General features: G+C 45.0%; 2 protein-coding genes across 2 annotated transcripts in view; one reads left to right on the plus strand and one right to left on the minus strand.

Moving 5' to 3' along the window:
* Positions 1 to 1,235: 1,235 nt before the first annotated feature.
* Positions 1,236 to 41,921, minus strand: LOC146197006 (uncharacterized). The gene is made up of 14 exons (XM_084597109.1): positions 41,789 to 41,921; positions 41,311 to 41,459; positions 39,151 to 39,300; positions 34,573 to 34,702; positions 31,009 to 31,226; positions 29,171 to 29,369; positions 19,830 to 19,937; positions 19,200 to 19,355; positions 17,979 to 18,127; positions 16,480 to 16,629; positions 14,431 to 14,560; positions 11,823 to 12,040; positions 9,273 to 9,471; positions 1,236 to 2,679 (listed from the first exon to the last, which is right to left on the minus strand). Exons 1-14 carry the CDS (start codon positions 41,919 to 41,921, stop codon positions 1,823 to 1,825), a joined length of 2,946 nt encoding a protein of 981 aa, XP_084453235.1. The 3' UTR covers positions 1,236 to 1,822.
* A 10,646-nt stretch (positions 41,922 to 52,567) lies between these two features.
* The window catches only part of LOC146197007 (uncharacterized), a 19,972-nt gene continuing 450 nt past the window's right edge, over positions 52,568 to 72,089 (plus strand). The window contains exons 1-10 of the mRNA XM_084597110.1: positions 52,568 to 52,668; positions 53,107 to 53,205; positions 54,152 to 54,250; positions 54,791 to 54,903; positions 58,289 to 58,477; positions 59,763 to 59,977; positions 65,937 to 66,031; positions 67,131 to 67,242; positions 68,764 to 68,928; positions 70,951 to 71,070. Coding sequence (XP_084453236.1) covers positions 52,568 to 52,668; positions 53,107 to 53,205; positions 54,152 to 54,250; positions 54,791 to 54,903; positions 58,289 to 58,477; positions 59,763 to 59,977; positions 65,937 to 66,031; positions 67,131 to 67,242; positions 68,764 to 68,928; positions 70,951 to 71,070 — 1,308 coding nt within the window. The remainder of the gene's footprint in view (positions 52,669 to 53,106; positions 53,206 to 54,151; positions 54,251 to 54,790; positions 54,904 to 58,288; positions 58,478 to 59,762; positions 59,978 to 65,936; positions 66,032 to 67,130; positions 67,243 to 68,763; positions 68,929 to 70,950; positions 71,071 to 72,089) is intronic.

A 72,089-nucleotide genomic window follows, 5' to 3' on the forward strand; every position in this document is an offset into this window, starting at 1 on the left:
TCGGCACGGAACTTACGCACTGCAGGTGGGAGTCACTTACGCAAAATTCTTAAGTGGAGGCCAAGATGGTGCCTCATGGTTGCCAAACCAGACGTTCGCCACGTCAGTCTGAAAGAAGATTACATAACTTAGCTTGATAGTGCCGTCCCATTTGTTGTAGCTACTGACGAGCTCGTATGCCGACAACCAAACGTCGACATCTTGGTCGGCCTTGCCACTGACGAGGGTTGAGTCGAGCTGCCCTAGGACGCCAGGGCGCAGAACCGTGGTTGGGACGGGCTGCAATGTCGAGGTGGTCTTGTCCGGCATGGTAGACGCAGAGGGCAAAGTACGAATACTTCAGAATTTCAGTGTGAACGTACCCAGAAACTGCAACAATTGTAGGGGTGTGTTTATTCAGGAAGCCCAGATGAATCGAGTTGCTCACGAGGAACTTGTAGCGGAGCGTCAGACGTACAGAACAACCAAGATAACGACAAACTTCGTCTTCTGGGGCACTCACTCGGTGCATGCCGGTGGATCCAGCTATCCATCTACTTAGCTTACCTTACCTTACCCTACCTTACCCTACACAAGTTTGCAAACTTGTGCAAACTTTTGAAATGGGTTAAAAATGAAATATTGAGACAGGCTAAGGACACCAGCTGTATACAACTGTCAGCCGCCTTGCACACTAAAGAAATTTTGTATTTCATATATAATTATTAATTAGGTTCATTTTCTAAATGAATTTAGACAATAAATGATTTGCAAAGCTGGAGAGCACCTTCTGAAGCCTCCGATTATTTATTTGCGATAAAGAAACTCACTCATGTTTGTTTTTGAGGTCTCCAAAGAAAGCACGAATAATAGCAAAACAATCACGTGACAAGGGCATTCGCACGCTACGACTGTGCTGTTATGTTCATGCGTACATCATTAGAATCTGGCCTGTTTTCTGATTGAAATAGTAGTTGCACGCAGTTATTCTAGGAGTTCACGGGAAAATCTCGTCACTGCTTTCTCATAAGGGATATGTACAGATTTGCTCTTCTTTGGAGTATTTTTTATTTCATTTCACTTCTAGATTTGGCCCAGACTCTAGGTTTTGCTAAAGCAACAATGTTGAAACAACTCTAGACATAAGGCAGAAAGGAGAATCTATTGGATGTGATGTATTGTAAGAAGCTCTGTACTGAAGGCTACCAATGAGCAATCATGGACAGTTTATTTAAAACGCTTTCATAAAAGTAGCTGTTCGAACACCACCACCAAAAACAACGCTTGGTGTGCAATTATATTCTTATGCTATTCCATTTAAACATGAGTCAACTATCTTCAAAACTAGATTTCCATATGCAATACAAAGAAATATGATGGTATACTGAAATGTACGACGGCAATCGCTGCCAGAAAGAGGGAAAACGCAAATATAACAAGAAAGAGAAGTTCGTTATACAGTGGACACTGAAGCAGCAAGGATGAGTGACCCGGGGAAGCAGGCTGCAGCGACGGAATGGCAGCAGTCGGAACACTGGTGAGGACTACAAAAGCGTCCAGCCTTTCTGAAAATTAAAACGCGCCGTTAGACTCATAGTTCCACTCTGCGAGCGTGTTATAAAGCATACAGTGGCTATGATGCATTGGAATCACGAAGCCGCATGTACACAAAGTTTTGCGATGGTCATTCAGCGGTAAGGGAACGGTAGAAAATACATCATATTGCATAAAAAATGAATTTCACAGTTGGCTTCTGCGTCAGCGTGGATTTCACTGGCACTCTTTAAGCGTCTTCTGGGTGTATTCGGGGTGTCTGTGGCTGCGGTGCTTTGCAAAGTTGAATCTACTCCCGCTTCGGAGGCCTTGCTTTGGAACTGTGACGCTTCTTCGACTCCTGACTTTCGCCCCCTTGACTTCCCTCTCGATTGACCTGAGATTCCACATCAAGCTGGGGTTCCAATTCAGCACCTTTCATCGTAACCCCCGCCACGACGTCCTGTGTGTCGAGTTTTGGCTCGCATTGGAAGTCTGCGGAAATGCCTCTGGTATTCGTACGCAGGTCAATCGCACTGGCGCGCTTGTTTTTTCTCCCGACTGCAGCGCCACCTTTCATGGCCTTGCTTAGATTCCCGTCGCTGGCGCTCCCATGCGTGTTCCGCTTTGCTAAGGAGAAGTAACTACCAAGCCTGCTCAAGTCCAGTGCGTTGCTGCTCCTGGTTCTTATCCTAAGTATTGCGCTGGACTTCCTGGACAGGCTACTGGCCTTGCTGGTTGAAGACAAGGTATCCCTGGTGTCAGCGTTTGGTGGCGCGTCAGCCGTACTTGCCTCTGAAATCACCTTTAAACTGTGGCTTGCTGAGCGTGCCTGTGATCCGGAATCAGCTATGGGAGCTTCGGACTGAAGTGCAGATTTCGAGCCCATTGCAGTTGTACCACTGGCGGAGTAATACTCCTTGTTGTAGCTCCGGTGACGAAAGCAATGGAACACGTCTTGGCTAGGCGGTAACCAGCCTTTTTCGAAGACTTTCTCTGCCACGTACGAGCCGAGCAAGATGATGACGATGCCGAGCGTCATACTAATCAGCCGCACGGGGAAACCCTGGTCCAGCCCTTCGTGGTACTGCGGAAGACTGCCCATCATCGTTAAGCCCAGCGACGGTCCGCTTAATAGCCACCGAATGCTGCATCCGACGAAGAAACCTGGAAGAGAGGAACGCATTTTGTTAGACACTGCCGCGAATGCTGCCTCAAAGCGTTATAACAGTTGGGCCACTGGTGATCTACAGCAAACGCCATCATACGGCAGCCCAAGGCAGCGCCACATGAAAAACGTCTAACCGACTCGAAGCCTGTGCCCTCTGAAACTCGCACTGAAAATGGTGGTCAATTGTATGTTTCGGCTTGCAGTGTGAATTGTTCTGTACATTTCTGCATTGTTAAGTATCTTAAGCAAAATCAGTACCTACCAAGTGCTTTATACCCTGCGCGCGTCCTGCCCCTTTATTAGCCTTTATTGCGAGAGCTACTTCTGAATTTTATACCGGTGGTGGGGCATTAATATGGTATTGCTTTGCTTTGGTTTGGTTTTGGGGTTTAGCGTCCCAAAGCGACTCAGGCTATGAGAGACGCCGTAGTGGAGGACTCAGGAAATTTCGAACACCTGCGGTTCTTTAATGTGCACTGACATCGCACAGCACACGGGCGCCTAGCTTTTCGCCTTTGTTTGGAGTGGGATTTCATTTCTCGAAGTTAAACACGGCTTTAAGAGAGCGGATACAGGCTGATCTCAAACGTCTGGTAATTTTAAAATTGGGCAAACTTCGAACAAAAGTAAATTTCGCTCATTACACAGTCGTTTCGCACTTCGCCCCCATTGAAAACTGGCAGCCGCGGACGAGATTTGATTTGAGACACTTGGTCAGCTGTAAGTGCCTAAAAAACCAATGTCGAGTAAAAAATTAGGCGGTAGCTTAGCTCTGGTTAAGCCTGGATATACAAGCGAAACGCTTCAGTTATGCTTGATTTGACTTTATGGTTATGCTTCGTAGCTTAGCTGGTATTGTATACATTGTTTATCTATAGGCGTAGACTTGGTTACTCAATGGCATATGTTTATGAGTTTAGCTTTGGCTTTATCATTTTTTTTTTTTTGCTGTTGTGCAGCCAACTCCCAAGCGAGTACTTATGGATCGGACGAATTTAGTTTCTTAGCTTTTGTGCGCAGTCTAGCAGTAGCCGCACTCTCCATCCCTTCCATGTCGAACTCGCACGCCTATTCTTTGACAAGCGCATTATATAGCCTCCTTGCGCATGCGTAGCAGTGCGCAGCGCATCTATGGTAAACACGCGGCTGCAGCGAAAGGTCAAACGGTGGGCGAGGAGGCGAAGCGCGCAGTTTTAGCGACAGCCAGGAGACGACGCACATGCGCAGTAGCACGTGGCTGCGCCGAAAGATCAGGCGACGGAGTCTGCGCCGGCGATAGCTGCGGCAGCGGTGAGGAGCGACCACCTGCGCGGGGCGTGACGTCACTCGGTTTCGCGCATGCGCATAACTCACCATTTCGGTTCACGCGACGCTCGGCTCTGACCCACGTAGTGAAGCTTTTCGCTTCAAAATTCCTAGGACGTGGGCGATTAGACACTGCCACTAAGTACCGAGACGGATAAATGAATTTAATGAGATGACCGAGCTTATGCATAACCTTGAGTGGGTCATCGCGTTACACGCCACATACAGCTCCCGTCAAAAGTCTACGCCCAGTTGGTATGCTTCGCTGTTGTTCGTCAACGGCCATATTCTTTCGAACGCGGGGTAATAATCGCGCTGAAAATCCTCCCAAGCTTTTTAATGGGGGATATTCTGGGAAGCTACACTTAGTAGTTTACAAATCTTTTGGAATATATACTTTTAACTAGGGCTGTAAATATTGGCCCTGAACACTGCCCGAATCCGTCTTGCCTTCTACACTGCCTGAAGTTCGAAGATCGCGCATTAATTCTAAGTGAGAAACTTTAATGTGGCGTTCGCACAACCAACCATAGAGTATATCGTCCGTACGCTCTCGTCGCGCAACTATCCACTTATACAGCCGTGTGCGTACTATATCAAATATACGTCTCGGAAATTTTGAAATTGTGTGGCGCATATGGCACCGCAAGAACCTCATACTGCAAGAAACCTTCTCTAAGTGTGATTTATTGGGGTTAGTAGCGAAGTCATCAGTTCATCTCCCTGCACTTATTTGTTTTGGCTACGGGTCGGTTGCATTAGCATTCGGCGAGCTCCCAGCTGCCACAGCCTCGATCTTACTCAGTTTGGGAAGCAGGCTATGCATAGACTCCTCTCTACTCCCTGCCAGACTTCATTTCTCGCTCGACTATATTATAATTGAACGCTAACCCCCATTTGGTGACTTTCATCGGGTCCGATATGACAGTCATGGAGCCGTTCTCGGGAGCCTGTTTAAGGCTCACAGAACTTGCTTTATTTGTGCACTTCCAGGTCTGGGGTGCTACTTCATTGACCGAACTTCAAGGGCCCTTCAGAAAAAGTTAGTAAAGCGAAACTTAGCTTAACTGAAATAAATGCGAGAAACCTTGTTTCCATTAGCACCAAGAAACATCACGCGTTCAATTCATATCTCAACTTATTTACTGGCCATTGCCCTCATTGCCAAGCGAAGAATGCAGTAACCTTGGCAGCATTTTTTATGATTAGGACTACATTGATCTTGTGCAGTCACTATGTGCAAGCGCTTGTGAACATTGTTCGGCACAAAGGTCTGCTGGTCGCCAAAGACCTTTTTCGCCAAGCACATCATTGCTTCAGCAGATCGTGGTCGGCCAGCATGCATATGTACGTATTTCCCGTAGCTAAAGGGCGTTTTAGGGTTGACGTCTTGGCTGTGGATGGCTACGACTGTGGAGACAAGCGTGTAAAGCTAGCTATGGAGTCGGCTGGTTACAAGCTTTTTTAGATAGCCATTCAGCTTATTGCTAAATGACGGCCACTTTCCACTACGCGGTAATGAAATGTGGTTCTAAACGTAAACATAAGCAAAAAAGTGCGGGTTGCGCTTGTTGATGTGCTCAGTAGTATAACGAAGGGGACACAGAAGTGCGCCGCGGAAAATGTTCCTGGAACTGAAATGAGCAATAACTGAGTTTCATTAAAATGATGGAGTATAGCATACAATGGAGATTCGGTGAGGGGATTTAATAAAGTTCGTACAAACGAATACTTCGTTTAAATGACGTTTGTTCAAGTGGCATTCTACTGTAATAGAGTGAAAGTATTTCTAACGGCGGACTATCCAAAAGCCAGCGAGAGCTACAGCCAGCGGTGATGGCTGAAGGCGCAAGAACTATTTTCGGATGGTGACTTTCTGTGCACGCTGCTGATGAGTCAAGAAATGCTTTCGCATTAAAACAGCACTTGAGTATCAGCAGATAACCAAAAACAATGTCATAGCATTTGTAGCTCTAGTTCCTTATTCTTAAATTGCACTGCATAAATACTATGTTTCCACGGTGAACAGCACTGCGTTCCACGAATATAACGTACAGAAAGATTCAAGCATGGCAGGAGAAAGAAAAATTCGCTTTCAATACTTCATAGGTGCCTTTAAAATTCCAGGGGTGCCGCTAAGTCATCTTAATTGCAGCAATGTGAAAGCGTCTCTTACTACCATCTGTATCACTATCCCCCAATTATTTCCACATAGAACGTGTACCATCTGGGAGCGACAAATACTGCGCACATTGTTATTAAGTCAGCGCGGCACGGAAGTAATCCCACGCGGCGTCTGATTCAAGCGTTCCAGCACATTCGAGAAACGGCTCCTTCGAGCGAGGAGAATCCATAGCCTTGAACGCGTTGGCGTCAACCTTGCCTCTTCCTCACTCGGCGGCGACTGTGACTCACCTGGCCGGAAGATGCGAGTCGTCACGAGAACTTCCTACAGCACCTAACCAACGACGATGCGTGGCTCGGAAGACAAAATTACGTCTATGTGGACGAGAAAGACATTTAATAACTCGAAATGAGTATTACATGGAGGCGTGATTGGATCAACCTTTCGCACCGGGCTTGTAATAGACAGACGCGGCGCGCCCTATTTATTGAGGTCGCGTCGCTTGTGCTAGCCAGCCAGTGTTACAGTCAGTGTTGCTGCGTGTTAGCAATTCATCGTCTCTGCAGGACAAATCACGGCCGTCTCATTCTTGACCGGTTGAACGTCAACCCAATAGGCGATCCCCATCCCACCACCCCTCGCGATATGTGTACACAGCTGCCTCGTTGTCAAACCGCTGCCAAAAACATGCTCATTGGCCGACACGACGCGCACCATCAGCACAAAGCCAGAGCACTCGATGACATCTACCGTAACGACGAACACGTAACGTACGTGGACGCGGCAAGGCAATATGCAGCGACCTATGTGGCCTGTGCTACCACGTTACAATCACCCTTATCTCCGCCGCCACGGTGCGCGCCTCCTCCCCCACCGCAGAGGAAGAAACAGCGATAGCGCTGGCCATCGCTGACCCGCGTACGCGTACAGTCCTCAATGACTCAAAAATATTGTACACAGCTGCCTCGTTGTCAAACTGCTGCCAAAAACATGCTCATTGGCCGACACGACGCGCACCATCAGCACAAAGCCAGAGCACTCGATGACATCTACCGTAACGACGAACACGTAACGTACGTGGACGCGGCAAGGCAATATGCAGCGACCTACGTGGCCTGTGCTACCACGTCACAATTACCCTTATCTCCGCCGCCACGGTGCGCGCCTCCTCCCCCACCGCAGAGGAAGAAACAGCGATAGCGCTGGCCATCGCTGACCCGCGTACGCGTACAGTTCTCAATGACTCAAAAAAGAGCAATTCTAAATTTCTCGGCAAGCTACATCTGCCTTCCTGCCGCACGAATCCTGCGCGGTTGCACTCCCGACCACAAAATTTGCCTAATCTGGGTACCCATCCAGCGGGCAACTCTGGAAACGATGGGGCCGACCAACTTGCCCGAGGATTAACAATCAGGGCGGTCGGTCTCACGCATCCAGACGCACTCGCTGAAACCTCCCAGACTTTCGCTGAAATTACCAATTTTCACAAAGAGACGCGACACCTTTTCCCGCCTCCCTACCCCGACCTCGACCGAGTACAAGCCACCCTGTTCCGCAGATTACAGACACACTCAATTCTTGGTCACTCCAGGCTATCACTAATTACTCACGGGGAATAAGACCCCGCATGTTCAAATTGCAACAACGGAGAACCCGCCACTCAGGTACACATCCTCTGGGGATGCGAAAATAACCCGCCCCAAATGGCCAAAATGGCCCTCCTGCCAGCTCCCTCTGCGGAACGCTGGCACCAACTCCTCACCAAGCCAGACAAGAACACACAACTTGCACTTATTTCGTGGGCCCAAAATGTCGCCCCTATCTGGGGGCCACACAGGATCCACCTGCCCTAATTCACGACATCTGGGGCAAATAAAGTTGTTTCTCTCTCTCTCTCTCTTAGCAAGTGCTACTGCTGGGCTCCCGGGGTTATTCCGCTGTTAGGCAAGCATGCGAAATCTGCGAGGGAGCGGCGCTCGTCTACACGGCGGCCACATTGTAACTCTTCAGACGTCGATCTGCGAGAGTGTCCGGTGGACGATTTGGTGTTTGTTTGACTCTCTCGTGTATTGTTCAGTGTTGCAAGCCGCTGTATTTATTTAGAATGTCTTTAGTTGCATGCTTTGCATTGCGTTTCTGTGGTGTGTATTCCTCCATACCCTCTCTGGCTGTGTATAAAGCTTGTTTTGTTTACTTCTGACTCCGACGCTTACTTTGGCTTGAACCGTCAGAAGCTGGTCACCAAACGGCCACCCCCTTCTGTCACAAGACTTAGTGGACTTCTGGTTGAGCTTACCATGCAAGTCAAGGGCATCTCCTTTGCGACCGGGACAGCTACCCCCACTCACTCTAGAGTGTGCGCCCCATTATTGGCGCATCGTTAATAACATTAAAATTATTAACGGGTTGCACTGGGACCGGGCATCGTTTTAGGTTAAATGAAGGAGCGGCGCACGTGAACCTTCAAGAAGACGCGATGTTCACTGAAGGGCACAAAAGTGTGCTGGTCTTGCAGCCGCTTGACAGGGGCCTTGCCCGGACTTTGCCGCATCAACAAAACTTCGACCTGGCTTCCTTGAAATTCTCTCTAGGCTCCCTCCTCCTGCTGGCGGCCCTGGCACAGTGCCAGCAGATACTATTTCTTCAGAATTAATCTCCTTGGCGAAAACGGGCTCAGTGACAACGTGAGATGTGACCGGTTGTGGTGGTAGTGTATTGCTCTCGCTCCTGAGCCAAGGAAGATGATCTGCTCGGACGTAGGAACTACCATCCAAGTAGACCTGTTCGGAGAAACGATTCTTTTTTGTTTTCTTAACTGTCAGCGCGAAGGAAGCTTTCTGGTCCCATTTTCTGGTCATAAGAAGCACATAAGAAATGCGATCACATTAAAATGTTGCCTAAATTATGCAAGTGAAGGTGCTATTTTTCACCCTCAGAAAGAGTCGTTACTGTGGAACAAGGCATACCAAAATGTGAAAGTGTTTTTAACCGGCTACCATTTGCGCTAGGATTATCATCTACAGATGTCGACGCAGTGGTGGTGTCTCGATCCAACTCTGGTTCACATTATCCTGAAGAGTGCGTCATCTGTTCTTTTACAGGCAGTGGTCACAGTATGTAGTAATCCGTGTTTAGTATTTTAAAGCTGTCTAAGCGTACCGATTAATGAGCCGTACGTGTTGCTGCCCTTGAAGTACAGGAGACATAACAACTGCGGGAACAGCAGCACGTAGACCAGCTCCGAGGATAGCGACCACGCCTCGTACACGGACTCGACTGACAGCGCCATGTAGGTGGCCGACGACCCGATCAGAAACAACGTCATGCGCCAGACCAGGGCCAACTCCGCTTCAGACGCCTGCAACGAACGAGAGATCAGATGCTGAAGAAACGAGCTCACTCTTGCTACCAGCGAAGCTGACCGCAAATCATTTTCCTGGCTTGAAGCCATTTTCTTCAAGTGATGCTCGGTGTATCTAAACTAATGGTGATCTTGGGATTGAGGAATCCGCTGCACAATTTTCTTGCTATTTACAAACGTTAATAAGTGGCAATAATAGCATTCTTGTAAATCGCGATCGAAATTCATAACGAGGTAGCCGGAAGAGCGGCATCTACGAGTAACTAATTCAAGTGGATAACATATCCTCACAGAAGCATATTATGTGGTCGTCCGCTTTGTTCTCCTTATGAACTGACCGAATACAAGTGCTCTAATGACGAATCGTGGAACCTTCAATAGCTGCTTAGGCAAATACTATCACACAGAGTAATTAACCCCACTGGCAATCAAAAACAAGGTTGTTCTCTAGCAAGTCAGGTTCTGCAACGTAAGGTTTCGGAGCACCATATATCTCGCATGAAATGCACATGTTCTTTAGAAACAACAAATTACAATTCAAATGTCCCCAAGCACAATTCTGACCCGACGCCGGATATACTTCACAGAAGATGAAGGCTTGAAAAACTCATTCCGCTATCCAACAACTAGAAATGAGATTAACACGAGTGCTCCCGTCTGAATATTCTTCACCTTGTTCCCAATAATTCCACGATTTTGATCTATCGCACATCAGCGCTGAAAAAAAAAAGAGATGCTAAGCATTTACAGTGCCAATCATCGAACCTTTTCAATGTTTCGTTGTGGTTTAGACCCACATGAGCCCGGCATAAGATGAAAAATGATATGAACACACGAAGAATTTCAGCTTGGCGCCAGTGCCTTCACCCGTGTGCCTATGTTTGGCTCTATAACCCTGGGCTAGCGCAGCTTTAACGTGATGCTGTCACACAAATGGCCAGTTCTGAACCTTCCTTGCGAAGAACATTGGCTCGGCAGAAAAGCAGCCACAATGAGCAGATGAAAGCGCGTGTGAAGAAGAGCTAAATGGGAGTCAGGGAGATTACCGAACCTAAATTAATGCCAGACAATGCAATCACAAAAAGTGCAAAACTGACTGATGGCGAGGAACAACTTATCAACAGTTCTAAGGGGAACAGTGTTGGTTCATTGTTTATACAACGTCTACTCAATCTTTGGAAACCCCTAAACGTCGCAAAAACATTCCCAATTGAAGCCGTCGTAATTTCGCCCTCTTCCTAATATCTGTTGAGCTAGCCGTCGTTGCTGTGCCAGTTGTTAGATATACTGTCCCGGAAAGGCAGGGGTTCACGGCGCGATCCCCGGGCCAGGTAGATTTTAATGCGCAAGCATTTCTTGGCCCACGGCTGGCATGAACGCAATGTGTGGACAAGATGTCTCACCTCGAGATGTGTACATGAGATAGAGACGATGGCTAACGATAGTCAGGTAATTGACAGCAGATTGATAACGACCACGAGATGCGCACATGAGATAACGACGATGACTAAATATAGTCAGGAAATTAACAGCAGAGTGATAATGAAAATGAGAGAGATCATAGCAGTGTAAGGTAATGTTACTAGTGCTCGTCGTTATAGCCATGATAATGATAATGCCATAAGGTACATAAGACTGATAACGTACCTAATTGGAATTTAGGTCAACATTAACGGTGATCATATGACGTTGTAGCTTAGATTTTTACTGATAAGATAGTGATAATAATGATATGATGATAACACTGATAAATAGATGTGACTGAAAAAGTGAATCAGTCAGTGAGATCTTATGTCAACATTAACGACAGTAACACGATGTCATCAGATAACATATTTTGATAATATTGCTGATAAGGTAGTGATAGGTAATAATAATGATATTGATTCTGATAATTATTGCATTGATAAATTATTGAAAGTGATTATATCAACTTCCAGTGATACAAACGTGTTATAGGCAAGGACTTAGCAACGAGTTGATGTTATAGCTACATGCGACAAACATGTCAAAACAAGATGCAGGTGTCAGAAAAGCAACGAAACGCAGAACAAGCTCATAATGTAATTAGGCACAAAACTCGTAATACTTTCACATTTCCGTGCATAAAGAGGTTTAATTGCGCCCTTTTAATTTTTTAAACAAAGAAATGCCTGTGAAGGCTGCCTGGATATTTGTAGCCGTCCGGCTTCGGTTGGGAGGAATATAATCATTAAAGTATATTACACGCTCTGGCTGTCTTCTGCCACATGTTGCTAATTTTCGTTCAAGAACAATGCGCATCTCCGCTCAATCTGAAAAGTATGCCTGCTCCTAAGCATTGGAGGTATACGACGCCGGACACGCACCATAGGCCGAAGGACGGCCTTGTAGATATTCTTCGTCACCAGGAGAGAAGCGCTGAGCATGGAAGAGTCCGCAGATGACAAGATGGCTGCCGTGATGCCTATCATGCCAAGGGTAGGGACTGGACCAAAAGTCAGGTAGCGGATGGAGTAGGGTAGCACTCTGCCGCTATCTTGGTCCCGTAGATGGTGTGGTCCAAGGTAGCCAACTGCCGTGAAATCTGAAGACAATCATTTACGTTTAAGGATGACTTGAAACTGGTTACACGAGCAGAAGCTGTGTAAAGCATGGTTTTGCATGGTTTAGCAAAATTGTACAAGTTTTAATGAGGGGACGCTCAAAACTTAAGAGTTGACGCGACAGCGCCTTTATCGTCTTTGTTCTGTGATATTTATATTTTTGTTTAAGTTGTTTTGAACGAAACGAAGGCGCAGTGCATATGTTACATTCCCGTTTAGGTGGACATCTGCTAATAACTGGGTCAAAGTCGTTCGCAACAAGCGAGGCGAAACCAAAAGTTGCACACCAAGTAGTAGGGCTGACTCTCTAGATTTAAAGCTGATAGCATAGGTATTCAAATGCCAATTAGATGCGCTAGCGCTGCTTACCACTTTCGTTCTTCCCTATAAATCCTGACACTTCTATGTGCAAAAAAACTGTTTGAAGAGCTAGGACTTCTGTTTCAAGGAGAGCGTCCGTTAAGTGCGGGTTGTGAGCAAAAGCTGCTTCAATATGCTGCGAGAGGTGCTCAGCCGATGTCTTGGGATTACCACGCGTGCAATCCTGCTCTCTTGGAAAGTTACGTGATGAAGGCAAGAAGTGACTAGCGCGAGGAAAAAGAGGCCGATGTTGAGGGCGCACGAACGGCACGCAACGTACCGGAGTAACGCGCGGAGTAACGACGCACTGGAGTAGTACCGGAGTAACATTGTCCGCTGACAGCCGCGACGGCTGCAACAGTGATCCACACCACTCTCCTAAAGGCTGCAGCTCTGTGCCCACTGCACCTCTTCATTGGCTGAGCCGCGTGAAGCATGCGTGACCATCTTATCTCTCGCACTTCAAGTGCTTATAGTGGAGTATTTAATGTACACCATCGGGATTGGGCATACCCACAACAATGTCCGAATGGCAGATAAGTGTAGAAAGACATAAACGACATAGGAACAGACCCCGATGACCTGATGAGAAGAGGAAAAATGCGTCAGCGCAGACAGATCACAAGAGGTGACTTTTACTAAACATCTAAACGTCTAGAATGGAATAATTCTGAACGAAATTTTGCAAGCGACACTATATAATCATATCAACGCCACTCTATTAATAAAGGCCCCAAGGATGCCAGGCGCACATTCCGGCCCATCTAAGATGGGTCCAGGAGATTGAAATCTGCTGCTTCTGCATGATAGTGAAATTGTATTTTTGGATTCACATGGTTAGACTGCTGCTCGTTTGCGCATGCGTCCTGGTCCTTGGGAAAAAAAGAGTATATTACCTGTGTATTTTTCAAATAAACTTCAGTTGTTAGTCAGCGCCTGTCCGTTATTCTCTTCCTCGGTTTGTCTCAAGTAGCGGCGCTGTTTTTTTATTTTGCAATGCACCAACTAGCTCAAATTTCCGTTCTTTCCCAGCTCCTAACAATCCGACTGGCGGAATAGGCCGCCAGAACACATGACCTGGACATCAAAATATATAAAACGAAGGAGCAATGGGAGACCTCTCTGCTCAGCTCGGAGCTTGAACTGCAGCGCGCACTCGTTGCACAGGTTAGAGCGGCAGCCAAGGCCTGTGGAGTTTTGAAATGAAAACACCAACCATTGTAATTTTTCCTCGAGTCTTTTATTTTCCTGGCTAATAAACGTTTTCTTCTACTACTACTCCCGGCCAGCATCTGAAGCTGTAGCACCCTCCATGTCGCGGCGATACCTACGAGCCACGAGGGTTCATGGGCCACCAGCCATATTCTGTAGTAAATAAATGTTCTACCATTCCGTTCGTAGGCCCTCAGCATCGGCCTCTTTGTCCTCGCGCTAGTCACTTCTTGCCTTCATCATGTAACTTTTCAAAAGAGCAGGACTGCACGCGTGGTGATCCCAAGACATCGGCTGAGCACCGCTCGCAGCATCTTGAAGCAGCTTTTGCTCACAACCCGCACTTAACGGACGCTCTCCTTGAAACGGAGGTCCTAGCTCTTCAATGAACAGCGCAGTTGCTGGCCCGTTCCTTTATTTCACTATTAGTGTAAAAGTCCGGCGGAAGTCGAAATATTTCAAATGCTTCCTAATCGGCGGTAGCACAACCTTAACGAAAAAGCTCACAACGAACTTGACACAGTACATGACACCCGCACACACGCATGGGCATCGACACACCACTGTGTGCGTGAGTGTCTTCTACTCTGTCCACCTTGTAGCGCGCTGTTTTCGTTGACGTCATATAGTCTTCATGTTGATCAACTGGCTCGGCACCTTTTCGTAAAGGCAGTGGCACACTCTTCTTACTTTAATAAAACAGATTAAAACAACAAAATTGCACATATCATCGCGTAAAACATACGACAAGCCCTGGAGAGCAAAGGCTGTTCGACTCAGTGAACAGACTGACACTCACTGGCGCTCTTGGCCGCGGCGCCGATTACAGCAGGAGGGATGGCTAGGGCGATGCAACCCAGAGCAGAGAGGTATGAGACCATGCGGGCGTCGAAGTCCGTGTCGCTGTCTAGCACTCGCTGGAAGTAGACCTGCGTCATAAGGCGCAGCAATCTTATTCACGTGTACTGTTCAAAAGTTAAAACCGACACTATATCTGGGCCTTTAGGGGTATGACGCGGTAGCGTAAGAAACCAACGTAGGTACCAACCGACATATAAAGACTTGATTTAACCAGGCAGTATGTAAGTGCCTGCGTGGCCTTGGGGTAAGTCCTTGACTCAGAATGCAAGCGTCCTGGCGAGCTGATTCTGATATCACCCCCCACATGAAAGGTCACCCCCGAATTGGCAGCTTCTGCCAAATGTGAATTAAAGCAACCCTACCTCGATTCAGTGAGCGGTCATGTCAGCTGCTGTCTACAACCTACCAGCGTCATGCTTGTGATTAATAGCTCACAAAGCCGAGAGAGCGAGAGAAACAATTTTATTTGCCCCAGATGTCGTGAATTGGGGTAGGTGGCTCCTGTGTGGGCCCCAGGTGAGGGGGACATCCTGGGCCCACGAAATAAGTGCGAGCTGTGTGTTCTTGTCTGGCTTGATGAAGAGTTGGTGAGGAGGTTCTAGTGAACGGGAGAAAGTAATAAAGATCAGAATATGATCCACTTTAACCTCGATTTGCCCCAGACCGGTCCTTAAATTTTTTTTCTTGCTTATTTAGCGCACATATTCCTAACTTGACGGTCACGCGGATTCAGCTGGTGTGATCTTTTGATCGCAGTAACTGGATATGCCCTAATTTACTTAAAGAAACGCAGTTTAACAAACATGGCACCTATTTATTTATAACGTCGCTGGCATGTTTTTTTTTTTTTTTTTTTTTTCAAAGCAGACGCAATAAGGCCGCCTTGTGAGCTCTCCTACGCGGTCATAGGCTCTTTGCTAATGAATTTGGGGACCAGCCGATTTCTGAACATGATAATAGAAATAACTGTTGAGGCATTCACGGAGTCCGGTGGTTGGTTGACATCCACGGCGTCAATTCTTGGTAGGAAAGCGGCAGCTAAGCTACCACGGCGAATGTGCTTGCATGTTTGCATGCTGCCTCCACGCGACAGCAACGCAGGAGGCGGGGATACGACTAGGTATACATGACGCATATCACAGCAGGAGGTGGGGATGTAGGTATACGTGACGCACGTTCCAACAGACCGGTGGGCCAGCAAGTCCCACCTCGTGATTAGCATAGAAACACCAAATCAGTGATGCTGCTCTGTCAACACCGCAGCGCAGCAGTTTCCCTCTCAACGCTGTCCTTTCAGGCGCTTACCACAGCTTAGCTTTCCACATTAGACGCTTTTCCTAATCGATATACAATCACGCACCGATTCACATTGTAGTCCATAGGACCATACCTGCCTGGCGATAAATTGCATCTTAAATTTTGCCCTTTTCTCATTTTTTCAAAGCAGGGTAAACACTTTGTTCAAGGGGTGGGGTGCGGGACTTGGGAGGTGCTCTTCGGTCTCCGCCTCGGTGGGATGAAACGTCTTTCGACTGCGGAAGCGAGTGTGCGCGTCTACACGAGCAGTGTGACAACAGTTGTTCGTTTTATCCGAGATTAAGTGTCTTAGCCCTAATACATTTTTGGCGGCAGCATCCTGCCAGTTCGTAGAATGTAAGTGTTTATAAAACTGGGGCCTCCATTAGTGGGCTGGGCTGTACAATATGCCTGTCACTATAATAAGGGGACTCAAACTGAATCAATACGAATCACTCATTTTGCCACGAAATTATGCCTTCACAGGAGTAAAGACCTGGTGGAAGACGTTATTTAGTAGGCCGATGAAAGAAATGAATAGTAGGGCAAAAATAATGCGGTGCACTGTCAGCCTAAATGATCTGAAAATCAATTCCTGCGACAACAGCCTTCACCTTGATTCAATTTGTCGATATATGCAAGAGACAAGTTGATTACCAATTCAATTAAATTTATGTAAATAACTATTTACCTGCCACGGGATGCCTCCGAGCGCAGTCATCAGGAACCGGTCGAAAAGAGGGCTGACATCGACGGAATCCACGCGGCCAATCCAGTCGTCGTGTGGAGGACCCACCGTGCCAATAACCTTACTTCCCAGACAGACAGGCACGCAGATCAACTGCGCGCACAAAGAACATCATTACTACAGGAAAGCTTAACTGCAGCACACTTACAACTGAAAAAGCGACGGAGTTGAGTATGAAAGCTAGAGGCCGAATACAAAAGCATTTAAAAGCGCTGACTCGCTAATAGTTTTTAACGCTTTTAGCTCTTAGTAGTTAGATCAAGCACCAAACTTCAGGAGGAAAAAAAAATTAGCTGGTCGCCAAGTCTTCTTAGACTACCATTCTCGTCTCCTCCTCCAAGAGCCAAATTGAGTCTTCCAGCGTAATTCAGACTGCTCTTTCTCTTATTACTTTGTTTACATTGTCGTGAGCTTCGCGTATGTGCGCCGTAAGCCTCGTAGCACATTTAAGTTTTTCGCGCCATTTCAGATGCTCTATATGTTTCAAGCTGGATGACTTCCGTTTCTGCCTGCCTGCCACGTATTGTAAGAATGTGTGATACACAGTGCAATGACCGGATATTACGTGTTGCTAGGTTCTCACGGAACATCATGCTGTTGGGTTGGGGGCTTCTACCGCAGTGCCAGCGGCAGACGTCCATTTCAAGGCCGGGCACGGCCGGCCCAGCTGCAGCTTCAGTAACACGGGGCTCACTGTGGCGTACTTTTGTCTTGCGTATGTCTTACGTGTGGCTAAGCAACTCGGGGGATCAACTGCAAATAATGATTGATGGCCTAGACAAGAAAAGAAGAAAGGTAGGCTTGAAAATCAATATGCAAAAGACTAAGGTAATGTTCAACCGCCTCGGGAAGGAACAGCGAAGTACTGGAAGTAGTAGGCGAATATGTCTACTTAGGAGAGGTAGTAACCGCAGATCCGGACCATGAAAAGGAAATAACAAGAAGAATCAGATTGGTATGGAGCGCATTTGGCAAGCACTCGCAGATTATGACTAGCAGCTTACGTGTGTATAAAAACAAACAACTGCAGATGCCATAAAGGCATTGAAAATGGTATTACCTGAGGAACAACAAAATCGTTTCGCAAGCACTCCATATCTTTGAAGGGTTTGTACGGGATAAGCTTCCTATCAGTGAGCGCGGAGATATTTGATCAACTGCGTTAAGCTGATTACAGCTTTCTGCAATAAGTAGACCTGTTGCCTGGAAAGCATTCGGAATACGCTTGCTAGTTACAGCCGGACTACAGTATGATCAATGCAGGGTGCACAAACTCTGAAGAGTTGTCTTCGTGAAATGATTTAGCATGTATGCACAATTTATTCGAAAACAACGCGCGTAATAGGTGCAGTGGATCAGACATCGAGTCACGCCGGTTCATTTGGTGTGGCTATTTTGCTAGGGTAGCAGAATGCAGATCGGGCTAAAGTAATTAGACTTGCCAGGCAGACAGAAGTGGTGATTATTTGGAACACGTCCGTGCGCATCACTGCGTAGAAGCCTCCCATCGAGGTGTAGAAAAACACGATCATGGCGGACGTGATTACGAAAAAACGCACTTCCACTTCCAAAATGACAGCCGCTGAGTCACCTGCGAGCGAGAGCGACAATGAGAACATGACTGCTTATTAGTGACAATATGTCGATAACCGTTGTGTGAGGCAACGTTGCCATGAAAACACTGGACGCAGTCCATTCACCCCCAAAAATTGTTGTCAAGCGCTTGTTTTTAACGCGATGTGCATGAACACAATGTTTGGCATAGCGTAACGGCAAGACTAATATCAATGTATTCGCAAATCATATCTTGGGAAAGTTATATTTTACTAATTATAATAAAATGCTCCAGATTGTTTGTTTTAGCAATTCCTTCCGATCGTGTATGTATATATATATATATATATATATATATATATATATATATATATATATATATATATATATATATATATATATATATATATATATATATATATATATATATATATATATATATATATATATATATATATATATATATATATAATGCGAAGTGTACGCTTCATTTAAAGAAAAATTTTATTAGACGACGTTTCGGCCAGAAGCTGGCCTTCATCAGGAGGACTTCTAATGAAGGCCAGCTTCTGGTCGAAGCGTAAGTTCAATAAAATGTTTCTTTAAATGAAGCGTACACTTCGCCCTATAATTTTTTAAGCGGCCAAGTACGTTAAATGTTCTCGCATCCTATATATCTATATAAAATCTAGATTTTGCTTGAAGGCTGCATAATTCCCATTATCTTCTTCGAAAAGTATGCTTCAATACAGCACTGTACGCTTCATATTTAAGTGATTCTCGAAAATCTGGGCGACGAACAGAACAGAAAAAACGCAGTGCATCAGGCTACTCGACCTCTTTTCCTGTATTAGGACAGCTGTAATTAAATAGAGTGGGCAATACGCCACCAAACCGATGTTCATCGTAAAAGATTCACAGAACGATATCGAGACTTTTGCGCACAACCTTGTTGTTTCGTCTGCTTACAGCAGTTTTAGGCATCTGTTTCCGAGGTTAAGAAAATGCCCTGAAACAGGTGTTATAAAATAAATTACGAGTATTCACTGCACTAACATCACCGGAACATATTTAACCGCATCGAGATGATGTGAAACAAGCCGACGCACCCAGCGCCGCCAGGACGCCAGCTGTCCAGAATACTTCGCCGGCGATGGCTGGGAAGCAGAGAAGTAGTGCCATCCAGCGGCCGTAGCGTTGCTGAAATGGGTCCAGCATGGTCACCGGTCTCAAGGCGCGCATCTTGTCAGCAAAAAAGGTTCCACCTGCAAATGGAAGTTGTTCTTGGAGTGCACGCAACGCACCGTCCTCTTGATCACCACGCTCGAAGTTAAGAGCGGACGTATACAGGTAATAAAGGCGAGTTTTATACACAAGACTTTGCTGATTTGCAAACCAGAGTCTTGGTGAAATTAATGCGGTGAAACGGGTAATCACCAATACTATAGATCACGCTCATAATTCCAAGCCTTGCGCTGTAGAACGTGGCGCTCCCACTTCAAATGACAAACACTACCATGGGATTTCAAAAATAAAACAAAATGCCGCAGCATGTGCTAATGGGAGCTCAGAAACATTGCGTTAGTCTGTTATCATAAGAAAGTCAAAACAGAAAAAGTTCCTTAAGTGTCATAGTGTAAACCTTTTGCGCTGCCTTTAGCACAGTCTTTACTCCAATACCTGAAGCTCAAACTTCATACCATAGCGGACAGAGGTCGCATAGTACACTTTCTTCTTACCTATAACCAGACTGATTGCGTAGCCCAGAGGTGTGTGGCAGTGGAGGATGCCGTTCTTATACACAGCTTCCGCTGTTCCGTTGAGGTAGCCGCCGCCAACCCAAGTAGCTGGGCCAGAGGAACAGGACTAATTATTCATAGCCAATTAGAACTACTAAAGTATAGATCGCATAACTACCACAGACCGAATCTCTTTCAGCATTAAGAGTCTAAAACTAGAAGAACAATAGATAGACGTGTTTATTGACTGGAAAAAGCAGAGAGGTTGGCCCGAAGGAATAAAATATGGCCTGCTACTTTGCACTGGGGAAGGGGAAGAGGAGAAGAAAGAGGATCATGACGAGTGACGAGGCGTGAAAAAAAAAAGTGAAAATATATAGAGGCAGTGAAACTTGCGTTACAAGTGCAATTGTTAAGTCCCGTGTCGTTAGTTTATTCGGGAAGAAAGAGTAAAGAACTGACAGCGTGGTGCCACTCCCTCAGATAAGCGTCCCCAAATACCTTGCCCTAAACGTGAAAGCTCAAACTACTATTCGGAAAGGCGCAGACGACGCATCAGGCTTCAAGTTTTCTTCTGACCGACATATATTTCTTCGCGTTCTAGAATCGCTTCGCTATCAGCTGTCCTTTGAAGCTATTGCTCATTTTCTCCCAGGGCTATTGTGGTGGCAGGAGCTGGATCGTCGCACACCGCAACCATCCTATAGAGGACTCTCATCATCAGACCGATTAGTAATGACGGTTTGGCGCGCGCATTATAACGCGATTCGCGCAGGCCCCCCAAGACAAACTTTTCCTTCCTCGGAACGCCTTTCGTCCCTGATTAAGAAAACATCGCGCTTGGAAAACAGTGACCGACAGGTGGAGAGACAAGTGTGCAATATATGTGCTTCTCTTTGTCTAGAACGAGAGGAAGAAGGTGGTTTACACGGTATTAAGGAGGACTGAACAATTGTAGAGGGCTTAATGGCCTCAGTTCGCAGGTCGAGCCAATGTTTCGACAAGTGGACTTGTCTTCTTCTGGGCAAAGCAATCATCACTGGTAGGGGTTTAAATACGCTATTGCTAACAAAAAAGAAAAACTGGGGAGGAGGAAAGTGGGTGAGAAGAAAGTAGGTCAAGGAGTCTGGAGGGGGGCAATGGGTGAGAAGAAAATAGGTCCTTGAGGGGAAAAAAATGTTGCTTCAGTATGTATTTCTCAACCTGGAACCAGGGATCCTGTGGTCTGCAAAAAATAAAAATAACAGCGGCAGTACCAGGGAAAACTACAATACGGGGTGGATGATTACCACGTAAGCAGCTTTGGTGCAGATACACCTTCTTACAAAGGGACAGGCTTTGAGAAAGGCCCTGATAAGGAATATATCTAAAGGGAACAATTCTTAAAACCTTCTGCACATGTAAAATAAAAAAGTGGTGACTAATAATCCACCCGGTATTGTAGTTTTCCCTGGTACTGCCACTTTAATTTTTTTTTTTTTTTTTTTTGCAGGCCACAGGATGCCTGGTTCCAGGTTGAGAAATACATATTGAACTTGTTTTTTTCACTCCATCACCTATTTCCTTCTCCCCCATCCTCCCACTCCACACTCCTTGACCTACTTTCTTCTCCCCCACTTTCCCCCTCCCCAGCTTTTCTTCGGAAGCAATAACATATTTAAACCCCTGCCAGTGATGATCGCTTTGCCCGAACGAAGACAAGTACAATTTTCGAAACGTTGGCTCGACCTGCGAATTGAGGCGTCCCCCCTTTACCCTTGTTCAGTGCTTCTTCATACTTCTATCCGTCTTGTATTACGAGCATTGCAATTTTGCGTCATGAGCAAGCAAGCCGGATATTGCACCCTAAACTTTCATCGCCAACTCCACTTTTCCCATACTTATTTTCTGTAGTTTACAGCGCAAACTTTCCCGGCCCCTACATCGTCAATTTACACTAACAATTGAAATGGGAAGACTGATAAAACTGCCAAGGTGCACCTCGTTACGTCTAGTGTGTGCCTGCAGCGGTAATTGATAGCGAGTGCACTTGTATGAGATGGGCGAAGTGGTCTATATTGCTGTAGATTGCACAAATATCATATTGTTGACTAAATAATGGGTGAATAGCGCGTAGTATACTTGATATTTTGAGAGCACAGCACAAAGCTTCGGGATTTCTTGCATATGCTCAAATATTGCATCAACAGAAATTCCAACGGACAGCTATTTACATTCTGTGTTGACAATTGATGCATTGGGAGGTGTTGATAAAATTATAGCGAGTATATGTCATTATTTCGAGGTTGTCTTCACAGACCCCTACAAGTCAGTCTGCACACAACTAGACATCTTTCAGGACTTCTAACTGAGGGCAAGAATTGTGCCCAAGTGTATCCAGAGGTGCTCACAAGAAAGCAGAGAAACATATATCAAAACATATAGCTCAATTATTACTGGCTTGGATGCGCCATTTATGTTCCTAGGAATCATGTGACCAACGACATTTTTTTGCAATAAGGCTTGCAATAACATGAATGACGAACTTCCCTACTGAGTCGTATAGACTGCTGTTATTTTTTGAGCAACCTTCCAAATGTTGGTTACATTCTCAGCAATCGGCTTACCGGTCATGGATCCGACACCGAGAATCAGTGGCAGGTTCCGGCGGAGAAGGCGTGTGAGGCGGCCTTCCGTGCTGATTAGCGTAGGACGTATACTCTCGTAATGAAAGCGCTCTCTGCTGTGCGCTAAGAAGGCCAGGAGCATGATGACGGTGTAGTAACAGAAGATGATCGTCACGGACAGATAATTCGTTGCCATCTGGGGTATAGGCTGCCTTGAGAACACGCAGCACTCGCGCGTTCGCCGCACGTGCTTCCCGCTCGGGTTCCAGCTTTTTTCTCTCCTTTTGGACACGCCCACATATGGTGATGGTGATACTGACTGAGACTAAGGAACTGAGGGTATATCAAACATAGCATTCGAGAAAGCAGACAACAAAATGGGGAGAGGGATATTTTTAGTTTTTGTGCGATCGACTGTGCGTACCTTGTTTCTTGCCTCGAAGATGTTTTATTTGTTGCAAGTGCTGCCTAGTATCAGGTTATATGTGCAAACGCTGCACAGCTGCATATGAGTTTCGCAGTCTTCATGCAGAGATTTAAATGGAAGAGCACAAGTCGTATAAATTAAGGCGAATTGGAGGACTAGGTCTGCCACATTTGTTTCTTAAAAATGATAATGGAGAGGTTTTGCGTATTGGGCTTGTTGCGCTTGATTTTTGCCCACTGTGGTGACGCTAATTTTAGGCGACGTACACAAGATTACAGTGTATCCTCGAGTGTGTTACCGCGGGCGGCAGGGCGGGAATTTTTAAAGGATCGGCGAAAATCGTCTTTTTCCTACTGTCCTGCGGCACACTAACCGTTAAGCCGTGGCTGCATGAAAAAGGGATATCTGTACCTTGAAATGTCAACAGAATTAGTTGCCGCAAGCCAGAAACTATGAAAAAGATCTTTCTAGTGTTCTGGAATGCGATATTCCTGCAAAGTTGATCGAAGCATTTTCTATAAGCTCACCGACCAGTAAAGTCACACTCGCGCGACTTCGCGAAGTTTTTGCTCGTTTTGGCTTGCCGCAAACAGTCGTACCAGATAATTGTCCTCAATTTACAAGCGAGCTGTTTTTACAAATTTATGACTGAGAACAACCTCCTGTACTTACGCAGCGCGCTGCACAATCCACAGTCAAATGGCCTTGCGAATCGTTCTGTTGGTGCGCTAAAAGAATCTTTTCAAGTTCTCGTTGGCAAGCGATCTTGAGACGAAAATAGCTCGTATGTTAATAAGCTACAGACGCACCCCTTTGTCGTGCGGCAAGTCAGATCGTTGATTTCTTTTCTATCGCATATTATTGTAATGATCCGACAATGAGGAAAAACTGGCGTGGTCTAGTGTTTGACCTCCGACCATACAAGCGAGCGGACGTGTCAAAACAAGATCCGTTGAAACGGCTTCATCGGTCCACAGCGCTAGTAACATGTATCTTTTCGATCTTTCTTCAACAGGTTCTGAATATCATGTAGTTTTACCGAGTTTGGCTACTGGGAATTTTGTTGTAAGCACAGTGTTTCTGCACTATGATATCAGGGCCCGCAAATACAAGTCGGGTGATTTCTGCAATGCTCTCACCAAGTTACCACTGCTGCTGAAAGTCATCGCCATTGGTATCTACAGGATTGGCCATGTGGAGCGGGTTCTTTTAAAAGCAAAGACGTCGTAAAGAAAATTGTTAGTGCTTTTGAGCTGGAAACAAAAAATGTCGATGTCATGTCATCAACTCTTTTGCAAAGCGTCCAGGACGAAGATGTGAAGCTCGCCTGCGCAGATTTTGGTAAAGTGACCAACGTCACGACGATACACTACATGGTAGCCAACTGCAAAGCAACATCACAAATTCCAACCGCATTTGAATCAATGCCGAGCCACTACCCAACCACCCAGACAAACTATAGGAGGAGTGCGTGAAAACATTATCATTAAAATTTTACTCAGAAACATGCATCCCTCCTGCCATGAATACCGGAGGAAAGATACGGCTAGAGCCATAAAATGATGATGATGGTGATGATGATGATGATGATGATGATTGGTTCACAGGAAGGGAAAGGCGCAGTATGTCACACTTGTGTCTATGGACACCTGAACCGCGCCGTAAGGGAAGGGAGGAAAGTGGGAGTTGCACCGTTGCCTAGCAATCGCTGTTTTCTGTGGAGACCTGAACAGCATAGCAACAGTCCCACGCTAAAGTGCCCTAGTATCCACGCTTTCATAGTGTGTTGGTTTATATGAAAGGAAAGGCACAGTATCTGCCACATTTGTTCATCGGCCCTTCTTTCTCTTTCCACTTTCATTCGCACTTTCATCCCTCCCTCCACGGCGCGGTTCAGGTGTCAACGGGACAAGTGTTACAGATACGGCTGGTTTTTTTTCCTTTTAGGTATCATTAAGGCTGCGTATACGTATGCCCATATTTGGAACGCGTGCGAAAGTGTGACACCTTCAGCGAACGGACGAAAGTGTGAGCCATTAAAGGCTCCCGCCTTAATAGGATCTCTGTAATCTTATCGTTACTACATCCCCGTCCAGACCTCTATTCAGTAATAAACCCCGAACAGTCAAACGAATGATTCTGATTTGAAGAAAAATGCAGAGAATGAGATTTACTATATGTCGTTCCCTTATTGCCCCTAGACCGAACCTGTTGTAGGCACGGGACAGTTCTCCCACTATGTATGACTTTCGACTGGCACGCGTTCATAAAAAGCAAACTTTTCAAGAGTATATTACAAGAGTTTGTCACTAGGTGAGAAATACAAAACATTCACAGTGTTTTATACAAATGGATGAAAGACAACACATTACGTTGAAAGTGCGATAAAACAGGGTAGTTGAGAGAAAATAGTGCAAATGACTCAGTTCTCTTAAATAATGACTTCCGAAAGTTATGCCGACAAAAGTGGCTGTAGAAGCAGTACTAAAGGGAAATAATAAAAGGAGTATCGCAGTGTAATCGCAGCGCTGTACGCTAAAAATTCAGCGAAGCCCTCATAGAGAACGCAGTAAAAATTTTAGAATCAAGCACCGGTAATAACGTTTGGCTGGTTTCCTAGCCACGCGGGTAGAAGCGGGAAGCAGAAAGCTAAAGAACGTGCAGCACGTCCCCGTAATGGTAAAAAAAAAAAAAAAAAAAAAATCAACATTCATCGTAAAGCTTGCATGAAGGTCATGCGGAGTAATCCAAGGACGAAATGGCAGTCCTCGTGGAACAATGAGCTGAACAAAAAACTACCCCTCCTTAAGCCTATAATTGAAGAATGGAAATCACGCACCCATCAAAAGCGCTTTGTAGAAGCGATCCTACGTCTCCGCGTCGTGCGCACACTATCACGCGGAGCTCTTTATTCCTGAAGCAGAAGAAACCTACATATGAAGCAGCGGAGACGAGAGCACAATCCTCAGGTATCATGCACAAAGCTTAAAGAAATAGGAAAAAGCATTTCATCGCAGTCGACAACGGACACATCGCACTCCATCCAAACCTTCTTCGCGGAGAAAATGTCCCCGTCAGATTTTCTTGTGTTTTCAAATTTTCAAAGAAATCAACGTTCTAAATAAACTGTTACCTAACTGCAATGTTTTTCCTAACACAACACACACTAATGAGTTTGGCGCATGATGGTCTTCGTTTTCCGAGAGCCATAAAACAGTACAACAAAATACAATACATTTCACTACTAAAATCAAGGGATACTTCAGTTCCCTCACGGACTTGGCGCGAAAGCGTTAGTGGATACCTGTGGTTCCCTTTGTAGATTGCCCTTGACATACATTTCGGTGTACCATTCATTTATGTCTCTACTCTCTCTTAAATACTCATTAGCACAAATTAAGATACCGCATGATGCTTAACACGTCGTGACACACCCCGCTTTAACAAAACTGTCTAAGAGGGCCTTCGTCGCCTAAGAGTAGCGTGTCCGCATAAGGATCCAAGTGTTCCGAAGTGTTCTACTTCCCTGTAATCGTCACCTCAAAGCAGCGGACAGAGCTGCTGCCAACCTCGCCATGAAATAAGCTGTCTCATGATGTCAGACAACTTGCCGAACAATCAACTTCCGACCATGTCACCTACCAACTAGCGCGGAACACCTGTTAGCTACAAAGTCAACGCCCTATTTCATGGGGAACGAGGATTTAAAACTTTTGCGACAATGATGAATTAAGAAAAACAATACAAACTAGCTCAACTTAACATAATGAAGATCAGGTGGTGCTGGTGGTGGTGGTGGAAAGCACTTATTTACACATATTTACAGAAAGAGAGAAGACTGGCTTTAAGCGTCAGCCCCTTACGAATCCTGGGAAGGGTCCCTAGTTCGCATCCTTTGTGGCTTCCGAGGCAACTCCAGCCCTATAGCCGCGAGAACTCTCTCGCTCCCTGTGGCAGAGCAAGTGAGCAGGGCCGGTCCCAGCTCTCTCAGGTAGGTGAGGGGAAAAGGGGTTGGCGGGGTTAGAGGGGAATGCACACACCATGTGGTACACGTTCGCGAAGGCACACCCGACAATGCGGGCTCTCCTCGTTAAGCCGGATTTCAATATTTCAGCCCTGGACTGGCAGAGCACAGTATTTTTATCAAACCGAAAGAATCTGTGTGGTCATAACATACGACGATCTCATCTGTCTTGATCTTTGAAAGTATTGGAGCGTGGGTTTGGTGGAACCACGCTAGAAATAATCTAAGCTATCGAGCTCCAGCTCACAAAGAAGCACAATTTGGTTTGGATCATTCTGGTGCATAAATCATCAGGATCTGGCTAGTTTTTTTATTTGAAATAATAGTTACTGGGAAATTTCGTTGTCGCTGTTTATTCATGGGATAGATATATTCATTTTTTTCATTGCAGTAAAATTTTACTTTATTTCGGCATCTAGATTTGGCTCAGGCTCCGGATTCCGCAAAAGCAAGTGTTGAGACTACCCTCATTGAAGGGAATAAGTTGAAATTATTGGGTGTGATGCTTTTTAAAAGGCTTCCTAATGAAACCAACCAATGAGCAAACGTCGACACCTTAGTTTCGGAACGCTTTCTTCAAAGTAGCTTTACAAGCACCACTATCGAGAACAACGTGTTCTGTGCAACTATATTTGTGTACCATCTGTTTTCAACTACGCTCAAGTATCCTCAAAATTATATTTCTAAATACAATCGAAAATAAATATGGCATGATGAAACAGATAACAGCAACTGGTGCTAAGGAAAGAGGGAAATCGCAGATGCAAGAAAGAGTAACTTTTTAACCAACGGACTTGCATAGCAAGAACGACTGTCCCGGGGAATGAAGTCATGGTGCAGCGACAGAATGGCACTAGAAGGAACACCGGTGAGAACAAAATAAAAACACACATGTTCAAAACAGTTTTCCAAATATTAAGATGCGCCCATTGATGCAAAATTAGTCATTATGCTTAGCTATTATTTGTACCATTGTCATTCTGTGGTTAGCCGTAAAAATAACGGTAGAAAAAATATCATTGCATAAAAGGGTAATGAACCTCGCTGCTGGGTTTGTCGTCACCGAAGATTTCACAGCCACTCCTTCGGTGTTTTCCGGGCGCGCGTTGGCTGCTCTGCTTTGCGATGTTGTACCTACTTCCGCTGCCTACGTTTCGCTTTGGACCTGTGACGCTTCTTCGGGGTCTGGCTTACACCCGCCTGACGTGCCTCTCGCTTGACCTGAAATTCTGCGTCGAGCTTAGGGTTAGACTGAGCACTTTTCATCGGAAGCCCCGCCGCGTCATGTTTTGTGTCCACCTTTGGTGCGGATGGGAGACTTGCGGAACTATGTCTCCTGTTCGTACGCAAGTCTGTCATGCTAGAGCTTCTGTGCTTTCCTTCGACCGCAGCTTCGCCCTTATTGGCCTTGCTCAGGTCTTCATAGCTGACGCTTCCATGCCTAGTAGCGCTTGGTACGGACGTGTTACTTCTACGCCTCCTCAAGTCCTCTGTGTCGCCTCTGCTGGTCATCATGGTGCTTGACTTCCTGGACACGCTAATGGCCTTGCTGATTGAAGACGAGGCACGTATGGTGTCAGCGTTTGGCGCCCCGTCATCCATACTTGCCTCTGAACCCCTGTTCGAACTGCGGCTTGCCCGGCGTCCCTGCTGCTCAGACTCGGGAATGGGAGCTTCAGGCGGAGCTGCTGATTTAGAGCCCAATACGTTCGTAACACTGCCGGGCTGGTAATCCCTGCTGCTGCTCCGCTGACGAAAGCAACGAAAGACGTCTTGGCTCTGCGTCAACCAGCGTTTTTCGAAGGCTTTCTGTGCGACATACGAGCCGAACAGGATGACGACTACACCCAACGTCATGCTGATCAGCCGCACGGGGAACCCCTTGCTCAGCTCTTCGTCTTCACTCTGCGAGGACTCGCCAAATAGCCATCGAAAGCTGCAGCCCACGATGAAGCCTGGAAGAGAGGAACGTATTGTATTACAAAATGCTACAAAAGTGTTGTCCCGAAAAGTTGTAGCAATTACTTCGCAACAAATGCTATCGTACGGCATCCAAAGTACGTTCAACAAACATCACGTCCATTCACTCTATGCATATCAATTAACATCACCGATTGAAAACTTCATTCCATCCACTCTCCTGATACAATCGTGGCTTTCCGACCCATGTTAGCACTATGTTACTAAAGCGTACTGAGATAAGGACCCTATTTTTGTCTATTATAAAGAGTACTGGAAAGCGAGTAGTGCCATCTCTCTGGTATATTTGCACCCTTTTACCTACCCAACAGTGAGCCGTAGGCATTAGATTGAGCGAAGTACAGGCAGCACAGCAGCTGGGGGAATAGCAGCACGTAGACCACATCAGAGCAGAGCGACCACGCCTCGAAGATGGACTCCACAGATAGCGCAAAATATGTAGCCCAGGCCCCAATAAGAAACATCGCCATGCGTATGGTGTGCAGCACTTCGGCGTCAGAGGCCTGAAAAAGATGGGGGAATGGGCACTTCTGAAACAATGAGAATTTTTTTTTATTTATTTATTTAGAAATACTGTCAATCCTGGGCGGGATCGTTACAGGCAGGGCACAAAGCATACATAAAGTCAGACAATATTTGGAACATGTTCAATGACAGGGACAATAATTTAAAATGAAAGGAAGATTATAGTCAGAAATAAACGAAGCAAGACAATGCTCAGTGTACAGTAAAAACTACAGTGAACTGTTGATACATGTAAAAAAAAAAAAAGAAAACGGTATATGAATGGACACAGAATGGAAATAACAAAGCAATAAGAGACTAGTACAATTTGCAAGTTATCAATGTATGCTGACAAGGAAACTGTTCGGATGAACATTCATGAATTCGTGTGTAAATGATCCTCCACTAGCTTTACAAATTCATCCAGTGTTGAACTTTGTGTTAATGGTTTCGAGGTGTTTCACTGTCTAATTGCAAGGGGGAAAATGAGTGTTTTAAATTAAAATTAAATTCAAATTTTAAATTAAAATTCAATCTACAATAATTACTGAGATTAGCAGTACCGTAAAGCAACGAGAATTAAAATTAAATTTACAATAATGACTAAGATAAGCAGCACCGAGTTGCAGCAAGTACTGAGTGTTCTCTGTTAGCAATATTTCACCTCGGTGAACAATATATAAGTTTAGAGATTGTGGCAATATGCATGAATATTTCAGCTTTTTCTGGAACAGAGCAGCAGCCAAAATACCGTTGTGGGTCCAGCGACAATTTTCTAATACTGTATACATTAAGAGCACTGTTAACCGGAAGTATGCTCGCACGCAAACTGGTGATACCCCCTCTCCGGCAGCAGTATGCCGGTGAAAAAGCACATCAGTTTCTTTACATGCGCGCCACAGAGTGCTCGATGAATCGACTAATGAAAGAAGCCACGTAAGTGCAAGCTCTATGGGCATCGACTTGTCGAACGTGTTTTCAGCGACTGACCACTGGCTGTCAACATAACATACTGCCACGTTGCAGTAGTCGCACGTGTCTTATGGATCTCTAGCCACATAGCGCTAAACAGATAGGGACACTGCGAGACACAAGGGACAGGCGCTACTGTGTCTCGCTGTGTCCCTGTCTGTTTAGCGCTATGTGGCAAGAAAACCGTCCCCGACTCGCCCAAGCTTCCATCCTGGCAATCTTAAGGATCGGCGTGGTAAAACGTATTTTAACTCTTAGATATGGACGTCTAACTATCCTGTTGGCAAATCTTTGATAAGATTTTGTCTGTAAAACTTTGTTCGGTAATTTTGTTCACAGTGGGCTCTCACAAAGCAGAGGAAACACCGAAGCAGTCGCGGCGCCATAATTAATACCATCAGGGACAAAACGGTTCAGGCCGCTCCTGACATTGAGTGTCCAGGAATTGTGCGTACCGATGTCCTCAGTGCGAGAGTAAAAACGGAACTCAGTATTGGAGGTATCGATCTTTTATGCAGTTCTCTGCCGCTAGCTGATTTGCTATATTGGCTGATCTCACATAATTCGCAAGAAAGACTACCACAAGCTCAACAACCATATGCATCGCGCCACTTTCCCTGAACATGTAGTGGTCCGCAACGAGCTTATCTGTCGCCAGCAACGTACCATAGGCCGAACAAGCGCCTTGTAAATGTTTTTGGTCACCAGGAGGGAAGCGCTGAGCATGGAAGAGTCTACAGAGGACATGATTGCCGCAGTGATTCCGAGGAGGCCCAGCATAGAGAAGAGACCAGGAGTCAGATAGCGGAGGGAGTAGGGCAGAACACTCACGCTCTCCTTATCGCGCAGGTAATACGGCCCCCTGTAGCCAGCTGCTGTGAAGTCTGGAAAGAGAAAAAAAAACATTACCCGTCATACAAAACACGACCTGCATAACGCACGCACACCCACCCACGTAAACCACAGTAACGCTCCCAATGCTCCTGACTGCGACTGCTACTGCTATATCGCAAGCATCGAGGTGGCCTTTGCTCATTCAATAAAATTTATACCTAGAACAGGCACTGTTCTTGGCAGAAGCAGACTTTGATACGGCTAATATTTCGAGAGAATTCCATCCGAAACATTATTTCGGTGATAACGTGAAAACATGTGTATTGGTTTGCGCGAATGTAAGGGAAAGATGCACCGCAATGGAGGCCTCACCTGGGGACAGCGATGCATCCATGCTGTAATCAAAACCTTTCTTACTTACAGCCATACACCTCTGTTTTAGACACTCTCTTGCACTTTCCCCTGCGATCGTGGCATATGCTTTTGTTTACTTTTCCGCTCTCCACCAAGTATTTCGTGCAGAGCCGTACACCAGCACCTTGTGATACATGTTAGCAATAAAAAGTAAATAATTTTATTTCAAGCTTTCTTTCAGAATAGATTTAAATGAAGGAAATAAAACAGTAATATGAGCAAAATCATGAACTCACTATGTTTACAATGCAGCTGGCTAGAGTCACCTTAATACGACTCCCGTATTTGCTCGAAAATTTGTCGATCCGTTGTAAACGTCAGAATCATAATTTCGAGAACTCAAAGCAAAGCAATGTTGACATTATTATCCTATCTGGGTCACCAAAATGAAGCTTCAGCTGCCAAAACGGTTTTCAGTTGGCCAATGCAGTGCGTTTAATATCGCTCATGCAGCGGCACCGTGCGAAAGGCATTATCCGCAATCGGCTTGTACCATCGCGCCCAGCTCAAATCGACGATATATTAGTGACCTAGTGATTAGGTATAGTAAGTCTCAAGGAACACGAAAAAAGCATCTGCGTGTGCCACTTTCGTACAGCAGGCAGTATATAGAGGCGTACGTGACAGGATCGACAGTAATTCTTTTTCCTTTCGTTCTATTTATGTTAAGCAGGTAATATAACCATATGCATTGCTAATGATGTCGGATATTATTTATTGGTAGCAACTTATCGAACAAAGAAGATATATTACTACGAATGCGCGATAAGTGACGCGACAGCACAGTGGCTCTCGATATGGATAACCGTGTCTGCCTTATGGCGGAATATTATCTAAGGCTCCTTCAAAAAAAGGAAGCGAGTAAAAACTTTCCGCAGCAGCAATAGAATAAGCTAACGAACTATGAAGATGCTTGAAGTCTGCAGTTACGGAGACACTTTCTAAACTTTAGCATCAATTTCTACGACCTCTCTCTCACAATTGTGTTGGAAGCTGACATCAGCTATTATATTCGAAATCAGATAAAATAACTTCAGGTGAACAACATTCTCTCATTTCTCTCCTAATCGTTAAATTTTTTACTCATTCAAATTGTCTTTTCCTCTCAGGTAATATTTGGGCGGAGAATTCCACTAAAAAATTAATAGGACGCGATAGTACATTTAGCACCGCCTTGCAGAAAATGCTGAGCGGAACTTGTGAAAGCAATACATTCTTCCTATGCGTTCAGCTAGAAGCGACGTCCTAACTGGAGATGCAGCACAGGCACCTGCAAAATGCATCAGGGCTGGGCGCGAACAAAAAGAGCTCTTCTTTATTATATAAAGTCAATCGGTGATTGTTTATTTTTAGTTTATATCGTTCAAAGGGATTACGGTATCTAATTTTGAATGACACACTTCTATACGACAATGAAAGCTGGCGTCCTTGAGATGGCTAATATCCCGTCGTTTCACGCACAAACTCAGCGGAAAGCACATTTTGTCTCATTTTATATTAAACTGGTACACCTGCCGGTGTTGCTGAGCTTATTGCGCCTCAGAAGCTGCGAGGGAACTTGTTTCTCTGCCTCCGCGCTCAGCCCTCCTGCTCGTCGGTCTGCATGCTACAGTGGGCGCCTGCCGCGGATGATTGCGCGGTACACGCTTCGTAGGGGAGGCACCGAGAACGCTGTCTTTTTTAGTGGATCCTTGTGCCAGAATACTTTTTAACTGGAATCTGACCTATACAGTTTCCGGACCAGCAAGGAGAGGAGGGTGCACATATACTGTTTTCCTCAACGTTCTAACATTATTGCATTGAGTGCAAGACGCCAAACACTGAATCATATTAACCTGTTTCTCACAGGACTAGATGAATATCTTCCAGGACTGACTTTTTATCGCGACCATTTCATCCACAGAGCCTGAGGGGCTAATCTTCTCAATATACTGGGTGTTTTAAGAAGGTCCCAATTTTAAGCCAAAGGAAACTGTCTTCAGATTTATTTTAGCCCTGAGGCTATATTGGAGGCAACGGCGAACACCAGATGAGAGGCAGACTGCCCTAATTGCTTCGCCAATTAATAATATACGTAAATGAACTATTTATCTTTCTTTTAGGAGGTGTGCAGTGTTCAGAAAAATGGAGGTTGTCATCCATATATAATAGCCGTGAAACAAATTTTGCTTCACAGATATCACCAAATAGACGGATTCACGCAGTAACAGAACAATTGTGACGTAGATCAATTGACCAAGAGGTTTCGTCATTTTCTGACATCATCTGAGAGTTGACGGGCGCAGGGCGGTTCATTGTCACTTTAGCTTTGACCACGGCGGCGCTGATAGCCTCCGTGTCGGTACCCAATGAGCGCAGTTATTGTACTCACAGTCCGGCCCCACAACACGCATTGACCAAGCGATATACGCCGGACATGCCCTCTGGCACTGTGTTACTGTGTGAATTCGCAAATCAGGGAGACATTTGCGGCCTTGTAACGCGCGCTATATATATATTTTTTAAGAAAATACTTTTTAATCTACGATACCTAAACGTGACTAATTACCCGTGACTATATGAATATGACTTAGTGCGGCTATGACTAACCACGACCTTGACTAATCAAATCATACCTATCGTGTTAATTATCAGCAATTGATTTCCTTATTATTGATCTCTGAATGATTGGCAGGCTCGAAGGATGTTTTCTGGTAACACTTTCTAGTCCTACGAAGCATGGGACAAGAAAGGCTACGTTTTGATAGAGCGTACAGCTCCACCGCGGTGCCTGAGATTTTGTGGATGCCATTCCAGAATGTTCAGCTTTAGAAGCCGTTGTTTTCAGCGGCAGTTTGGTCATGAGTTTCGAGAGGTGTTCGGCTGCGCTTACAAGGAATTATCGGCCAGGCCTGCAAAGCTAACTGCAACAATGTACGGACACATCCTTGTAGTGACCGCAGCAAACACTCGCTGCCTATACAGAGTGCAGGGAACACTTACTGGCAGTTTTGGCTGCGGCGGCTATGGCGACAGGTGGGATGGTAAGGGCGACACAAGCCAGAGCGGAAAAGTAGGAAAGCATGCGGGCGTCGAAGTCAGTCTCGCAGCTGAGCACTCGCTGGAAGTACGCCTGCGTCCCGAAGAGCGACAAGGTTATTCACCCCATGCGCCCGCTTGTTAGAGAGGAAAGCGCTTGTATGGTGTAAGTGATGTGATCTTACAGAAAATTGCGGCTGTTGCTTGCACCGATGCGCGAAAAGTAAGGCAGCAAGAGAAGAAATTGTGTTTAGCGGCAGCATCGTCACGACATTAATACTCAATGTGCTCATCTCATGAAGTCATCCTGAGTTAAGAAAATCGATGATCGAACATGTGAAGTTGTGCAGAGTCGTAAAACATAGCCAGAAAATTACTACAAGTTGCCCAGATGAGCATGTGCGCCAACACGAAACCTTTCCGTTGGTTTATGTATAAACTAACCCTATAGAGTTCAACGTCCCTAAGCGACTTGGGCTCTAAGATATGCCGTAGTTCATTAAGGGTTCCAGAATTGCGACCACCTGCAGATTAACGTGCAGTGACGTCGTACAATACATTGACACCTTGCTTTCTGCCTTTACTTAAAAGCAGCCATCACTACCGGGATATTATCGTACGTCCTTGGGTTAAGTTTTCGAGCATGCATTTCGCCTTTGCTTCGAGGCTAGGACTTATATCTGGAAATTCAGGCAAAGGTCGGCACACTCGTTGAGTGGGTAATTTGGTTATAGTGTACTAGCATTTCTTGAGACCGCTTAGAACAATGTAAAAGGTCTATATCCCAGGCAGCACAAGCCTAATGTTGGTATTGTGGTCCTAATGCATTGGTAGTATGTATGGCTGGATCTATTGGAGTTACAATTCTATATATACAACTACTTGCGCCCTACGCCCTACATATAGGGAACATGCTGAGAGGTCTGTTTCGAATTCTTGACGTTAGTGCGGCGAGGGGAAGGGACAGATCAAATCATACATTGCGAAAGATGTTAAGCACCGAAAACCAGATCCATGTAGCGCCGTCTTAGCGGCATATCTTACGCCTTCAATCCATGATGAGGATCAATTCGTTGCCAGAAACTGCGAAATAAGCCTCGCTCTGTTGCGAATCGTCAGCATGTGACTGAAATGGCAGCGCCTCACTCCTAACGCTTGAGCATACATAGGAAGAGCAAGAACCATGACTGTAGCGTCCTAACATAGTAGGGACTTATATACACGATAAGTACAGTTCACGCATATGAAGAGAAGTGATTAAGGTGAAAAAAGAAACGTACACTATGTAGCACATGTTTCATTCGTGTAGTTACATCGTACACAGGAGAAAACACTGGATCATTTGCTATATATCAATATCTCTTGGGAAGTGATACCTCGGGAGTATTCTTATTGGTTTCAGCATTAATAAACATCCAATTAATCTCTTGCGAAAAATCATCTCGCGTGTGGCGCGGAACGGAAAGGAACGAAATTGGGAACACACGTGTCCTTATTCTGAATTTTCAGTAATTTAACCAAGCTACCCATGCCAACATATGCGCGTCCTTGAGCTGGAAGAAATATAAATACGTCGCTTAGCAGAATTTTTATGACAGTATGGTCAAATATTACTGAAACTGGACGGCGACTTCTTCACTAAGGGCTTAAAGTGAATATAACATTGGCGGCGCTATTTGTATGAAAACGATTGTAATTTCCCAATGAAGCTTATGGTCCGAGGTAAATTGCGCAAGGATCTCGTTCAGTGGAGTCAAGCGCGGCCTTCTAACATAGCAGTAACAATGCTTACTACATTACATTATTATTATGTATATTAGTTTTCTATTGCTAGTTGGATCCCTGCTTTTTTATTTTGGAGTACTCGGCTGTTAGTGTACTTAGTTCATGTGAAAAAGCTATTTAAAATGCTTCCCATCCCAATGCTGCGGCCGCTCTGGGGGCGACTGAAGCAATGAATGGCGGTTATTCTTTGAGAAAGATCATGTTTTGGTACCTTACAAAGAAAACATCTCAGGGCTATGCCAATTTAGAATATACAGTTGAATCCCGCCACAACGAATACCGCCACAACGAAATTTCCGCGACAACGAATAATTTTTTATTCCCCGCGAGTATCCTATAAGAATTAATGGCCTAAATTTCTCTGCACAACGAACCATTTTTGCAGAGCGTTTCCGCTTCAACGAAATTTTCGCGTTCAAAATCGAAACCGAAACTAGTTTTGTTGGCGAGAAGTCCAAGTCAAATCCAAAGCCACATTAAGCATGAAATCACGTGATTGCAGTTCCGCCATTTTGGCTTTGTGTCGTGGTCGCGTTGTTCACTCGCTGCCTTTCTCTTCGACAACGACGAGTTTTCATCCGCAGGACACGATGGCAACGCAAGTGAAAAAACGCAAAACTCTTTCCCTTGAGCAAAAAGCTCAAATAATCGCCCAAGCAGAAAGCGGAAGGAAGAAAGCGGCAATTGCTGAAGACTTCGGAATTCCTGCAAGTTCGCTGTCAACGATTCTAGGCAATAAGGACAGCGTGAGAATGGCACTTGCTTCAGGCACATCCTCGAAGCACAAAAAGGTGACGCGGCCCCTCCATGAAGAGTTGGACAAAGCAGTGCATGCGTGGTTTGTGGAAGCACGAGCCAGCAACGTCCCCCTGTCCGGAAGCATCGTCCAGCAGAAAGCCTTGAACTATGCATGCCTACTTGGCATTGATGATTTTAAAGCCAGCATTGGCTGGCTAAACCGTTTCAAGGCCCGCCATAACATCGTTGGAAAAGTGTTGTGCGGCGAGTCAATGTCAGCAGACGTGGACGGAGCAGCTGCTTGGAAGGCGAGTAGCATGGCCGGAATTTTAAGCAACTTCGCGCCTGCAGACATTTACAACGCCGACGAGACCGGGCTATTCTACGAGATGTTGCCGGCTAGGACGCTCGACTTCAAGGGGCAGCGCTGTCACGGCGGCAAACACAGCAAAAAACGCATCACAGTGCTGCTTTGCACAAACATGGATGGCTCGGACAAGCGTCCGCCGTTAGTCATAGGCAAAAGTGCCAAGCCGCGCTGTTTTAAGGGAACTCGTAGCCTACCTGTGCAGTACAAGGCGAACAACAAGTCATGGATGACCCGCGCTATTTTCACCGAGTGGATGATGGCATTCGACCGCGACATGAAGCGGCAGGGCCGTAAAGTTTGCTTGCTTTTGGACAATTGTTCAGCGCATCACTCCGACGAAGTCAAGCTCACTAACACGGAGCTGAGGTTTTTCCCTCCCAATTGCACGTCTGTCTTACAGCCTCTCGATCAGGGCGTGATTCTTAGCCTGAAGCGCGCTTACCGCGGGAGGTTAATTCAGCGGCTGCTTTTTAACACTGAAACCGGCCGAGACACGAAGGTGGACTTGTACGTGGCACTGCAGATTATGTCTGCTGCCTGGAGCACACTGGGGCGCTCAGTAATTGTGAACTGTTTCAGGCACGCCGGATTTGCCGAAGGTCGACCCGTACACTCTGCTGGCCTAACACCAGGCGTTACGACGACGAAGAGGCGTCACCGGCTCCGGGGATCGCGGCCGCCTGGAAAACGCTGGGAGAAATAGGAACCGTGCCGCCTAATCTCGAGCTCGACGAATACATCGGCGCTGACGCTTGTGTTGTTGTTCACGAAGATGTGAGTGATGAGCAGATCATAAAAGCTGCCCGGAATGATAAGGACTTTTCCGATGAAGAAGACGACGACGTACAGGAAGCGCCGGCTGCGGCAACCGCCGTACAGGTGATGGACGCTTTTGATGTCATCAGGAATTTCGTTGCTGTCCGAGACGACGATGTTGCAATGGGTTTGCTGACCGAGTGCGAAAATCGCGTGACGGCGTTGCTCGCCGTGAAGCGTAAGCAAACCAAGCTTACAGATTTTTGGCATTAAACGCCTTTGCTGCTGCTTGGGCAATTCTTTCTGCGTTTCACGTCAATTTTTTGCGATAACGAAGTTCCGCGAGAACGAATTTTTTTTCGTGCACCGTGAATTTCGTTATAGCGGGATTCAACTGTATTACGCACAGCAACTACTTGCCTGGATACGTACGCCTGGCCCGAAATGTCCTATTTTCCCGGCTCATTTAGCACGTCGACGCTTATTAAGGCAGCTAGTTTGTAGCCCTGTCATGTATTGCGCAATATCTTCTCTTCTCTTATCTTCTCAATATCTCAATAATCGATCCTCGCTGTGTAGCTATTTTTGATTCTTGCTTTCGACATCTTTCATCTTTTCATGCCGCCAACTCGAGGATCACAGGCGCGACAGCCTAACAGATACAACCACAATACCAAAAAAAAAAACAAAAAAAAAACATAGCACATTCCACAGGCAACTTCAGAGAGTTCACAGAAACTCGCATTTTCCCTGAATTATATCTTTACGCTGCGCCCAAGCACATTTAGTAAGTATGGTAAGATCGATGTGTTCAAATAAAGACTGCAGCGAAAATGAAAGCAAACGAGTTGCCATTTGGCTGGCTACAGAATTTAATTCATCCATTTATTCACCTGCCAGGGGATGCCTCCGAGAGCGGTCATCAGGAAGCGGTCCAGAAGCGGGCTTAAATCGCTGGAACCGATGGTCCCGACCCAGTTGTCAAGCGGAGGGCCAACCGTGCCGACGGCCTTGTTCATCAGGCAGGCCGGCACGCACATCCACTGAGGGAACAAGCGGAATGCGGGTTGTAGCAGAGTATCCAGCTTAACACGTGAAAATCGATATGCTTAAAACTTCTATATATGGATCCGAATTAACCTTTACATATTTCGCTGACACGGGCATCGTGAAATCCACATTTACACATAAATTGCTGCCGGGGGACATAAGAGAGGTAGTGGTTACCGGTACGACCTTACACCAATACACCGTGCTGTTTGCTCCCTGCGTTCCCACTTCGCGTAACAACGCATTCAGAGCGGATAGTAGTCGCCGTAAAAGTAATTATTTCCCCAATGTGACGTAGCTGTTACATCGGGGGCTTGATTTTGAAGACGGAAGAGAAAAAGCGAAACAGTTGTCAGCTTCACCGGTTGCGCTACTCCGTTGGAAGACTAAACACTGCGTCACGATGGGAGTAATTCAAAAGGAAGGTTTTGCTGAGCATTGGTTATATTACACCAATTACATTGGCATGTACAGTCGTGAGCAAAAGTGGTATACAACACTCAGCCGCTGACAGCGCTCAGGAAAACTGCATCTAAATGCCATCTAGCGACAGCTATCTAAGATCGAGACAATAGTGGCAATGGCCCGTTTTATCCACATGCATGTGTCACTGTCGCCGTCCCTTACGCTGTCGCTAGATGGCATTTAGATGCAATTTTCTCGAGCTCTGTCACTGGGTGAGTGTTGTATACCATTTTTGCTCACGACTGTACACGGTCGTCTACACAATGTGTGAACACGAGAGCAGGTAATCGATCGCTCCAAAGCACCTCTGTGCTCGATGCAGCAGCGCATTGAAGCTAAGTGGTGTTAGCACAGAGATACCTTGAACGCTGCTTCTCGTGGCCTGCCACTTGGCTTCAATGCGCGGCTGGTAGGACACAATGGCGCTTTGGAGTCAGCGACCACCGCCTCGAGTGTTCGTACCAAGAGTTCAAGACCCCTGTACACAACAGTATTTCCAATATTCCTAACTTGTCAAACAATTAATAGTAACAAAACGTGGGATTTGGATATCGCCGAGGAAACAAACAAACAAACAAAAAACCCTTTTGGCTCAGTACACTTAACACTATCTCCAAAAAACTTGTCTTGGTCTCACCTTCTTGTAATGCTAAAAGTAAGAAAATATGATAATTAGTGTGCACAGTTGCATTGCATAATCGGAAGTAATAAATTACTGCAAGCATCCGAATATGCGTGGTCTATCTATAGGCAAAGATGTCTGCAGGAGACTTATTGCATTTTTATTGCGCATGCATTCTCCTCCAGAATGTCTTTTAAAGCTTCAAATGCGAATGGCTTTCCTAACTCAAGACCGACTGAAATACAGACCTGCACAAAAAACAGGGTCCTATGGAACCTCGTGCACCAACTTTCGTTACCTTTCTCGTCGTTGAGGGCGCTCGGTTGACCTGTTCGTCTGTCATTTTCATCATCATCAAATCACAAATTAATATAAACAAACTTTACCCAAATTAAAAAAAAAAAGATCTTTGTCCAAGTTATACTTCTAAAATTTTGCCTTTTTGTATTTTAGCAGAGAGTGTTCATTTTTATAATGTTTTTCTCTCGCTAGAAGACATACCGCGATTCCGCTTTGTGCGACGGCACTGCAGTTACTCTCTGCACATGCGCAGAACAGGTGCTTGTGCATTACAGCGTGGACAGATAAATAAACTATAACGACGAAGAAAAATGACACAACTAATAGACCCTTCTTATTAACAGGTTTACAGTAGCGTCAGGTTACCCGTAGTGTTCGTTCCCTAGCGGCGAAGGCTATGAACTAGAAGGTGCGCGCTGGAGCAGTGCTATCTGTGCAGGTCTGTATTTCAGTCGGTCTTGTCCTAACTACCTGCCGAAACAAGTTGACTCAAGCGTATCCAGGTGGCACACAATAAATGCCATGGAAGGCGAACATCGAAACGTTGTGTAGCGTCCGCCCTCGAATGAATTTCCCCAATGCCCTTAGTAGTAAACAACACTACAGAAAAACTTGCCAGGCAGACAGCCGTAAGAGATATCTGAAGGATGTCGGTGTAGGTAACTGCGTAGAAGCCGCCCAGCGAGGTGTAGGAGAACGCCACCATCGCGGACGCCACGACGAAGAAGCTCGCGTCGAGTTCCAGAATGACAGTGGCCGTGTCCCCTGCGAGCGGGATTCGATCTTGAGAAAGAACCGAGTTGGTGGGTGCGGCAGTGCGAAACGGCGTGGGTGTGTAATTTAACGGCTCAGTGATCAAGTATATCGTTTGGAGTTTTGCCCTGCAAGGTGACGTTACTTGTTAGCGGCACAGGAAGTGTATTGGGGCTAGCGTCACTTTTAAAAAAGAAGCTTCATTGGACTTCTGTGCGCCATTGAGAATGCGGTGACCACTCCTGACAATTGCGAGCACTCCAATCACAAAAGTTTTCCCAGAGGTGTACAAAGCAACTTCGACGCGACATCATCAACGATCATCAACGAAGTACTCGCACCGAGTGCGGCCAGGATGGCTGCTGTCCATAAGACTTCGCCGGTGACCGCTGGGACGCAGAGCAGCAGCGCCATCCCGCGTCCGTAGCGTTGCGAGAACGGATCCAGCATCGTCACCGGTTTCAGGGCGCGCATCTTGTGTGAAAAGAACGTGCCGCCTGGGAAAATAGACAAAAATATTCAGTCAGCCAATCAGCCATCCAGTCGTGAGCTTTGTCGATTACCCCAGAATTGTTGACAACGCCTACTGCAAGACGCCCAAATTTAGATGGTAATAAGCATTTGTCCTTCTGGTCAGTGAGGGGACGGAGCATTTCCGATCTCTATTTCTCAATACAGGCAAGACAGTGGGGAGAAAAATTTTCTGCCCAACGAAGGACAGAATTCATTGCGCTTATGAAACTTTGCACTTTGCCGCACCAACGCCGGAGACTATACTCGGCAATCAGTAATTCGATGAAAATAAATGCCTAATCGGAGAGAAAAATCGAAGTCATCCGGCATCGTGCGTCGTAAAATTCGCTAATTGGTCGACACAACATGCTGTGTCATATAACGACCTCACAGGTCGAGTTTGCAGGCAAGCTACGTATGCGGCAAGAAGCAGAGAGAGATGAGGAGAAGCAGGTTGAGCGGACTAAGTTAAATGCTGCCGCAATAAGCCCCAACACATGATGCATTGAAGTTTCTTCTAAATTTTACGTTCGAGCGGCTTCACGAGCAGGTAGAATGCTTAAATACAAAAGCTAGGATAAAGCGTTTACGAGTGAAACTTTTTCTAGCCTATAGCACGATGGATTAACCAGTTTCCTTTCTTCGGTCCCCCTTAATCTAGTCTGCTATTGCAAGGACAATACCTTTGCTATGCGTGGTTATATTGTGCCTTGCTATGAGCGACCCCTAGCGTGAGTACCATGACCAAGATGTTCAAAAACTAATTAGGCCTAAATAACGCCACTCAAATGTTTGTGATGAAAACGTTCGGAAATAAAGCCTAAACATTAATCTAGGTGATTGTGACTTTCTTAGCATATTAAAGCGCCCGCAAGGCTATTCTGAAATTAAATGTCCTAGCTAACCCTAGTCCTAATTTAAAAAGACAACAGCCACTGGTCTGACGAAAAACATAGCGAATTTTTAAACTGGAAGTAATGCTTAAGCATCGTGGTTATAAATTTGAAAGTAGAAGAAAAACAACCGTATCCGAGTGGTGGGATCCGAACCTACAACTTCTAGATTTCGCGTCCGGTGTTTCACCACTGCGCTCTGGCGACGGATGTTTAAAATATTTTAGGTATTTATGCTGCGTGTAGCCTAAGCTTTAAGAGGGATCGCCAATACCATAGAGGTGACATTACGGTAGTACGTTGCTTTGTTAGCACACATTGCTTGCATTTGCACCTTTCTAAGCCTAATTAAGGATAAATAGGCTTCTCTAAGAATCATAAGTCCGCCTATTAAGCTTGAAGGTGTTTCTAGCTCTCAAACGTAAAACGTACGCTCAGATTTTTCCATCATTTATCGAATTTTCGTATATACGTGCAATATTAAATATCATCGCGGATACACGCTCTCGCGCTAGGGCAGGCTTACCTATGATCAGACTGAGGGCGTAGCCCAACGGAGTCCAGCAGTGCAGGATACCTTTCTTGTATATTGCCTCCGAGGTTCCGTTGAGGTAGCCGCCACCAACCCAAGAAGCTGAAGCACAAAGACAGAGATGAAAAGGGAACCGATGCTGGACAGGATAACATGCACGGAAGTAAAAAAAAAAATGCAGGAGAAATAGCCGCCCACAATGCCACTTCCTGACATTTTGCCCTCCTGGAGGCGAGATTCCGTTCTCTCAACGGTAGGGTCTTCTCAGCAGCGTCACCTGGCGACAGATAGTGGAGATATTGTAAAAATGAATAAGAGCGCATTAAGCCTTCCGTACTCGTTGCTTCAATGGCGTATTGATTATGGACCTAGACCGGCAGGAACCGTATACCATATGGTGTAATTGGCAAGTCCTTTTTTAAATTCCTCTGCAAGATATACCAAAGAAAGACTGCATCCCAGCAGTCAAGAAATATATGGTCTACGGCATGGTGGTCTATGGTTTCCGGCTCATGGAAAATCAAGCAGTCCACCGACCACGCGGTACAAAGATACCTTTTTTCCTCAACCACGGTTTAACAGATCATGTACCACTGTGTAATAGGAATAAAAAAAAACTTTTTGCTGACGACCATACTGGCATCTTTTTAACTCTGTTTAGGACATCCTTACCTTCCCCTCCACAGTGTAGTGATCGATACAAGGGCACTTTAAATCGCTTTAGGTTAGTCAGCTCGCTCAAAACTGACATCCATTCAGGCAAGACCAAGGCCGACGCACACTCGCTCAATGCTCCCGGTTCGTATAAAAATCCAAGGAGAGAAGAGAAATTAAATGCGCGCACAAGAGAGAGAGAAGGAGGTCAGGCTAAATGCCATACAGTGTAGCACAAGTTGTCAAGCAGATCTTGTGCCAGAGCCACGAAAGCCAGCTGATTTGACTCAGGTACACCGCTTTGGAAAATAAGGGTGAAGACTTGGGCAGGTGAACGGCAACCAGGCAGTTCTGGCCCTTTCCATCAACTAGAGCTGGTCCCTTTTTCCCCTTGCGCCTATCAGACTATCATCTCCCCTTTATACCAACACCGCGGCCAGCCCCGTTAAATCTGAGCTCAACGTGTTCACTGCGGCCACGTCATACGCCCCTTACCAGTCATAGATCCTACGCCGAAGGCCAGCGACAGACTCCGGTTGGCTGTGACAAGCTTTATGAAGAAGTTGGTGTCATGGCGCTTCGAGGACTCCGAGCTGATGCGTGGGGTCTGCAGGTCTCGTTCAGACTGAACCTTTTTGCGCGCCAAGAAGCCCAGTACCAGCATGGCGATGTAGTAGCATATTACTAGCGCCGCGGCCACGACGTTCATCGCCTTCTCGGTTTCGCCGAGACGACAGTGTGAAGGTCCACTTTTGCTGGCGGGGCCGTTCCGTGACGCTCGCACTTCTTCCAGCTTCTTCTTCTCGCTCGTGGCACCTGTCCACGCGTGTAGGTGAAGAAGAATTCAAGGGCCTGTGCGAAATTTTAAACGATAGAGAATCTTGCATGCGCCCAATGTATTAAGAAGCAGCCACGGCAATCGGAAGTAAGAAAAATGGTTGCAGTCATCTCTAGATCATATCGTCAAGAATGCCTTTTGACAGGACAGGGGATACCTGGAGCCCGCAAAAGGATGTATCGAGATATGGACACCCAATTGTGGGGCGAAACATTTCTCCCCTACAGAACCAGACAGCTCGGAATTATACTGTCTTTACGCCCTCTCCTGTACGTATATGTGTGCTAAATTTTCCATCAAGAAACGCTCTTACGGCAGTTAAATACCAACTTCACCATTGCGCTTACCTTTAGTATACCGCAACACTTCAGACGCAAGCAAAGAGTTATCTCCTTGCAGCAGAAAGGTTCAAAAATAAGTAGCCAATAAGTTGAAGTTCATATCAGCTGAATAAAACTATAGAATAAATGTTGTCTCGTATTCCTGGAGACTAGATATAGGCTCATGTGCCTCTGGCCTTACAAAATTTTTCTGGCGCCTCAGTGACTTCAGGGTGCTGGACTGCTGATCCCAAAGACGCGGGTTGAGATTCCGGCTGCAGAGGCTTCTTTTCGGTGACGGCAAAAAGGAAGGCATCCTTTAACATGCTACATCAGTGCTGATTAAGGAACCGCACGTGGCCGAAAGTACCCGCAGCCCTCGACTGCCATATCCCTCATACCTCGAGTCACTTCAGAACACTAAAGCCCAAAACTTGGACGTTTTTGTTGAGGACTTGCCTTGTCTACTGTAAAGTTGTTCCGTTAATGACATGTCGACTAGCTTTCATTAAGGGCACATGTACGGTTCAATAAGGTGTTCGTGGTTGTTTCTAATAACACACGTAACGTATAATGCGTCATGCATAACGCTGAAGCATAACCTCCATCATTATGCTTATATATTAGCAAACTGATGTTAGCATGGGCAAATAAAATAGAACAAAAGATATCGTTGCCCAGCCTGCACCGTTAAACCACAACGGACTTAAATGTGTAAAACGATGGGCAAAAAGGAAATTTTTTCATTGCAGAAAAGAAAGAAAAACAAAAAAGATGAAAACAAAAAAAAAAACAATGTGAGAAGGGGGACTGTACGTGAAATCTATCGAGGTGTTTGAAGACAGCGATAAAATTTCTTTCCATTTTCTTGTACATCATTACCCTCTTTCTTTTTACATGCCTAGGTTGCCTTCCCATTTGTTTCTTTTACTATTGCAGATAATTTGCTCCTACGTGTATTATCGAACGATGGACTGTGATAGATTTAGTAGAAGTACTATATTTGTAAAGAAATTGACTATTACTGAATGAAAGAAGAGGCAATGGTCCAGTTATAAACATTGTATTTAATTATTCTCCATTGGTGTCTTGTTGCTTTCTTTTAAACGTATGACAAAGTTTTTTAATCGCTTTTCATTACTTAGTGTCATTTCCGACCACAATTGGACAAAGATCATGAGACAAATTTTTTTTTAATAGTAATTGCGACTTAGATATTTTTACTTTAATGAATTAGAAACATGGCTGCCTGGGGGTTACGACACGCATTCATCCGTCATCTAGGTCGGGGGTGTTTGGCGACAATGACCGGAATGGAGTTTGCTCGACCCGAGGGGAGCGAGATGATACCAACAAGTGCTTTGATGGTCACTTTAGGAAGCAGAATAATTCATTGATTTGTTCTTAAGGAAAATATTCTAGCACTCAACCTGACGGGATAAAGGGAAGTCAGTAAACTGACTTTGTTGTTTGCAAACTATTGCGCTTCACATGGCAGTATTTTGAAACCGACCAGAACGAAGCTTGCACCTTCTTGCAGTGAAGCGTGATCCTCTTGAATCCCGCCACTCACCAGGTGGAAACAGCTGGAAGGAAACGATAAGAACATTGGGGCCGCAGTATTTATGCGTACTGCTGCTTCGGATTTTACAAGAATGTTAACATTTCTTGAATTATGCTAAGTCTAAGTGTCGTTTCACTGCAAGGATCGCTTATGTTCTCTTGGGCGTTCTAAGCTGGTTCGTTTTACCTCCACTGCACTTAAAAGAAACATGACACGTACGCATTTTACAAGAAGTAGAAGACGCGCACAAGCAATCAGTACTTAATCAGTATCATCCGCAATGCGAAATTGTCTAAGCTGGCTTCACTAACACCGCGGATATCGCTGATACCATAGTGCTAACATGGGTCTGAAAGCCACCACTGTGTTAGGAGAGTGTGCGAAATAAACGTTTGGCTCTGTGATTATCACTTGAGGTGCAAGCCGTGAGTGAATATGATGTGTTGAACGTGAGGTGCCATACGCTGGAATTTGTTGTAGGTCATAAAGGCCATAGTTGTTAGAACTCTTTGGGACAACACATTTGGCTTCTTTTGTAAATAAATACGTTCCTCTCCCAAAGGCTTCATTGTGGGCTTCAGCTTTCGATGGCTATTTGGCGAGGCGAGGCAGGGTGAAGACGAAGAACTAGCAAAGGGTTCCCCGTGCGGCTGATCAGCATGACATTTGCCGTGTTCGTCACCTGCTCGGAACGTGCATCGCAAGAAAACCTTCGAAAAAGGCTGGTTGGCGCCGCGCCAAGACGCCTTTCTTTCCTTTCGTCGGGAGACCAGCAGCGAGTACCTCTCCTCCAGTGCTATGCATGTGCCGGGCTCGAAACCTGCAACTTACCCCGAAGCTCCGATCGCCGGGTCTTGACAGCAGACGCATGCGGCAAGCCACAGTTCGAATAGGGGTTCAAAGGCAAATTTGGATGACGGGGCAGCAAATGCTGATACCAGACATAACTTTTATTCAGTCAGTAAGGCCAGCAGCTTGTCAGTGAAGTCCAGCACCCTGAGAACTAGGAGAGGCGGTATAGAGGACTAGAGGAGGTGTCGTAGTGACACATTCGTACCAAGCGTTAAGAACGCCAGCTGCGAGGACCTGAGAAAGACCATAAAGGGTGACACAAGTCGGAAGAAAGCGCAGAAGCGCTAAAGCGATATACTTGCGCATGAACAGGAGACACAGGTCCGCAAGTTTCCAATGCGAGCCAAAGGTGGCCACAAAAGACGACGGGGCGTGTTTTCCGATTAAAAGTACGAAATGTAATCACAGACTCGAACCGCAACTCTAGGTCAAGCGAGAGGCAAGTCAGGGGCGTGTAAGCGAAACTTTGAAGGGGGGTGGAAGCGAAACTCGGCAGCGGGAGTAGCTGCAACGTCGCAAAGCAGAGAAGACCGCCGCAAGAAGACACGCAAGGAGCTGCAGTGAAATCCTCAGCGGGGAGCATGCCAGCCGCGAAGTTCATTACCCATTTATACAACGATATATTTTCTACGGTTTTTTTTTTTTTTTTTTTTTTTTTTTTTTACCGCAGAATAACAATTTCGCAAAACATTGTACTTGCTGCTCTATGCATCAGGTTCATCACCGCTACTGTACACATGAATAATAGCTGCATGTATTGACAAATTTTAAATTTATAGGCGCATCTTACTATTGGGAGAAGTTTCGAACTTGGTGGTTTTTATTTTGTTCGCACCGGTGTTCCGTCTGCTGCCATTCTGTCGCTGCCCCATGCTTCCCCAGGATAGCCGTCCTTGCTGCGCAGTGTCCGTTGATTAAAAAATTTCTCTTATATTTGCATTTTCTTTGCTTCCCATAGTACCAGTTGCGGTTGTGTGTTTCATCATGATATATTTCTTTCCGGTTGTACTTAGAATCACAGTCTTGGAGATACTTGAGCGTAGTTCGGAACTGATAGCGCACAATTATAGTTGCACACAACACGCTGTCGCCAAATTTCAGTACCAATAATTAGATCATAATTACATATGGCAGATGAATAAGAAACCTCGTGATTATGACGTCATAATCAGATGGCGGCCAAATTCGGGTGCCAACGGTGACGCTACGGTCGAATTAGTGAATAGAAGGGAAACCACGTTTTTATGTCGTCCTAACAAAGTTGGCGGCATAGTTTCGGGGTCTCAAAACGTAGTGAAAGCCACATTCTTGTCCAAATAATGATGTCATAATCTAATATGCTGGCTCTCGGTGTGACTTCATAGCCAAGATGATGGTCACTAAAATTAGAATATCATATACATCCCCTTATCCCACAACATAGATCCAGAATGGGGCAGTAAAATTGTCCCATCACGGGCCGCTATACCTATACATATTGTGTATACATACTCCAACAACAAGGGATACCCATCCGAGAACAGTTGTGTACCGAATTCGATGTGTAAATAAAACTCTGTGTGGTATATCAAGAACGCAACAATTATATAATAGGTTAGCAATTATACATAAAATTACTTATTTTAAATTAAATATACTGCACCGGAAGCTGAGTTCTAGACCCACCTTGACCCCTAAAAAAGCAATTTCGATTTGGAACGTATCTTGATGTTGTTGTGACTCAACAACAGGCAGACGTACACAACTCCGACTGGGACAAAACAGTTTGTCTTTACGAGATCTATCGGAAAATATGCATGGCTTGAACTAATCATGCGATTGCAATTTCTCCGAAAGATGGCACTAGGCGTCGATTCCTCCGCTAGGTGGCGTGACTAAGTGAAGAATTTGATGAAGGTACCAGATATGAAGATGCTGAGCAGGGGTCTATGATAGTTGGTTTCAATATATACAACTGAAATATTTGTGACTGTGATGATCACATGAGAAAATAAACGTACAAATTCGTAATTTCTCTGGTGTACCTCATATTAATCTGGTTCATATCAATTCTAGTAAACTGATAAGCAAACGCTCCTTACTTCAACGTCTGCCAGACGGTGGCGGTACCTTTTTCAACGGTAATTTCTTCTAAAAAGGGCCAGGCAATAATGCTTTCTAAAATTAACACAGAGCGCGAATTACATATAATTTGCGCACTACTAATATCATTTCTTTTTTAAATTCACTCTGAACAAATGGACTGAAACACCGGTCTTTAGCATTCGAAACCACAGTGCTAACTCATTGTTCTACCAACCGACGAGTATGGGCGATTTTATAGCGCTCGTATCAGTTGCCATACAATCTCTCGACGTAGACACCAGCTCCTCTGATTCAGGTTTTTTACCGTCATTGGGTTATATACTAAAACGCATTTTCTGGCCGGGCTATGTTGCGCACAATAGAGAACACAAAAAGTGGTCGATAATACTGCGGCCTGTTGCCTGTGCAATCAACAAGAAGCAGTTCTTTGGAAAGAAGAATATTGTCTTCTATTTTTTTTGTTTCCTTTGAACTACACGTTAGAAGTAATAACTTTGAATCTATTATACGTCCCTTCACTGTCATTCACTAGCGCTTCATTTATCCTTCGGTGACAGCTTGGGTCTGCCGACGGTCAACATTGTTTAACTATTCCCTTCGCGGCAGTGAAGCAAGGAATGAAAATAGCGCAAGCATGCGTTTACCCTTTAGCATGGTTGCTGGCGCCTCAGCGAATTCATGTTTCAAAGTTACTTCTTCTACAGCCAAGCGACACCAATGTCACACAACAAAATGCACACGATTTTCGGGACGTTTGTTGTTTTCTCACCTAAGCTGCTTTATAAGCATGAGCAATGTAATGCATAGTGAACAGCGCTACTCGCATACTCATTTAACAGCATTTCGTAGACGAAAATTACGATTGGGCGTCGTGTGGGAATTGGCGCTACTCGCATACTCATTTAACAGCATTTCGTAGACGAAAATTACGATTGGGCGTCGTGTGGGAATTGGCTTCTACCGGAATGGAAACAGGAAAGGACGGCTGTCAACACATCTTCATCCTGTGGAAGAGGTAGCAGTCGGAGTTTTTTTTTTTTCTTGAATTGAGCTTTAGCTGACACTAACCCCGCATCCACGTATAGCCTATGACGCATTGTCTGCAATAAATATCTAATTAAGAAACCTCGTCTCTTCGGTCGATGCCCAAGAAGCGAAAGCGTCACTTCTTGTTATTTCCTTCTTTCTTTCATCAACGTCAATACCATTGTCATCGCCAGCCCCTCCATCCCCGAATGGAGGTGCTGACGATGACAATGGTACTGACAATGGTGCTGACTACACCAACGGAGGCGCTTTTGACAGCACTCGGTCTACAGTCGACGTCACCACCGAAGAGACAAGGGTAATCATGAGGGCAGTGGAGACGACAAAGCGCCGCCTCGAGGACTGGTGGCGCAACAGAGAAGCCTGTTAAATTTCTTCTTTCTCTCTCTTTCTTACTTCTTCGGACTATTTGACTGAACATTTAGCATAGAATTTTCTCTCACTTCTCAATTTTTTCTACCCGTTTCTCCTGACCTGATCCAGAACTTTGTGATCCCATGATACAAAGGGGAATGGCCGCATCAGCATCAGCATCATCGAATGCGTGAGCTGCCCGCGAGGCGACTCCGTTTAGAAGAAGAATGGAAGCGGTACTGAGCAGTCCGATTACGACGCAGGCAATGCAAGTAACCTTATGAACTCTGTACTTTTCGTGCTAGAACACTGTTCACATGAGCCGTTTCTCGCTTTTGCAGACAACCTGGAACGTCTGCCGTGGACGCAGAATGCTCAGATGAAGGCCCGAAGTGAGTTTTTCATCTAAATCTTCGTTGGGGAGAGGGGGGGGGGGTAATGATGGCATGTCTCGGTAACGCATCAAGATACTAAACACAACACCAGCGTTGTCCGATTTCACGTAGTATGTGCGTATCGTCAGCAAGGTCGCTAGGAACAATGGATGTAAAAAGATAAGCATGGTGTTTTACGCGAGAAACGCTTAGACGGCTTAGACCGTAGACAGGGGCATCTCGCTTCGCGTAATCGTGCACTTCTCTGCATCATTTGACAAAAAAGATGATTCGTTCAGCGGGGGCATTCATTGCTTTCACGAACATATTGTGGCCAGCTTGCAATGGCGCGTCTGGAAATTAACTGATCCAAAGATCATCTTACATGGAGCAGACTCTTAACGCGCATTTGCAGATGTTTAACGCAGAATAATCGCATTCATGCTTTCATGTTGCACAGACTCGCAACGAAAGAGCGGATTCGGTGAAACTCGTACAGATTGTCCCAAGGGGTACTGAGGGCGACGCCTTAAGATTTTATTCCCAGTGCAATTCCTTCGTGATCGACTCTGTGGGACGTTTACTGGGCACCTATTGACGCTGTCATTGCTGAGAAATTTGTAAAAATGTAGATAAAATTTGTTTCTGCCACTCTAATTTAATCGTGCGGCGCTCTTAATGACTCACTGTGTGAGAAGCTTTAACAGCCTAATTCAAATTTAGCAGTTTTTTGCAGCCTCTGCGCTAAGAAGACCTATTAGTTGTGATGTAAGACTGGATGGCCTTCACAGTAGTCGCTGTATCTTGTCTTGAAACACAACCTTGCGTAAATACCACCCATGTTTGCAGGTAACCCCGGAGTATTTCTACATTAGACACATTTAGCATAGCGGACACGTAGCGTAGACATTTACCGATTTACCGGACACTTCATGCGCATGCGCACTGGCATATAGGTCTCGCAAGATGTGGCCACTGTGCCTATACAGCCGGTAATCCGGTATATGAATACGCTAGTATATGTTTCCCTTATCTTAAGTCTCTCCATTGACATACCTTAACCCAAGTGGCCCCGCCGCGATAGTTCATTGGTCATGAAGATCAATGATTCAGCCGAGAGACCTGAGTTCGAGTTCCAGAGCGGCAGCCGTGTTTCGAGGGAGCTGAAACGCAGGGCGTCCCTACAGTGTGCAATGTCAGTAGGCGCTAGAACTATAGGAGATTTAAATTAACCTGGCTTCCTAAAGCACGGCGTCTCGCATAGCCTGATTCACGTTAGGAAGTCAAAACCCATAATCAAAATGATTCTTACCAGAATATTTTTCTTTTATTCATTTTTTTTTTACTTTATACGCATCAGCTGCTATAAAACCACCCCTGCCCCTCGGTCTCACTTCACATCTAGTGGTCGTCATCCGAAGGAGACTAAGTAAAGTAATCCCACGTTTATAGCACATGGAATATTGGCTTTATGTTCTTATATAAAGTGCCGCATGACAATTTACTTTCTAATATTACCTGTCTTACGTTAGTTGTCCATGGAAACAAATTTAGAATTCTTCCCTGTCAACACAACGCCACGCCGCTGCTCACGCACTGCTCTTTCATGGAAGCATGCATGTCATTCGCGCAGACCTCCGAAGCTGGGCGTCGCAAAATCCGGGAAAGGGACAGATGAGCACAGTACGCCGCCAAGAAGGAGGCTAACGCCAGCAGAAGCCGTACTGGCCGGGTGTGTATACGACCCCACTTCCTTTGGTTTCTAGGCGAGACATAAACTCGCGCTGTGCAATCAAAGCTAGTAGAGAGATTCAGCTTACCGTGATCCGCGATCCGCTACCGTGATCCGCCACCGTGCTTCCCACTGCGCATGCCCAGATCCCCTTGACGCCAATAGATGGCGCCACATACTTCATGTCGGCACATAGACCTGCTGCGTCGGGACCAATCAGCTTGTGCGCCCCGCCCACGCGCGTTAGAGGGTCACGGTGGCGGATCGCGGATGACGGTAAGCTAAATCTCTCTAGTGTACCGGGTGCATCGTTTCAGCGCCGAACCTTCCGTCGGAGCCGCCGTTATGGCCTACAGCCATCGCTCGCTGGCTGCGCGTATGTTCTTACGCTGCGTATGTTCTTACGTCAAACACAAGAGATTCTTGTTGATTGGGACTCTGGGTGGGGAGGGAGGAAAAATGGGGGTGTGTGGCCTCGTAACTGCCTCTTTTTATTGACGTAGGAGTCACCTTAACTGGGCCAAACGTCAAACACGTGCAGACGGGCACTCGTGCAACAAAGGCCTTTATCTTATTTCCTGGATAGTCTTTCAAGATAACCCGATAGTCTGAATTATCAAATCCGCATATACTTGGGAGTGTTTCTGAATATCTTCATCCTAAACCCACCTAAACAAAGAAACTCAAAACATCTTTTATTTCCGGTCTCGCTACTGGAATAATACGTGGTATTGCCGAAAGAGTGGCGATTATGAATGTAGTAGATAAGTTAATAAACACACGTGGGACAGTCACTCTGAATTTGTCAAATAGTGAAAAAATTTATTTGTGCCTGCTGAGTTGTTTCCGTGGTGACTCACGCTGAAGTGGGTGTATAACTTGAATACGTGAGCGCTGCCATTACCGCTGTGCCGAGATGTTTCTACTCAATAAATGCCTCTTTCAGTGCTGTCTTATTTCCGGACTCAGACGAGCAGCCATGGTTCGAGAAGACAATCAGCCTCCCAAAACAGTTCGAAGGTGTGACAGCGGCACAAGTTGAAGTGTAAGTGGATAGATATACGTTCGAAATGTCCGTTCAATTTTTCTTTTTTTGTTGAATACGTATTGTCACCCATGTATCGTTTCGTATGTCGACGTCTTACACTGTTGTAGAATTTCATTCGCTAGACCGGAGGCTCGAATTCTTTTAGGACGCCTAGATGAGATGCTGATTTTGAGACAGGAAGAAAAATCTCGAATGCTGAGCTCCCACGGAAAGATGACACCTGAGCCTTTGAATTAGATTTTCAGTTTCTTCGTGTAATATACTAGTTCATAAGAAGAAAATGGCTTACCTGTCTAACTTATGTAATGAATAAATACTGCCAGAAATCACTGCTTTCTTTCGTTCGTTCTTCCTTTCTGTCCTTCTTTCTTTTCTTCTTTTGTTCTTTTTTTTTGTTCTTTTTGTTCTCCTAAAAAGACCATATCCTAATGTGTAAAAAGCGCAGCCGAAACGACTCCAAATCATAGTGATATTTTGTTGCGGGCTAAGAGTAAATATGTGCGGAGATGTAAAGTTAAGGTGTGTCCATCGTTGCAGGGAAGACCCTTCCATGACTCCACTTTCTTACATGGTGTACGTCATCTTCAGCGGCTTCCTCGTGGTCCTCGTGCTCATCGCTATCCTCGCCTACATCATCTCTTACTGGCCGCGTGAGTGCCTCCTCTTCCTCTCACTTTATTTTTATTCTTAAGTGCGAATATTGTACTTCTACCTTGGCATGTAATATGGTGCAGTTCGGCTGCGGCATGGTATGGTATGATATGGTATGGTATGGTATGGTATGGTATGGTATGGTATGGTATGGTATGGTATGGTATGGTATGGTATGGTATGGTGTGGTATGGTATGGTATGGTATGGTATGGTATGGTATGGTATGGTATGGTATGATATGGTATGGGACAGCATGACAATGTGCGTTGCGAAATGGTATGGTATGGTATGGGTATGGTATGGTATGGCATGGTATGGTATGGTATGGTATGGTATGGTATGGTATGGTATGGTATGGTATGGTATGGTAAATAGTATATGCTATGGTATGGAGGTGTAAGGTACCGAAGCACCACATATGTTATGAGACTATATCTAGGGGGATAGAAGCTCTAGAAAATTTGGTTGACATAGTTGTCTCAAATACGACGAATTTGATGCTGGGGCTTCACTAGTGATTGCCAATTTGAAAAAAAAAAAGAAAAATCAGGGTATGTCTTCTAGTCTAACTTTCCTGAAAAAGTATTTCGAAACAACGAAACCTGAGAATGCTTAGTTCAATGCTATCAACAAAACCTTTACACCAAACAAAACATTTGAAGAACATTTAAGTGACCTGGACCAGTACTCCCGTAAAAGCAATAATGAAATCAATGCAATCCCATGCACCAAGGGTGAAGATCGCATGACCATCCTAGGAACAATTGGCACTAAGATTGGATACCCTGTTACCGCCAAAGACATTAAAGTGATTCACTGTGTACCCGCAAAAACTGACTCTAAGATCCTAATTGATGCATTTCCTTCTCGAGCAAGAAAGGCTGATTTCATCAACGCGGATACAAAGTGCTCATATTAGCTGCCAGTCTTATCAGTCGACGGAAATCTTCCGCAATGACAACATGACGAAAGTAAGCAAATGTGTCTTCGCAAAGGCCCTGGAACTGAAAAAAAAAAAGAAGCAAGAAAAGGCAGTTTCTCTGAATTGCCGACTGCACGATCAAATTCAGGAAATTTACTCAAGAAATATGTAAGGAATATACAGTGTACCTGTCATCACGTCCAGGAAAAAAAGTAATGAAATAATGTGCTCAGAGTATTATAAAAACTCAAATCATTGGTACGACAATTTACAAGATAATTTCACACAATATGTAACTGAAATCATAAGTACAACAATGTATAAGATAATTTCTCTCCATAGAAAGATGACATCGCATGATCAGTTAAACTATTACGGCACCAACGGTAAAAATGCGTAACAGTTGCACATACGCAAAACATATTAGAAGAAAAAGCAGAGGAACATGAACAAAACACTAACGTGAATAAAGCAGCTATTAGGGAGACAAGTAACCGTGGTTCACTACAAATAAACTTTTTGCCCGTGTCTTAAAATTACATAGATTCTACATCCGCTGCAATATCGACCGGTTGAGAAAATAGGTTGACAAACGCAGGGATATGGTCGGCCAACGATTGTGTCCTATAAGAATTAAGTTCTAACTTTACTTTTATTAGAAATAAATTTTCTCTAAAATTATTGGCGAATTCTGAACGTCAATACGTGTGAAGGAAGGAACTTAGATTGTTTTTGAAATGCTTGCTTATATCCACTGCTAGTTGCTGTCAAAATATATCGGTATTTGTAAGTATCACATTCTTTAGTAAGAGCGAACGTGTGTTCTCGTAATAATGCATTTTCTACGTAGAGAACGAACTTTTGTAAAATATGCACGAATTCTAAATTACTTTCGGTAGTGGTGCCCCAAAATAATATGCATTATTGTAATCGCGAGTTAACCATGGTATAATAAAGTTAACGCTTAAACCACGTTGGGAGCATGCACGTAAACCTCTTTAGCAGTCCAACAGTTCTCGTCAGGTCACTACTCAAATAATTTATATGCTGTGAAATATGTGAAATAAGTTCTCATCTATTTCTGCTGCTTCCTTTTCATCGGCAGCTAATGACCCACCTCGTAAGCATACCATCCACTTATTTTTTTACTGCTTCATTTTGATAAAGGCCGCTTGCTTCTGTGAAGCCGGCGTCTAGATTTAAGAATTTCGCCTTTTTGCCCATGCTGTTTACTTGGTAAAATCGGTATTCCGAATCCGTAACTTTGTTTGTCGTGTTCACTAGTGTAAATATTTGTTGATTTTGTAACGCAAAAATTAATAATACTTTAACGAGGGCACTGCGTGAAAGAAGACAGTGCCGGTAGCTCATTACGAAAATGAAACCGACATTCTAGCATCGCAGCAGAATAAAACGCACCTCGGTCAATACAAATGGAAGACTATAAGGCAACCGGAAGTGGCCATAAAACTAAAAATTACCTCACAATTTCGGGTATTGGTGGGTCACTAAAAATATGTCAGAACGTGGTAAAAATAAGAATCTATTTAGCCCGTCCATCTTTCACCTTAGTTCGAAACCGACAGCCACCGGCTGCGTTTCGATGGAGGTGAAATGATGTGGCGTCCGTATACTGTGCGATGTCAGTGAATGTTAAAGAAACGCAGGTGGTCGAAATCTCCAGAGTCCTCTGTTGCGGTGTCTCTCATAGCCTGAGTCACTGTGGGACGTTAAAACCCTACAAAGCAAACCAATCCTTCACTTCGTGAAACCCAAACAACCTGCACTCGCTTCACAATGGTGATTTGATTTTAATGTTGCAGCGTCTTTTAAACAATGGGGCGCTTTAAGTCTATATAATAGTTTGTGTCAGATTAACATTCACTTTTCTGAACATTTTACTCAAGAGAAGCCGAGCATCAGGCCACGGGAAAGACGAACTCATATCAATTTCACACTTGGAAACACGATAAAAATTTATAAATTCAGAGGCACACAAACCACATCCCATTGTATGTATCGCTTGTTCTTCTCCAAACCTGGAAAAGACGTCAGGCAAATCACAACTGTCGAATACGTGATACACCTTTATTAACGTCACGCCAGAAAAAAAGAAAAAAAAAAGCTCAACAAACGCTTTTTGTTTGCGCGGCCACCACGGCGTGCAACGTGGTGCTTAGCACCAAGTATTACAGCATGAATTTCGAATTATTAGTACATCCCATCGATTTCTTTCTCGTGCTTGAACTAATCGGCGCGAGTACAAGAAATGTCGCGCATAAGCTATCAATATCAGTAGTACCAGCATATTCACGATCGATACCGGCGAACTCTGTTTTCCCTCAGTCAAATGTGGAAGCTTTGCCATCGAGTTACGTGTTTTTCTCTGCGGAGATGGCTCTATAGATGGCTCTAGTTGGTAATGTCCCGGAAAGCTTAGCATATCCTTTCCTGACGCAGCGTCTAACAAGTCGAACAAAAAGCCCGTGGCGGTGTGCTACTACGACCCCACCATGAGCAACAAGCACCAGCCTCACTTCACACGGACCCAGCTATGCGTCGACTGCTGCGCCTACGTCGTCTACGACGGTCTTGACGTCGGTGCCACGGGGAGCATTAAGGAGCGGTCAAGCGCTTCAAGTCCACCGAGTGAGCGATCTCGCTTCCGTAGCAGACACTTGATTCAAAGTCTCACAATCCCTCTTCACACCCCTCAGTGCTATTACAGTGCTATATTATATAGAGTGTTGTACGTTAGAGGAAAAATTGTGGCGGGAACTTTTCAGTTCGAAAGGTGCTTAATCATTTGCCGTCCACATGCGTGTACAAATTGCACGGCAGTATTGCACTACGCGAGGATATATCCGCTCTTCATTCTCAGTGTTGCAGTTAAAAACGACGGCCACCTTAGCTCCTGTTGCAGCTGTATACGAGTGCAAAGCGCTTTGCAATGCAAGAACATGACTTCATGTAGGTTGAGAACTGCGGAATTCGTCAAGGGGATGCCCTTCGTGCATATTGGAGAGACAGCAGTAATCTCCGCCTATTAAACATTGGTTTTGCAGAATGGGCGATATGCATGCATGCGCCAACACTCTACGCAAGTTGTTTTATGCTATTTTCATACTTCGCGCCCACATCGCTCGGAACGCTATGCTCATGAGGCAGGGTAGAACATTGCCAGCGTGGACACAGTATTCTATGGCCTAATTTTCCGGAAAGAAAAAAAAAGACACGGTCTATAAAAAGACATCTTTCGGGGACATTACAGAGGAAGCATTCTTTTTCATTCTAACTATGTTAAGAAGAAGTCGAGCTTTATTCGTTTTTATGTATTAAAAGGCGTTAATTTATTGGCAACTTGTAAAACTTTGAAATATTTAGCACCCTATACAGACAAAAAGAAAGTAATATTTTTTTTTTTTGCATTGTGTTTGTTACAAGAAAGCCTTTCTTATGAGTCCGAGCATGCTTACACGCACTCTTCCCCTTCCTCACAACTTGACAATATTGGAGGAGACATCCTTAATAAGGATAATGGCTGGGGCGGCATGTACCTGATCGTTTACTTGATGAAGAAGATCTCAAGAAGAAACTGAGCACGTACTCGAAACGATAGTCGTCGTTCGCTGATGTAAACCTACGGCGCCTGCTGTGGGCGTGCACAAAAATGCATCAGGAAGTAAAATACTAAAGGATATTAGACAAGCGGGCGGCAAATCTTTTCAGGTGGATGACGCACACCAGTGACATCTGGAGCCCGCTTAGTTTCTTGCACGAAATTATAGCCGCCAGGATTTTATACACGTGGCTAATGATGATCTCTGCGGCAAGTCTTCGAGATAAAAGAACCCGTAGAGAGCCTTGAGAGCAGCAGGTGTGCATTGAAGCAGTACGAGGTTGCTGCAAATAAACGTTGGTCTTGTGCTTACAGCGGACAGCATCGCCGAGTGGCTGACGCTGAAGCAGATAGCGCCCCTGAAAGTGCTGGCCGGCCTCCGTTTCGTGGCGCCTCAGGTGTTCACAACCGCGGCCGACCCGCCAGTAGTGGGGCTCATCCACACTTTACGCACCAGCTACACGGGCTGGGACGGCATCGTGTTCACCAAGCCGCTAGGCGACGTTGCAAAGGAGACAATCCTATACGAGGCGAGTGCGCCACGAGTGGTCTCCGCGTTGCTATAGTCCAAGCTATAGATGGAAAGTGTAAAAAAAAAATTAACAATAAAGTCATTATCCAAATAAGACATTGAAAACGTTTTAGACACAAAGTGGATATAATACCAACGAACCTAAAAAAAAGTACATAAAAAGTGGAAACTGAAACTTCATATAACATCTATATAAAGAAAAACTCAGCAAGAACATTGTCAAACGAAGAGGCCAAAGCGGTGGCAATTTCCTTGGGCAAACCATTCCATTCGCGTACTGTTTAAGGAAAAAAACAATTGTTTGTATACACTGATTCATCATTGGTATTCTTGGACCTTTAAGATGTGATCAACTCGGGCAGACCTGTATGTAGGAAAAGTATATATATGTTTCTGTCCTTAAGCCTGTTGTATAAACATTCTCTGATATTACTTTAGGTGCATGTATTTCTGTCTTTCTTTTTAAAGAGAGGCCATATGAGATCGAGTCTTATGTCAGAGGAGCTTTGGGTGAAGTTGTAACTTGAGGTGACAAATCTTGCTGCGCGTTTTCGGACGCGTTGTAATACGGCAATACATTTTTCTTTTACGGAGTTCCAAGCGGAGCATAAGTATTCTAGGATATTAGAACGTTTGAAAGGAAGTGTCTATTTTAACTTGGCAGGGGCTTGTTTGAAATTATGTTTCGTGAAGTTTAGAACACCGCCAGCTTTAGCTGCTATGTAGTCTAAATGTCATTTTAAGAAAAGCCATTTCTAAATAGAGCGTCTAAGCACTTAATATGTTGACATTATACGGACAGATTTTCTTCATTTGCAGAGTAGGTCGTATGTACGGTATGGCTTTTGTTTTTAAAGTGGGCAACTTTGGATTTGGAAAAATTCAATGTCATAATCCACCTTTTATATCAGAGTAATATAGTGTCAATGTCGCATTGTAATTGGGCACCATCACTTAAGTCATTAATGTCACGGTATAGACAACAATCATCAGCGTACGATCTTAGATGGCTTGAGACGTGCTCACGTATATAATTGATAAACATAAAAAAAAACAATGACGCTGACGCAAGACCGATCCTTGGGGGACAAATGACAGGACTTTTTTATGCGATGAACTCGCTCCGTTAAGCACAACGCGTTGTTTTCGGTGAGCAATATATGTCTCAATCTATCGTAAAAGCCCAGCAGGAATATTCAATGCGGATCGTTTTATCAATAACAGATTATGAGAGTAAAATGCCTTCTGAAAATCTAAAAACAGACAATGGAACCATTATTCATCGAGATCGCTATATCATGACCAAACTCAATTAACCAGGGCCCGCTTGCACAAAACAATCTTACGACTGTCTTAGCTAAGTCCAGACTTAACTGGAGTCTAAAGAATAGGCCACTAGCATGGCCGCTTAAGACTGGAGTCAAGACTGGGCTTCAGTCCTGACTTGAATAAGTCGCTTGTATGATTACGACTCTAATGTTGTCTTGGTTAAGACACAAGGACGCCAGGTGTCTAAGTAGAGAAATTAGGGAAATACAGGGATGCGCTGGCACTGTCCCGGCTGTAAGATGTACACATTCCGTCAATTTTGCGTTGTGTAAAATCCGTGCCATTGCTTTTTGCGGCTTAAGATTGTGTTACGAGGAAAAATGCCCCAAGTGGTTGCTGAGGCCGTTCTGGGAAGCCACTCTGTTGAACATGAACCCGAAGCGTTCGACGTTCGGAACACAAGCCGTCTTAAATAAGCTTAGTCTTTCTAAAGACACCATTTAAGTCTGGACTTAGCTCGGACTTTATCGTGCAAGCCGGCCCAGGTGTCGCACGCAAGTGAATGGGGAAGTTGACACAGCACAGGTTTAATTGTATAACTTGAAAATGTTCTGGAATGGGTGCAGAGTTTACGTTCAATTTTTGGAGTAGTTTCATTATCACTTGTTGTGAAAGGCTATCTAGCTCATTTGTGTAAAATTCATTACAATTTGTACACCACAAGCATGATGATTGAACTGTAAGAATACAGATTCAAAATTACTATTAGACTGTTCACCATTACTTTTCAGCTCTTCGGCATAATTATTGTCATCTATAATATTTGCGATAACATCCTTAGCGGCCTGTTTGCTTCTGACGCGTTTCCATACTTCTGTCAGGTTCTTTCTTAATTTTTCACCGAGAGCACCCAGATACGTACTTTTTGCGTTGTGCATATCGGTGACTATATCCTTATTGAGCGCTTGCATCAGGCAATGCAGTTCAGTTTTCGGCGATTTGCACTATCGGCAATACAAGCGGTGTCCTCTATTTATCAATGCGTTAATATTTATGCTCATTCACGGCTTATAGGTTCGATGCTTGGAAAAAATTACGCGAGACGGAACAAATGATTGTTCTAGCGATAAAGGTTTGGTTTCAGGAGCTGTCACGCAGAATTCACATCAAGGGTTAAGGCACGTTGTCTGAAATCAGGTTGAAATGCATCAATGTTCCGTGATAGCGAAACGTAATTCGCACGATCATAGTTGAATACCAGTCGTGGTGGTGGCTTGCGTGGACGGGCTGCAATGCAGCGTAGGTGCGCAAGGACAACCTCATGGTCACTTATACCGGGTGTTAAATCGACGTAAGCAATGAGCGTGCGATAAGGGCAAAACAATAGATCTAGTAGATTTGCTCTATTGTGTACTGCTCTTGTAGGAGTTTATACAAACTGATACATGGAATACGCATTAATAATCTCCCGAAAGCAGAATAAACAAGTAAAGAAGTATTTATTTTCAGCTGTAGACACAGCCAATTCATGTTCGGTAAGTTGAAATCGCCTCCAAAACCCACATTCCTTGTATCTGACGATAGCAGGACATTACTTAATTGGTATACGGATTGGGGTGTGTTAGAAGTAGGTGGCCTGTAAAACGCCTTACTGCTATCGGAGAGCCATGATATAGGAATACCTTACACCAAACTGTCTCGCATGCCGTGCTGTCGACATTAATAGGTATACTATTCAAACTATTGTGTACAATGAGAAACACGTACACCACCGCCGTGTACGTTCCGGTTCTTTCGGTACACATGCACACTAATTAGATGGGAATATCTTGTTGTTACTAATATAGCTGCCTAACTAAGATTCAGTAATAATTACTACGTGTGGATTCACCAAATCTGAGAGTGAAGGAAATTCCTCCTTTTTATTTTTTAAATTATGTCAATTGATCGCAATAAGCTTCATAGCAATTGTCAGTTGCAATCTTTTAAGATGGTGGCTATTGGCCCGTTCTGGTTTCTGTATCATTCGTACTTTCATACACGAATACGTCATTTCCCAAATTATGCTTATTAAAGTTCAATTTAAAAGAACCACCATGGTCTTGAGCAAACTGAAATAACCTTTTGCGAGCGTTTCGGACAATCTCGGCTGATAGAGAAATCAGTATACTTTAGTTTTAGAGCAGCATCAAGCTCTCACTGTTTGTCTTCACTTTACAAAAATTTGGCAACCAATGGCAGTACTCTTTCTGATTTGTACTGTCCCAGTCGGAGCTCTTTTTCGGAGTACGTCGGAGGCACACCGTAGTATTTAGCTTTTGAGAAGGAAGTGTGACAAGTCTTTCCTCTGATTACACCCAGGTTTCATTTGCTGCATCTGGGAGGCCATACATTATCGGATTATTTGTTCTTGATCGGTTATACAATTCATCTTGGCCACCATGCATTACCGCAAGCGAAGGAAAAGCTGTTTCTACACTGCGGAAATCGTTTTTACTGATTCCTTTAAGAGAAGTGCAGACAAGGCATAACTCGCAGCACGTTCGACCTTGACGGCTAGGTCAGTTACTTTCTGCTCGACCGCCTGCTGGTCAGACCGCAGCGAGCGAATTTCGTTAAGAATGTAGCGTGCGTTACCACCAACGATGGTATCTGCATGATAGTCTCAAACATTTTCTGTTCTTGGTCAGCTGTAAAAGGCCCAGGATTTTCATCGATACCATCAGAGCAAAGCAATCGCGTTTTTACTACGTCAGCCTAGATTTCACAACAGCAGCAACGAAAAATAACAACACAGACGTAGAGTGGGATCTGACGCCAGTTTTCCTAAAGCTTTGCCATGCGCAATACGATAATGACAACAAACCGGTCGAAATACAGCGTGTAAGCTCATGTCGTCCTTGGTGGCATCAAACCCGGAATGGCTGACAGGGGCGGCAGCTTAAGTAGTTTTCTGTCTTCCAATCGAAGTGGTTGCCAACTGGTAAGATGGTTGAAAGCTGACAGCGCTGATAGGTCCAGCACGGCTCTTGGCAAACTATGCATCGATGAAATCCGGGCAAGTGTGATCCACGTAGATGATGTCATCGATAAGAGTGTGTGGTGACAAGTCACCACAGAGTCGACGCCATCTGCGGAAGCAGTAGAAATACAGCGTGTAAACGCATGGCCCCCAAGGCGAAGCCAGATCTCCAAAGTAAAGTAATACTGTGGAGAAACCTCCGGATGAAAATACTTATCGACTCAAGAAAGAAAAAACACATCTTCCCAATTTTGATGCTTTTTGTTTTTCCGCTTGCATCTACAGTTAGCTCTTGGGGCTTAGTAGGGTAACCTTCGCAGTACTAGACAAAGCCAACATAGGATGGGGACACGGGGTGGCGATCAGACGCAAACATTTGGCTGTTCTGCCATCTAGAATAACTAAACTGTGAAAGATGAATGCGTTGTTGCATATGTGTGTCCGTCCTGTGTTCTGTGTACATATTCTTTGTAAGACTTTCCGCTTTTCCATGTCCTACGACCAGTCTGTATTCGACAGCTGTTAGACATTGTCATGAGCAATGCTCCGCATTTAGATTTCTTTCAAATGTTTTGTTGTTAAGATGGGTTTGTGGGTTGCAATGGACATTTTATTGATAATAATTGCCACAATAGATAAGAAAGTATTGTGAAAAAAGGCTGAAAAGTGGCAAAACACATTAGGGGCATGACCCCACCTTACGGTGCCATGGTTAGGGCACTGGACTATTGTGCCCAGGAAGGCGGGATCGAATTCCGGCCGCGGCGGCTGCTTTTCGGTGGAGGCGAAAAGCAAGGCGCCCGTGTGCTATGCGATGTCGGTGCACGTTAAAGAGCCCAGGTGGTTCACATTTCCGGACCCTTCCACTACTGCGTTCCTCATAGCCTGAGTCGCGTTAGCACATTAAACCTTATGGGCATAGCTCCTCAGCGTCATTCCTGCAACCAGGCGATGCATCTACGTCTCTTTGTTTGCCTCCTGACGTCCTTTCTACGCTGCTCTAGCTATATACAATCATCATATATACTCATATATTAAGGCAAAATTCTATTCGGACTCACGGTGAAAATCTCGCGTCGGCGAGATTTGTCGGCGACATTTGCCCGCGAGATGTCTCAGCGAGAGTTATAGATACCGCGCCATTCCTTTCCAGTAAACCAATTATAGAAAGCCGTTGAACTTTGATGCGTTCAACGGAACGTTGATTGTGTTCGACCAGGGGCTCGCGATGTGCCGTGGGCAGCAGCAGCAACGCTCATGCTTACGCATTTCTCCACTGCAGATTCTACAGAGCTCTCGGAATTTTTGCTGCGCTTTTTTTGCAGACAAATCACAGTAGACAGAGCTATGTGGCGATCTAATCGAAATGATTACTTTCTGTTTCCATGTCGTCATCCCGACTGGTCACGTGAGCTGTGACGTCTTGCACTAAACGCACTGTACCAGTACCACGTGGCGAAAGTGCTCGGCGCCGCTCTACCCGTGTACTATGTTTATATATATAGCCCTGATTACCTATTCATGCATCCTCTTAATCACCCTCGTGCTGGCTCTCACCCTTGCTCAATCCCTTGTTGAGTCAATCTCAATAAGGCGCAAGAAAATTATTGCGACGAGCATTGTGCAAACGGGAAAAATGAAAGTCTCTGCTTTCTTGCGTTCGCAGGTGGTGCACAATGAAGTGGCCAACAAGAACTTCGAGATATGGGCTCACATACTGCCAGCTTCCATCCAATACTACAACTGGACCACGTTTGGCAAGTTAGTGGGGGCTCATTTGCCTTTATCAGGGTGTCGGTCCTTTTAGAGTGGAATGAGTGCTCTCAAAATGTGCTGAACGCAGAATGCGAGAAATTGAACGTGACCATCCTCATATTTCAGTCATTCTGGCAAGTTAAAATAGTTTACGCAGATTATGTAGACAATAACTATGTGGTCTTATTTGGCCATATTTATTTCACTCTGATAAACAAAAAAGCCTTTTGAACCTTAAAAAGGCCCTTCCTGCCACATTTCTCATCACTCTGCAGCATATTGTCACGAAGACAGAGATTTATGGGTATCGGCAGCAGGGGCAGATACACACAGTCAAGACAGAGGTTCCCGGGAAACGGTAACACGAAGACACAAGCTCAAGAGTCCACAGTCCTAGCTAGCCGAAGCGCGCGAGAGTCTCCAACCTCTTCGTCGTTCATGTGCTACCTCGAACCGTCAGGTGGTAATATAATGCTTCCCTCAGCTTTCATCAGATAATATTGCCACGGGCTTCGGGGCGTCAAGGGAAGAAGAAGAAACAGATGCTACAGTGGTGTGTGCCGGTGTTCCTTGCGGACTCGCAGCGCTTAAACAACAAATAAACACCCCCGTTACGTACTGAGTACGTAACATTATTATCGAACTCAGTTATGATAAAAAACAGTAGGGGCAAACTGAAGACGCTAAGCGGAACACAGAGTGAGACGGAAACGGCAGTTCTGTCTACTGTGCAATCTGTGGTGGGCATTCAGCATTCATTGTCGTTTTTGATTATTGCAATAATCAATAAACGACAACCGTTTGCATTCTCGTTACCCCCCCGACAAGCAGGTGCACGTCCATAGAGCTTGATTGAAGCATGACTTTATATGTGGTCTGGTAGCTTACGCTCTCGCGTCATACTCTTAAAGGATGAGCTTAAGTGTTTCCAATAATGTAGCACCTTAACTGATAGGACGTGATAGGGGAACAACGTAGCAGTCATAAGAAGCTTCCGCCGTTGCTATCGCAATTCAACTAGGGTTACCAGAGCTAAACTACGACTAATTTTTTGCATCAAGAGAAAGTGCTCATTACTCATCCTCTTTTTTATGACCATGCTCAGGGACTTGGACGCCATCATTGTGGAGACTCACAACTTCATGGTCCAAGGAAGAGCCTACCCGCCCTGCATGTACGAGGCGGGCGGAAACATCGACGCGTTCAACAAAAACCTGGTTCGTGCAGGAAAAAGAAAAGAAAAATTTTGGCTCAACGTTTTTTTCTTTACTCACCCCACCTCTCCTGTATTTCCGCCATATTTAGACGTAATATAGAGGACTAGAGCAGCCGAGTGCAAAGTACAGCTTGCTGAAAAATAGTGTGATGTTGCCTTTTCACTTGCATCCGGATTTGTCCGCGAATCAGAGCTGCTTGCCGAATCTGTGAACGAGTAGAATATCCTCTGCAGTCAGATCTGAACTCAAGGTCTGAATCCGAATCGTTTGCTAAAACAAGCTTTTCGATTTTTCAGAGCGAACAAAAACTTCTCCGAGTCGCCGATTGAAATGCGCAGTAACTAGCTGATTAACATCTCGCGTCCGTGCAAATGAGGTGCGCGCATTTTCAAGTGCACTACCCTAGAAGGAAACTAAAGTCTGGATTGCACATGTGGATTGTGCAAGAGAAATAAATTTTTTCTATTAGGATTCCTTGATCTGCGCATTCATTAAAAAAAGGCTTTGTTCTAAATTGTTAGCGGGCTAAAACAGACATTCATGCTGTAGACACGATATGGTGCGTACTGGATACTCAGTCGAAACCCACTGCATACCCACTGCAGGGCGAAGGCATCTCCCATATTACTCCAATTACCCTGGTACTTGCAAATGCGCTCCATCCTAATCTTAGTTTCCTAGTTATTTCCCCTTCATGGTCCGGATCTGCAATTATTACCTGTCTTAAGTATACATATACGCCTACCACTTATAGTATTTCGTTATACATATTGTGAGCTGCTGTTCCTTCCCGAGGCTGTTGAACATTATCTTAGTCTTCTGCATATTGGTTTTCAAGCCTACCTTTCAGCTATTCCTGTCTAGGCCATCAATCACTCAATCCCTCTTTGCAGTTACGGCGCTCAACTACTGTGCCCAAGGACGCGGGATCGAATCCCAGCCTCTGCGGCCGCTTTTCGATGGAGGCGAAAAGCAAGGCGCCCGTGTGCTGTGCGATGTCAGTGCACGTTAAAAAATCCCAGGTGGTCGAAATTTCAGGAGTCCTCTACTACGGCGTCTCTCATAGCCTGAGTCGCTTTGCGGCGTTAAACCCCACAAACCAAACCAAACCAATCATCCTCCGAGTTACTTGGGAAGGCAGTATAATTGGCGAATCGTAGATTACTGAGGTGTTCTCCATCAACCGTTATCCCTAACTTCTCCTAATCCGAGCTTCTGAATGCTTGCTCTGAGCAATGTGTGAATTGTACTGGGGGTCGTGCCTCTCTGCCTAACAGTGCAACAATATGCAGTGACATTACGCATCCAGTCGGCGCAGCGCGTTACACAGATGGCATCACACACGCTGAACGATTCAAACACTATGGCTTAACTGGTAATAGCACAGTGTCGTGGCCCATATTCAGCCAGATAAAATCCACAATCGCGAATTAACGGTACTCACAACACGCGCAACTTTTGCTGAATTTCATTTAAAGCGCTAGCCATACTCTAATATTCGTTTTTTTTTTTTTTCGACAGGTAGATGTTGTGAATCTTATCCTGGGCCCAGCTCCCCACCTCAACAGCAAGCTATTACCCACAGTATCGACGGTGGGCAAGAAGTACGTGTTCTCCGATCCCGCCAAGGAGGACGTTGGTGACCTGGTTGTCAGTTCGACACCTGACGATGTGCCCCTCGTTACCGTGCGTACCACTCAAACTAACACCGCGTGCTCAAACCTCATATGGATTGATGCGCATAAACCCACATGCGTACTGAATCAATGCGTAAACAACGGCGCCCATTTCCTTGTCTCATATTTCTTGAATTTTGCAGCTGCGTTTTGCGCACAGCTGCCCTCAGTCCCGACTCCACAACAACTTCATAACCTGCATACGCTGGTTTGTTATTTTTGTTACGCTTAAACTAACAGAGATCCTAAAGAAGTTTCAGGTGCGCATGCGCTGTGGATCGTGTCTCCTCTTGGCTACTGCAAACTCCCAACAAGACAATGTGTACACCCAGCTGGCAACCGGCTGGTCCGATATACGTCTACGCTAGTAAGACGCAACTCAAATCTGCAGCTACTTTCAAGCACAGTTCTTTCGTGACAGATAGTAGTTCGGTGTTAAAGATTTCTGGAACCTAAATAAAACTTTTTGCAGGAGACCACATTACAAGCTCAAAAATTTTGATACCTGGAGATTCATTGGTGTGGTCAAATTTCAGAAACTGGTTTCGTTTACTGTTCCAAGGTTTCGTTTACTGTTTCGAGACACGCCGCCTACATTGCTGAAAGTTAGCAACTTGTTTGTTTTTTTTTAATTCTATTCTACTAGCAAGTCTCTGCTGTTTAAAACATCTTTATTATCGCATGAAACGCGGAGGCTGCGCGGCGCAATGATTTCCATAACGGCCACATAATGCGCCATAGATCCATATCACGGAAACTATTAACGCACGAAGGGGAGGGGGGGGGGGGGGAGGGAAAGGTGGCAAGCGTAAGTGACCGTCAGTTTTCCAGGCAAAATTTTTCTTCTATTGCAGTGGAGCAGTGCACTTGAGTCGAAGAACGCAGGGGGAAAATTTTGAACCGAAAGCTTCACTTCTTCTTGTATCAGCCAAGGTCAACCTGGCAGGCCGCTTGACCTTCAAAAAGTCTGTGGTCACAATGTGGCTGTGTAGCTTAACCACAGCACCACCACTTAACATTTGACTTCTGAATTTGACGGCAGAAGAAGCATCACGTGCTCCCTCTGCAGTTGACGGCGCCCTAGACTCCATAGTCTCGGCAATTTACACACGTCTGCTCACGCCCAATCCTAAGCCTAACCAAAGCAAAATCAGGCAAATCAACATTTTCGCCTCCTCTAACTAGGTTTAACAGGGCTGAACAACACCCATTTTTATTTCTGCGATTAACAGGCACCATGATAGGCAGAGCCTTCGGAAGGCTTAGATACGTATTACTTGTCGTAGACGCTTCTACGAATGCCTTGAAAACTAATTCACAACAGAGCGCAACAGGGAAGCATATGGGAGCAATAAGATGCATAAAGGTCACAGCGTGCCTCTTGTTTCATGCACTTGCCAAAAAAAAATTAGGAAACTTAATTACCCATAGCAAGTTTTATCCTACTTCGCTTAATGAAACAGCACTGAGAAAATTTCGGAATACACGCAACCTCGGAGGAGGAGCATCACCTTCCATTTGAATCGAGAGGCCTCACATGGTGAAAGGAAGTTCTATCGTTGTAAATTATAAGTCTCCATCTGCTAAAAGCCGCATGCGACTTTCTCTTCGATTCCGGGAGCAATTTCAGCTCCAAAGTTTGTATTTAGCCACCTAATGTTTCTTCTCTATACGCGCAAGTTATTTCATGCTTGTAACGCCCATGTAAGAAAAACTGCCAGGCTTCTGAATCAATACAGTTGAAACGAGTTCCCCAAGCATGTTCCTTGTGGTTTTGTTGGAGACGCTACTGCAGAACAGTTTGTGCGATTTCCACTCCAGCTTATTCATTGATTAACACCCTACACTCTCTGCATGCAACGGGTGTCGCATATATGGTGTTCAGTATGAAAGCAGTGAATGCAAAGGGACGTTATAGTGCTTTTTATACTTAGTAAATTTGTCGCTCACGAATGTCTGAACATTTTTATTCACTAACGATTGCGGCAAAAGACAGTATGTGAAGTAAGCGCTACTTTATTTCATTATACAGTTTTGTCAAGCATTATCAACGTGGACGGTAAAGTGGGAAAATAAAACGAAGTGCGATACGGCCTACAACAACAACCATGAATGGATTGGCTTTGAAAGCGCAAGGTCTGTGGTTCTCAAGGTATGTAAACACCGGTGCATGTAAATGCCCTTCTGTGACTAGGACATACAGTAAAGTGACGGAAACCGGTTTTAAAGGTCCCTGGCATCCTGTTTTGTTTTCCTAGATCAACAAAACTTCAAATAAGAATTGTAATGCACCCTGTCGTGCTGAAGATTGATGATTTACTTTACCTCTGGCTTCAGGCCTCCGCCACTTTTCAATAAATTTATTCTTATTCATTCTTATGCTAGGCAGTAAATACCACGGCTCATGTAACGTTTTCATGAGCCCAATTCTCAGTCCTCTTTTATAGCTTTCACTGATTCGTGACTCTCTGCGACGGATGATTACATATTTGTAGTCGTACCTGTGATTGCCCACTAGCCAATATGTTTCGATAGCAGGACGTCCAGTTCGTTCCATTAATGAGTGTTCTGAGACCTATGAGGCTATCTAGGAGTCCGAAATATTCACACAGTCCCAGCGTATATGCACACATTTATTGATTTATTTAAACATACTGCTAGCCTCGTATTTGAGGCTGTTGCAGGAAAGGGGCACAATATACATTGAAACAAAGTTCAAATAGGCGCGGACATAGGTACACAAAATCAACCAAAGCGATACATATGCACTATGTTACCATCATTCAAGCGCTAAACAAGGAAGAATGGGTGGTATGGTTGAACATGTAGCAAAAATAAAAAAAAAAAGATATACAGTGACGGCAACCACTGGCAACTAACAAGAGTAACAAACAATCGAGGGGACAAAAATAAGAAAAGAATAAAAATAACAAGAGACAGATAAGTCAATCTGATATGGATCTGGACATTGTTGCAACAAAATGATACAGAACACTACATGGCTTTGTTTGACAAAGCGGCGATGAGACTTTCGAGCGATGTACAGTTGACAGTGTCACCAGGCAAACTGTTTATGGATTGCTTGTGGAAAAAACGAGTACCTGAATATTTCGTTGTGAAATCTGTATTCAATTAAGTGTTTACGGTGTTTTGTTCTTGTACTGTGTGTAA

The sequence above is a fragment of the Amblyomma maculatum genome, chromosome 3 (assembly GCF_055883805.1).
Source record: "Amblyomma maculatum isolate TAMU_Amacu chromosome 3, ASM5588380v1, whole genome shotgun sequence".
NCBI lineage: Eukaryota > Metazoa > Arthropoda > Arachnida > Ixodida > Ixodidae > Amblyomma > Amblyomma maculatum.

Coding starts and splice junctions, on each gene's coding strand:
- LOC146197006 (XM_084597109.1), bottom strand. CDS start 41,921: ATGCGCGCCCTGAAACCGGTGACGATGCTGGATCCGTTCTCGCAACGC. Junction 19,356..19,829: donor CGCAATCAGTCTGGTTATAG/GTAAGAAGAAAG, acceptor TTCCATTTGCAG/GTGGAACCTTTTTTGCTGAC. Junction 18,128..19,199: donor TGGCGTCCTGGCGGCGCTGG/GTGCGTCGGCTT, acceptor TCTCGCTCGCAG/GTGACTCAGCGGCTGTCATT.